The sequence below is a fragment of the Malus sylvestris genome, chromosome 4 (genome assembly GCF_916048215.2).
Source record: "Malus sylvestris chromosome 4, drMalSylv7.2, whole genome shotgun sequence".
Classification (NCBI taxonomy): Eukaryota; Viridiplantae; Streptophyta; class Magnoliopsida; order Rosales; family Rosaceae; genus Malus; species Malus sylvestris.
The window spans coordinates 15,349,101-15,414,517 of NC_062263.1; the positions used below are offsets into that span (position 1 = coordinate 15,349,101).

Below are 65,417 nucleotides of genomic sequence, written 5' to 3' on the forward strand. Positions count from 1 at the left end.
AATTCTAACACCTTTTTAGCTATATGATCTTGTAATTGTATTGTACCTAACTTGATATATCATATACATTCCTAAAAATTTTATATCTTGCTTTTCTAATGCTATTTTATTTTTGCTAATCACAATTCCATTATTTATAAATTCTTGTAATATTATCTCTAAATGCTTCCTATGTTCATTTTTATTTTTACTATGTACTAAAATATCATCTACATAAAAACTACAAAAATTAACATATTTCTTGAAAATTTGGTCCATCTTTCTTTGAAAGATCGATTGAGCATTTTTAAGTCCAAATGGCATAACGAGCCACTCAAAATGTCCTTCTGGACAAGTAAAAGTTGTCCACTCAATTGATTCTTCTGCTAATCTTATTTGCCAAAAACCTGATTTACAATCAAATTTGCTAAAATATTTACTCTCTTGAATTTTATTTATAAGCTCATCCTTATTTGGTAATTTATAACTATCTTCATATGTATTATCATTTAATCTCTTGTAATTATAAACTATTATAGCCCTACCTCTCTTTAGTTCTGAGTGTTTTCTTACTATAAATGTTGTTGATCTATGTCTAGACTTAGATGGTCTAATTACTTTTAAATTTAACAACTCTTTTATTTGCTGCTCAAACTCTTGTTTATCTATTAGACTACAAGGCATATCAGTCATCTTAATGATTAAATCTGGGTTAATTATATCTAATTTTGCTAGTATTTTATTTTTACTCCAATGTAACTGTGGGTCTTCTCCTATATTCCTAGTTTGTTCTGCTAATTGTAACAATTCTTCTAAACTCTTTGGTCTATCTAACTGTAATATTTCTATACAGGTTCCTTCTTCTAAAATCGGGTATTCATGTTCAAATATGTCTTCATCAAACTCTTCTACGTTATTATGCTCATCATTTTCTTTTGAGTTTTCTAAATGATAACTATCTTGGCCATTAGGCTCTTATATACTTATGTTTTTGTATGCTTCTACATTATTACTTTGGTCAGTTATTGTAATGCCTCTTTTGAAAAATATTATGTTAGGGTTCATAAATAAAAAAACCTTGCAAACTTTTCAAAAAGTTTAAACCTAAAATAAATGGATATGATCCTACTGGTGAAACAAATGTTAATGGTAAATTAAATTGTTGTTTTTCTACTTCAATAAACTCATTATTTATACAATGTGTTAAGTAAACTGGTCTCATTGTGTTATTCTTACTGGTTTTGCTAATTTTTGTCTATATTTTTCTGGTACTAGCTATTCTCTTATGACACTCTTTGTACTCCCTGTATCTATCATAGCTATCGTTTGTATCTTATGTTCTTTTACTAATTCTATTTCGCAATTTATGGTAATTAAAGAACTATTCTTTTTCTATACTATGAACAATATTTCCTAATATTTCAGTATTTTCTTGTGGTTCTGCTTAATTAACTTCTAATAATTTATTATCATAACATTTTTCACATAATATTGAATATGTATTATAGTATTTATTTGCAACTAATTTACTACACTTATGACATTTTTCTAGCCAACCTAAATTGATGTATTTATATTCTTCTTCATGCTGTTCTTCTATGAATGCACACATATACTCTTCTAGATCACTATTTGTGTTACTTGCATCTTCTGAGTCTGAATCTATCATATTAATACTCTCTATACTATAAATATTCTCATTATCACTTAAATTATCTAAACTGTATATTGACTGAATATCCTCATCTTCTTCTAACTTAAACAACTTCATCAAATGTATTTTTTCTTTCGACTGTTTACCTAATTTTGGACATTTAGGTCTAATATGTCTAGCTTCTCCATATGAATAATATTTACAATTACTCTTATCTTTTGGTGCTTTATATTTTCTAATTCAAGGTCTGCCACTTCTTTTTCTAAATTGTTTTGGAATATATTTTCTTTTCCTATATGTTCTTGAAGGTCTTATGCTGAAATTTTTATGCTGTTTGTAGGGTTTATACGACTTATATTTCTTTTTGTATATTTTCTTATACTTTTTCTTATGGCAACCATACTGTTGTGGTAAATCTATATTTTTACAACACATGTAAAATTGTTTCCTAATTTGTCTCTCAATTTTTATTTGACTACACTCTTGTCTGAGTATATCATGTACATCATTCTAGGTCCTATAGCAATATCATTTTTCTTCGGATGCTTTTGCCATTCATTCCAAATCTTTTCACCTATTGGTCCTTTTATTTTTGTCATATAAGTATCTAATAAATTAATATCACTAATTCTACATGTTCTTCCTAAATATTTAAATAAATCTGTGGTATACTTAGCTTTATACTGTAAATCGCAAATTTGTAATTGTTCTAAATTTCTGATTGCTCTTATTTGTTCTTGTTCGCTTCTGCCATCTAACCTATTATGATCTAAAAACTCTTGTTTAATCAAAGTAACAAAACCATCAATATTAAAATGTGTTTTAGCTTCCTGATGTTGTTCTGGATTTTGAACTTTCTATGACTGGAAATAATAAAAAACTAAACCATCCAAAGTTTGCTCGAAGTAATCTAACGTATTTTGTGAATTACTAAAATCTAACATTAATGCTGCATGTACGCAACCTTTTTCTCATCTCTCAATTGTTCTTTCCCAATCTTGTGGATCTACATTATCTAAATTTAATATATTACCAGCTATATTAATTTGTTCTAACCCTTTCAAATATGGAATCCTATTTTTTCTTGGTTTTATCATACTTTTTTCCATATAGTCTACTTTTGCTTTTTCATTATATTGTTCATTTATTGATCTCAAAAATTATTGATCAGTTCTACTTGCGTGTCCTGGATTCTCTACTCCTGATGTACTACTTTCTTCTGCTGGATTACATTCTGCTTTCAATTCTAATAAATTATTATATTCTTTTGATCCTAAAATGTGTTCTACTCCTATTTCTAAGATTAAAATTTTCATTTCTTCATCTGAAATTTTATGTAGTCCTAAATCACATGTCTTATATTTTTCCAAATATTGTTCTTCATCTAAATGATCAATATCTTCTAAAAGTTTATCTACAATATGATCAAAATTTTGTTCAACTAAATTAATATCTAAATTATCAAAAACCATATGTATACTCTCATTTTCAATTTCACTCTCATCCTCTTCTATTTTTTCTAGTTGCTTATAATTACTAAACCTAATTGTTGCTTGACTTGTACTAGTTTCATATATTTGTACTTTATCTAGTTGTCTATTTGAAATTACTTGTAAATTAGGCAATGTCCACTGAGTTCCTTCTAAAAAGCTATTACCTACGGGTTTTGCTTCTATCATATTTACATGTTTACTGCCAAATGTTTGAACTAAAATTTGAAACTCTAAATTAAACTTATGATTATATCTATCAGACACTTTACCTATATACATTAAGCTAATACACAAATTTTTATATTCTCCTTTCATATTATAATTTTTTGTTCTTATGCTCACTTTAATATATTTACTAAATTCATTAATCATCATAACATAATTTGGAATACAACCTATAACTGCTAAGTTTGAACTTAAGTCTACTCCAGCTGTTACTATTGTTGCTTGTTGGTGATTATCCCATCTATCATCATATATGTATACTAAAGCTTTTGTACCTACGTGTGCTCTGGTTAATCCTGTTATTCCAATTAATATTGTTCCCATATGAATCTGACTAAAATGTGATTTTCTCAAATGAGTAACTGTTTCTTTACTAATTAGATTAAGTGTGACTTCTTTATCAATACAGCTAACTTCATGTTAACTGATGCTGCTTACAATTCTATTTCTGTTTTCAAATAAACCTAATTGATACAAGTTATATTTATTTTTCTGTGTTCTCTCAAAACCTCTTCGAATAAATTCTTGTGCTTCTTTTCTTCTTCATTTGGATAAATATCTTCCCCTCTAACTACTTCTTTTCCTTTTTTCCTAAAGAGTTCCATTTTCTATTATTAAAAGGATTTAACTTAGGTCTTCTATTATTATTTGCACTCAAAGTTAAGTTTTCTAATTTATCTAGTAAGGATGGTGGAAGTGATGAAGATGCGTTATGTAAAACTTGGTTTATTTCTGCTATTTGTTCTTCAACCTGATCTAATTTTTCAGCCAAACTTAAAACTAATTGAATAATCAAATTATTTTGCCTAATGGGAATATTACTATTGGATATTTGTGTTGAAAAATATGTTAAACCTACTGGTTCTTTATCTAACTTATTGGTTTCTTTCAAAGCTTGGATATATTTTCTGCTAGTTCTAGAATTTGTCATTAAACCAATAATTTATCTATTTTATTATGCAACTTATCTACTTGTTCACTTAACTATTTTTGTACTAATTGGATTTTTTTAACTTATTTTTAGCTGCTCAATTATTTCTAATGATCTAAGTTCTACTTACTTCGGCTTACTATATATAAGATCAACAAGCTCTTTTATCTCTCTTTTGCTAGGAAACCTTTAAATATTTTTATTATTATCTTCTAACTGAGATGTAATATAATCTAAATTTTGTCTAATTATTTTTATAGAATTTTTCTGAAAATGCTCTAACAACTAGTTTAACAAATGATTATGCTTATTATTTTCTAATTTTATATTTTCTACTTGACTAATAATAAGATCTACAATACTATTGACTTGTGGATTTTCTTCACTATGCAAAATACGATTATGCTTTCTTAATGGAAAATAACAAACTAAACTATTTTGGTCTAAAGTTATTTTTCTTTTTTAAGGTTCACTAATTTCTAAATTAAGATAATCTATCATAAACTACAGTCTACCTTTCTCTAGGGTTACGACTAACTGGTTTCTTAAAAACTCTCTTTTTTCTCTCAAGGTCTCTAAAACTTGATCTGTTGTTCTTTTTGCTTCTAAAATTTTATGCTGCACTTCTGTTTTATTATTTTTACGAATAAATGAAGGCTGTTCAAGATAGCCAAGATTAAACTTTTGCTTCTTCAAAGTACTGATAATTCTTTTGGATATATATGCTAATCTTCTCTTTATGCTAGTTATAGTTGAATGTCTAGGAAAATAAATACCTGGTAATTATGGTTGACAGGGTCTACAGGGACAATAATATCTGTTGTTCATACACAATAAACAAATATGATATCAGTTGTATCAATGACTTCTATCCTCAAGGTATTTTACTATTATAATTATACTATTAAAATGCTAAGCTTGGCTCTGATACCAAATTCGCAACGCATGCTTGGTTAAATAGTCGGATGACCATTATAACAATTAGACATAGAACCTTGCACATGGAACTCGACATGTTTCAGCATGACGACCACTCACAATACAAGTATAAGGCCTTAACGGCTGAACTCAGAGGTACCCTAGTTAATGTCCAATTATTTGTATGGCAAGCATTCAACTATAACAAAATACTCGAACAAAGTATGATCATCAGTTTAGCAGGTTAATAATATAATCACAATAGTGTTTCCCTGTTTTGGACTAGAAGTCTAATTAAACAAACACACTAAAGAAGGAAAAGAAAACTTACTTAAGACTTGGAGATTGCTTGAATATGTACACTTGAACTTTTATTGATATATGGAATGTTTACAAAGATAGTTGTTTACAAGAAAGTGATTACAAAGAAGTGTTTACAAGGATGCTATGAAGGCTACGAATGCTTGAGTGTATGAAGTGGGTATGGTGTTTTCAGATGTTGAGAGAGGTGTTTTGCATGGGAGGAAAAACTCTCTTATATACAAAAGCTGATTCCTAAACAAAACAGAATAACTTTTCAATATTTATAACTTTTTGGATAGTGACAACACATTGTTTCTGAAAGCTGTCAACACTGTTTTTGAAAACTGTTGAAAGCCACGTGAACCCATATTGTTGCTGTAATGTTTGCCACCTTAACTGTGCCATGCAAATTTTTTCTGAAAGTGTCACCTTCATTGCTGAGCAATCTTGTATGCATGTGTGAAGGGCATGATTGGCATTTTTGCTAAGTTTTGTCCTGATGATTAAAAAGAAAGTTTTTTGGGTGTTTTGGTTAGTTTTCCATTATTTCTTTGGCTTTTATACAATTGTGAACATTTAACTCTTTAATTTAACTAAATAACTAAAAATAAGTAGTTAAATGTTTTTAAAAATAAATATAGAATAAATAAAACAAAAGGGTATTTTAGTAATCATATCAATTTTTATTCCGATTCAGCTGAATTAGTAAACAATTTTTATGAATTCAGTTTTATTTCTATTCCGATTCCTGAACATTTAAGTATACAGCTTCAATAGGAATCCGATTCTAATTCCTCATCATTTCAATTTATTCTCAATTCAATTTCTCCTATTTTGATTACGGTTATTTAAACGAGCCTTAAATGAATTGGAAATAGCAAATGGTAAGATGACAAAATTTCAGAAGTTTTTAAAAGTAATGATATAATCCAGAAAATAAATGTTTAGTCTGATAGACTTATACAGTGGATGGATTTGGAACCTGTGAAGTTCATCAATGCATGTAGTGGTGGCATGGGGGGGGGGGGGGGGGTACGCAAGATGGGACCTGTGCATGATTTGATTACAGGGCATGGATCGATTGATTTGGACACATGAAGAGAACTATTGTACGGTCCTTCAAATTTAATTTATTCAAACGTTGATCAATTGATTGAAAGTGAGCAATTGTGAATCTTGGTTAATCAACAAAACCATACAAATATAATTATTATTGCATCCAACCAAAGTTTTAATACCATTTTCTTCAGAAAACGAATAGTACTTGACCTCATATGTGTTTTAGTCATGCACATGGAATTAGCAAGGATGAAGGGACGTTAAAATTTGTTAGTTAATCATTTAGTGACTGATAGTTAAATGAATTAGAAGACTGCATGCATATTGTAATACCATTCTGGAATGCTTGCTAGCGATAAACACGATTACATCGATCTTCAGTATGAATTCACATTCCATACCAACGAATCCAAACGAAATACAAACCTTTATTCTGAGAGCAATTTACATGGAATCAATTCACCGTTACCATGACAATTTGGTTCAATAATACAATGATATGTGAAGAGAAACTTAACTAAAATCTCGTTTTATACAAGTTATTTTCCTAAATTATATATATATATAAAAAGACGTGATCGATCAATTATAAAAGTATATGCAAGTTCAGCATTGAATGTGACAATATTCTCATTATAAAAAAATTTACAAGCAAACCATCCATGCTATGTTGTTCGGTCTCACCTTCTTATACATCTTAATTAAATGGGATTATTCACTATTGAAATACAATATATCTTAACTAGGAAGGGCTACACTAATGCACATTTTCTTTTCTTTTGAGAAAACAACATGGATCAATTCAGTTAATAATGCACTTGAATTTTGGATGAAATTAGTAGAAATCCAAACAGAAATTGCAGCTGCAGTATTAGCTGATGATTAGGAGAAGCTAATATATGTATAAAAGATAATAGAAGGTTACATGGCTTTTTTGTTTTTTATTTGTCAAACGATAGATTTATTAGATTAGGGAGCTAACGGGGTTCAAACTCATGTCATAGTGTAAGAGCAACGCTCCTCTCCACCATTGTGGTAGAGAGCCACTTGCAATAGAAGTCTAAATGTTGGTGTTGCCAAAATTTTGTGTTGACCTCGCCTAAAAGCACACCAAAATAAAGTTTATATCGTCGTCGACCCCTGACTTTGGTTTATGGTCGGCGGCAACTGATCTACAATCATTTTTTTTTTTGAGCTTTTTTTGTCCAAGTTTTTTGAGCTTTTGTCTCATAGGTTTGGGTGCTATGCCCATTTTGTGTTTTTCTTCTTGTTTGTGTTTTTCCTCACCCACTCTCTAGATCTGTAGATGAGAATATTCCTCCACCTCTTTCTTTCATCCTTGCCACTGATAGGAGTATTGAGTGAATGTCTGTGATGTTGCCAAATGTCAACAGATTAGCTTTGCAGTTATAAGTTTGTTAGAAGTTAGCTTAGCTTGTAAGCTAACTTAGATAGTATAAATACTCTTGTAATGAAACAGTTACAACTAATGAAATATACAATACAATTCAGATAACTTCTTCTCTAAGTTTTCTCTCTCAACTCTCTCTCTCTCTCTCTCTCTCTCTCTCTTAACCTTTTTCCTTACTACTAATTTAGCTTGGTTTATATGGTATCTTTGCCGAAAAAAGCATAAAGCTTAACGACTCATCGATCTGGGTTTTCTGTATCTGCTTCCACCTTTGCTCGCACAAGTCTGAGCACTGATCCTCGTCTCGATTCTCCAATATATGTCTTCCATTTCTGATTTAGGGTTCTATTCCCAAATTGGATTTCTGAATTCTTGTTTGGAATTACGCACACCAAGTGTTTAATACTTGTTCTCTGCCAGTTTCTGTGAAGAAAAGTTGCAACGATGGTAACCGCCTCTCAATTGCAGATCTTGCAATTGCCCATTACGTCTCTCATTTCCTCTGTTTCTACGTCTATGACTATGAAGCTTGATGACACCAATTACTTGACATGGCACTTCCAGATGCAACTTCTGTTGGAAGGTAATGGAATTATAGGGTTTGTTAATGGTTCTAACCCATGTCTTTCTCGATTTTATGATGAGAATTCTGGTGATTCTGATGTTGTTTATAATAATACTACTGTTAGGGTCGAGTCAGATACATACAAGATATAGAAAATGCATGACAAAGCATTGATGCAACTCATTTTTGCAACTCTTTCATCTCCTGCGATTTATTACACCATTGGGAGTACTAGTTCTTTGGATTTTTAGACTCGACTAAAGGAACAATTCTCAATAGTTACTCGCACCAGCATTTTCCAAATGAAATCTGAGTTGCAAACTATCAAGAAAGGTAATGAATCCATCACTTTGTATATTCAAAGGATTAAGGAAGCTAGAGATTACTTGTCTGCTTCTAGTGTTTGCTTTAAATATGATGATATTGCAATTCTTACACTGAATGGTCTGCCATTTGAGTTTAATACCATTAGGTCAGTCATTAGGGGTCATGACACTGTTATTCCACTAAAAGATCTTCGTTCTCAATTGCTTGCTGAAGAAGTAATGATTGAGAATATGAATGATGCACCTATGCTCACTGCTTTGGTTGCTCAACAATCTGATTTCAATTCCAAGAATTCTAGTTTTTCCTCTCAGAATAATTCTGGTGGTTTCTCATCTCAAAATTCTAACCCCAATTGTTAATCTAATGGTTACAGAAGCTTCAACAACAAAAATAAAGGCAGGGATAGGTTCAATTTTAATAACAGGTTTAGGAAATTCTCCACAGCAGTTTGGTTCTTCTTTAGCAATAACTTTTCAAATATGTGGCAAACATGATCATCTTGCAGACACATGTTGATTCAGAAATGCACTTGTTTCTCAAGGGTGTCAAATATGTAGGGAAAACAACCACTTTGCTGATACATGTCGATTTAGAAATGCTGGGCTAAATTCAGGATGTCAAATTTGTGGTAAGTCCAACCACAATGCTCATTTTTGTTTCCAAAAGAACTCTACTGCTCCAATGAATACCATGCATGCTCACACCAACTCTGGAACTCAGTCTTCATTGCCCATCTGCCCCACCTCAGCAAGTATGGCTCACTCATTTAGGAGCAATGAACCACATGACAACATAATTGCAAAATCTGTCTCTTGCAACACCTTATCCATCAAATGAGACCATACAAGCTGCTAATAGTGAAGGTTTAGCCATATCCCATATTAGTTCCACAATCCTTAAAACTCCATTAAATTCCCTAAAGTTAAATTCAGTTTTATATGTTCCCAAGCTAACACAAAATATGTTGTTAGGTCATAGAATCTGCTTGGATAATAAGTGTTGGTTAATATTTGATGCATTTTGTTTCTAGATTTAGGACAAAACCACATGGAGGATAATCTACAAAGGGTTATACAGTAATGGTTTGTATCCTATTATCACACCAACATCCAATGCTTTTTCAAAACATGCATATGCTGCTGCTTATCTTGGACAGCAAGTCAACTTAAGGTTATGGCATAACAGACTAGGTCACCCTTCTAATCCTATAGTATCCCAAATGTTAAGAAAGTCCAATGTGTCTTGTAATATTGATTCACTACCTATGTTGTGTTCTACTTGTTTGGAAGGAAAACTTACTAAACTTCATTTTCTCTTGTCTCAGTTTAAGTCTGTAAAACCTTTTGAGATAGTCCATAGTGATGTGTGGGGCCCAGCTCTTTGTTTGTCCGTTGAATGGTTCAAATATTATGTAACCTACATTGATGAGTGTATTAGATACAATTGGATTTTCCCAATAAGTAATAAAAGTGATGTTTACTCTCATTTGTCTCATTTTATCAATACATTGTCAATCAATTTGATGTATCTGTTAAAATATTACAAATAGATAGGGGAGGGGAGTATATAGGGAAATTTTTTCAAACCTTTCTTTTGGATAAAAGGATTGTTCATCACATGTCTTACACTCATACTCCTGAACAAAACAGCCTAGCTAAAAGGAAACATAGGCATATCATCGAGACATCGATCACATTTTTACAAACAGCATCCTTACCTCCTTCATTTTGGTCTTATGCAACTCAAGCATCTATCTAGCTTATAAATAGGATGCCTTCTCTCACATTGGATAACAAATCCCCATTTGAACTGTTATTTCATGCCATTCTAGAAATACAACATCTTAGAACGTTTGGTTGTTCTTGTTACCCATTACTTAGACCTTATAACAATACCAAACTTCAACCTAGAACTACAAAGTTCATTTTCTTAGGGTATGCTTCTAGGTTCAAAGGGTACATATGTTTTGAGGCTGCTAAGAAAAAGGTTTATATATCTAGATTTTCGATGAATCTGAGTTCCCTTATCCCAACTTAATATCTCCACTCAAACCAGTTAATTATTCATTACCAGCACCAACAGTCTTCAATCCTGTTTTAGTTCCAAATAATGATAATGTAATGGTTGTGCCTCCTGCTTATTTTCCAAATCATACTCAGTCTAGCCAATCACAGTCTGGTTTACATAGGTCAATGGAAACTAGACATCAACCTATACCTATAAATAGTTAGTCAAATAATCAACCTAGTATGTCTATGCCATCTGCAACATTAACTACTAGTCTATCAATGAAGCTGCAACTACACCCATTATTGTCACTACAAATCAGTCCTTATCCTTTTTTGTCCATGTGGTACCTGAATTGTAGACTAATCAACTTCAAGTGGTTCTTTCAATTCCACCACTCAATTTGCATCCCATGCAAACTAGATCAAAGAGTGAGATCTCCAAAAAGGTTGCATTGTTGTTTGTTATACATGAGCATGGAGGAGTTGATCTCACTTAAGTAGAACCAGTTACTTACAAGTTTGCCTTGAAATCTTCAGTGTGGTTTGATGCTATGAAAGAGAAACTTATAGCTCTACATAATCAAGTAACTTGGTCCTTGGTGCCTCTTCCTCGTCACAAAAATTTATTGGGCTGCAAATTGGTATTCAAAATTAAAAAAAAATGTTGATGGGTTCATAAGGAGATATAAGGCCAGATTGGTTGCAAAAGGGGTTTAATCAAGAAGAAGGAATTGACTATGGTGAGACCTTCAGTCCAGTGGTTAAACCAACCACTGTGAGGCTAGTAATTGCTTTGGCTACACACCATGGTTGGTCTTTAAGACAACTCGATGTGAAAAATGCCTTTTTACGTGGCATTCTCTAAGAAAAGGTATATATGTCTCAAAATATTGGATTTCTTGATTCTAAACATGGTGATTATGTTTGCAAGCTTCATAAATCTCTATATGGTTTGAAACAAGCCCCTAGGGCATGAAATGACAGGTTTACAAAGTTTTTGCCTTCATTGGGATTTCAGTTTACTTATTCTGATTCATCTTTATTTGTCAAGCATGTTAGTGGCTCTATTGTGATTATACTGTTATATGTTGATGATATAATCGTCACAGGCACTGCAATTCAAGTTATTAGTGAGGTTATCCATGCTTTGGCTAATGAATTTAACATCAAGGACTTAGGACCTTTACATTATTTCCTGGGCATACAAATTGTGAAGCAATCAGATGGGATAGTTTTGTCTCAGGATAAATATGTCATAGACCTTCTCACTAAGTTTGAAATGTTGTCCTCTAAACCTTATGCCACCCTTTGCTTGCCATACAATCAATTAATGAAGGATGATGGGAAACCATACAACAATCCAGCCTTGTATAGGAGTTTAGTGGGGCTCTCTAGTATCTCACTTTCAAACAACCTGATATTGCTTTTGTAGTACATCAAGTGTGTCACTTCATGCAAACACCAATGGAATCTCATTTCATGGTTGTGAAAAGGATTCTCATATATCTCAAGGCAACACAAGGTTGTTGTATTCATTATGTTAAGGGAGATTTGGATCTTAAAGCTTTTTATGATGCGGATTAGGTAGAGGATCCTAATGATAGGAGATCCATCACTGGTTTGGTTGTTTTTTCTAGGGTCAAATCCGATATCATGGTCTTCTAAGAAACAACAAACAGTTTCTCGTTCCTCCACTAAAGCCAAGAATAGGGCATTGTCCTCCACTGTAGCTGAGATTGACTGGATTAAGAAGTTATTGCATTTTCTGCAGGTTCCATTCTCTAATAAGCCAACCTTGTACTATGACAATCTTGCAGCCATTGCCTTAACTTTGAATCCTATTAAGCACCAACGGACAAAACATATTGAACTTGACATACATTTTGTCCGAGAGAGTGTGGCAAAACAACTTCTGCAAGTTCACTTTATGTCTTTTGCTGAGCAGTTTGCAGATATTTTAACCAAGGGATTGTCAGCTCCTTTGTTTCAAGGGCATTGTAACAATCTGCGACTTAGTTTCTCTGCCTTTGGGTTTGAGGAGGGATGATAGGAGTATTGAGTGAATGGCTGTGATGTTGCCAAATGTCAACAGTTAGATAGTATAAATACTCTTGTAATGAAACAGCTACAACTAATGAAATATACAGTACAATTCAGATAACTTCTTCTCTAAGTTTTCTCTCTCAACTCTCTATCGCTCTTAATCTTCTTCTTTATTGCTGCATTTAGCTTGGTTTATAGCCACATCCACTCTATGTCCTTCTTCTCTGACCCCCCTCCTATTTTGCCTCTTCCCTTTCCATCACCATTCAAATCTCATGCTCTAGGTTTTTCAATTTATGCTCCCGCTTTGCCTCAAATTACTACTAGTGCTCATCCTCGCCCTTACTAGATTTGTGGAATTCGAATCTACGATGGTCGGTTAGGTGAATTGAACTTCAATTTTGACCCCTTCTTAAATTGCATGAGAATGACACAGGTTGGCTAGAGTATGATACTCAAACTTCATCTTCTACAATTCTCTTGTGGAGGGTTGTCCTTTGTCTCTTTCTTGGTTACTGATGGTGACAATAGTGATTCTTGCGGCAGACGAGTAGTTAGAGTTTTTAGGGTTTGTTCTTTTGTTTGGGCCTAAATCCTTGACCCTTTATTGTGTTGCTCAGCTAATCCATATCTTTAATTTGTGCTGAAATTTGCATTGGACCTTTGTTTATGATAATAAATGATCATTTCCTTAAATAAAATAAAAAAGAAATGCCAAATCGGATAAATGATCCTTGTGGTTTTAAGGTATTCTAAAGATAGCCCTTGTGGTAAATAATTCAGATTTAAACCCCTGTGGTATAATCCATTATTAAATTTAGTCCAAAGTTGATTTTTTCCGTTAAATGTAGGTAAAATGCATGGTAAAATCGTACTTTGACTTTTGTATTTTGGATCCTTTCTAATCTCAGTTCATGTCTCTTCCCCCTCTTTCTCCTTTTGCTTTTGTATTTTAGATCCCCTGGACTCCCTCACCACCTCCTTCTCCTCTAATCTTCTTTGGCCTCACCAATTCCTTCTTCTTAGTTTCCCATTGATTTCTTCACCGCCCATGCCTCTCGATTTACAATCGTCATAGTTCTTCAGTATTTATTTCAAAATTTCAAGTAATCTCTAATATGTTCATCCCCAAAATCATGATTTTTAGACGAAAAATTCATAAATTCTTATTTTTTCCAACACTGGATTCTGGGTTCTTCTCTGTTTCTGAAAATTTGCATATAATCCCATTTAAATTGTGTTCCCAACCTTATGTGAAAATTTTGGTGTTCAAATTTTTGGGTTTCTCTAAAAAATGGTGACTGCGAATCTGGGAATGCTTCATTGTGTGCCCCCAATTTTTTTCAAGAATCTGGGAATGCCTCTTGAGAGTCACAGTGCAAGAGTTGGGTTTCTTGTTCCGAAATCAGTTCCACCTCAGAGGATGGTCTGTGTCAATCAGGTATTCCAATTTACCATAGACAAGTCGGAACAATCAGGCAGTCCCAGACAAATAAAAGTCAACAAATAAAAATAAAATCCCCCACAATAAAAATTAGTGGGTGAATTGGAATGAAAGGCATTAATTGCTAGTAAAATATTGCTTTTCACATAATACCAAAGTAGATGTACAATTTTATCCATAGATTTACAGAAAAATCAACTTTAGATTAAATTTACTAATGGACTATATCATAAGGGTTTAAATCCGAATTTTTTTACTATATGGACTATCTTCTGAATATCTTAGGACAACATGAACCATTTATCCGATTTGGCAAAAAATAAAAAAATAACAAAATAGAAAGCTGCTTTCATTTATATATATTTGGCCGACAGAAATGTTGGAACCCTTTATTGCTGGATGGTGGCCAATAAGCACTAGATCCACGTACCATTAACGACATCAATCTTCTTATACCATGCATATATGTGTGTGTCTATATATGTGAGGCCTTTATATATTGGAAGGGAATTTCAATTTTTTTTTAAATGGGGATTGGTTATAGAGCTTACACTATATCAAACTTTAACGATCTGAACCGTTTATTTTTCAAGTTGGACCTTATAGATCATCCTTGCAAATTATTAGCCAAATTGGAAATAATTGAGACATCTAATTGAGTTTAAAGAAATTGATGAACACTTTATTCTACAAGAAATAATGAAATTTCATCGTGATAATTAAATGGGCAAATGGTTTCAGTTAAATTGAATTTTGAAAAGATCATTTATGAATCGAAATTTACAAAATAGACGGTTCAAATCGTTGAAGTTAGGCGAGAAGTAGACCCTACGACTAATCCATTTTTTACCCAAAAATGGAAATCCCTATGAATAAAGGGATGTTTACCTGAAAAATTAGATGCTGAACAGCCCAATATATCTTCCTTGTCTTACATAATATAAAGACCTGTAGAAGTATCCCCCAAAATCAAACACTTGATTTTGTGGACCATCTCACAAAAATGCTAAATGCTAAAACATAAATAAACTATATTTAATTAATCTCAAATTTATGTAACCTTTGATCCCAAAAATATAGTGCAGAGTCCATAACAACATTAATTTTGAAACTTTAAAGACGAATGTATATGTGGGCTAATGGGCACAATTCAATAACAACATTAATTTTGATTATTAAGCACCAATTATTTAATTTTTTTTTATTTTGGTTTCTTGGGTCAATAATATCAAAGCTAATTAATTTCAAAAAAATAAAGCAAATAATTTCACACACACACACACACACACACACATTATATATATGAGACAGGATCAAGGAATAAAGATTTTGACAAATACTTTTACACTCCATTTAAACCCTTAGATCAAACCCATTTTAACGGTTAGAATTGCTACCTCTGCAATGATGAAAATTATTATGATAATATTTTGATTTCTCTTTCTTCTCGTCTCTTCAAATTCGAAAATAAAAACCGTTTATTCCTACCTAGTCCTCCTGATGGTGTGGAGAAGAAGAAAGAAATAGGAAGAGAGTCCAAATGACATGGGATTCAACTTGTATGATTCATGGAGTTCTTGTAGTCATGTATCTTATTTTCTTTTCTATTCTTTAGACATTTGAGGATAAATAAAAAATCAAATTTTAGATTACAAACACCAAAAACAATTTTTTATTTTAAAACACGTTTTGGAATTGGCATGAAATGGAGGAATTACAAACACCATCACCATGAACCCGAACAACACCAGAATGCTCCAAATCAAACTAACGACCTTCACCTATATTTAGATCAACAATGCTCATACTTTGTTTTTCTCGAAGGAAGCCGCCGCTTGCAAACCAGTTGGTCGAAGTAAATTCTATATACTTTGTTGCGGAGGAGAGAGAAATACTAATAATAATTTTTCACAATTAAAAAAATTTATCCCTTGATCCTATCCCTATATATATTGATTCTGTAATCCCCACATGGAACCAAAATTCAACGGCCTCTGTTCCTTTTTCTATGACAAAAAAATAGGGCAAGTCCCATATGGTGGGGTTGCACTATTTTGTCGGTGAAGGCCAGCCAAGGTTGAAAGGGGTGGGGTGGGGCTCACTTGACCGACAAGTAAGAAACTCATGAAACTGGTACGTACCTGTATACGTACCTTTGTAATTAGGGTAAATATATAGGACATGCTTCTGCTTACTTCTATTAGAAATCTAGGTCACGGGTCATGTCAATATCAATTAAACAATTACTAGTTAAGAAGTCAATCCAGTCTAGATCGTGATTTATCAATTATCATGCCAAAATCTTGGCTTTTCTTGCTATTATTATATGTATTATTTAACATTTTAGGCATATTAGTTTGAAGAAAAAGTCCTGAATCTATCGGCAACTAATTACATGCACGCTTTGATTTGTATGCTATTAAAGTCCTCGGAAGTTAATGATAAGTTCGATGTCTTTTTTTGACAATGGCTTGTACAAAGTATCAGTTGAAACTTAGTCTATAAATAGTAATGCTACATTTATCATCTATTTGTACTATTAATTGTATCATCTCTCTAATAGAGGTAAAGTTCGTCAACGCATATGATCCTTATCTCTATCAAAGAAATTATATAAATAATGGTACAACGAGATGGTTAGAAAAACATTTTGGTCTATAAAAGTTTGGTATATATAAGTGTCATCGTGCCACTCAGTGGCGGATGCATTGAGGGGCAGGGGGTGCTGACCTCCTGAACTTGGGTGAACATCTATGGATACCTTGGGTGCTGACCCTCTGAACTTCAGTGAATGTCCATGGATACCTTGGGTGTTGCCCTTTTGAAGATTAGAGTTAGCTTCATACATGCCCTCCAACTGTTTGATAAAATGTTTGAAAAAAAAAAACGAATCAATGAAATGGTGATCTCGGTAAATAACAAAACATCATCATTCTTGGACAAACATATTAATGGGATGCAATGATATCAAACATTGTTAGTGTGTTCAAGAAAAGTGTCTTTCTTTGTTAAGCATTCACATGGGAGCAGTTTTGAAACATGTTAGTTACTCTCGCAAATGAAGCATTAAAAGGTGTGCAATATGCATTTCCAAATGACTTCAGACCTACCAAGACTCGATGAATTGACGATATGCATGTTATTTCTGGTAAAAAAAAAATTACGCCCTGCATGCGCTATTCTTACTGACCCTCATAATATTATTTCCTGGATCCGCTACTAGTGCCACTATTCGGCTTGAATCAACTGGAGCAGAAGACGAACGATAATATACGGTAAAATTGCAACAAATCTAATTTATATACAATCGACAGTGCGTGAATATCAATCCAAAGGCATGCATGTCCAAGCCATAAACGTTATGGTCCAACTCAAATATTAGAAGTGAAGTTGCAGCTTGTTGATGCTTCAACATACTGGAACTTAAAGATCAAGAAAGTAATCATTTCAATTGATTTTGTACTAGTACTCGAACAAACTGAAACTTGAAACTCAAGACCTACGAGGATGTGGGGTTTGTTAGGCTCACATTTGATGGCATGACCCACGCGGCGACATGGGAAAATCTGTTTTAATGAATATATGAAGGTCTACGAACACTATTTGAATTGTTAGAGTAACTTGTACGAATACAATTTGAATTGCTGGAGCAACTTGAATTAGAACAACTTAATTAAGTTGCTATAATTAACTATTTTAAGCAATGTTTTTACGCATGATAACGAATTTTACAACATATATATCATCGTTATTATGCATGTACAAAAAAAACAAAGACAAAAGATAACACAATATAGGTTCTATGTGACCAACAATGTTATACACATGACCTCACTCCATGCCATAACAACATAGTAAGAAGAGCTAGCTCTTATTGACTCTGTTGTCGTAAGTTTGATGCTGAACAAGTCACTTAGGGGTGGTTTGGGAGTGAGGTGCATAAAAAAAAGGGAACTTTAACGAAAAGCTCCCGGTACTGTTCACTTTAACGAAAAATCACATTTTTACATTAAAAAGTCAATCCTGGTACTATTCTCTTTACCCTTTATTTTGTCCTTATTATTAAAATTCAAAGTTTTCAAAGCCTTTTCATTAGTTTTCCTTAAAAAAAAAGCACCCATGAAAAAAAGCTGTGAGGGTTTTAGGTGTTTGGTAAACTGAAAAAAAAAAAAAAGGTTTGTTTTGGAAGCTGCTGTGAGAATAAGCTGAAATCAAAGAAAAAAGCTGAAGCTACTATTTGCAGCTTTGGAAAATTGACTTTATTTCAAAGCACACGGAGCTACAGTGCTCCTTTAATGAAAAGACCCACTATCAGACTGCTGTTTTTTTCCAAAAGCACTTTTACAAAAAAGTTTACCAAACACTCTGCTGATTTATTTCACAGCCGCTTATTCTCACAGCACAGCCGCTTATTCTCACAACAGTTTTTTTTCAAAGCACAGCAATACCAAACCAGCCCTTAGTACTACAAGTCCAAACAAAATTTTTTAGAAAAAGCCGAACAGTACTGTACTAAAGGCATCAAAATATTTTTGTCCTAGTTAGTTACAAGAGGATGTTGCAAAATAATCGAGAATAACTATAGAATAATGTGCATAAGTATATATAAATAATCGAACTAGAGCTCATCCAACCAAGGATAATGCATAATTGTGTGGTGAAATGAAACGTTAAGCATATAATACATATGGATTCAGATGGAATTGAAATATTGATTAGGATGCACTTTTGGTCGATGGCAACGTTGAATATAAATAATACTAATCTATTACTTATCTCAACGAATTTTTTTTAGTGTTCTCAGAATACGAAACGGTGTATCACATATTATTTTACAATTAATGGGACATTGAAAAAAATTACTTTCCTCCAATTATAATGATATATAATATACCATCTCATGTTCTGAGCATACTGAAAAAAAATTTCATCTCAACAATCTCCTAACACATCATGTATAAAATAAGAAAGGGACTTTGGATCTCTTCTACCTAATCTTTCTTATCAAAATAATCCGGACACTTGAAATTTGATCCAACTGCTAAAGTTATTATAATTTTTAGAGTGGACTCCTGTTTTTAGCCGTTGGATTAAATTTCAAAGGCCTAGATTGTTTGATAAATAGGATTAGGTAGAAGAAATCCGGAGATATGATCCCTTTCCCATAAAATAGGACAATTGTGAGACGGATATGCATGCTTTTTTGTTCTACCGACACTTTGATTGCTTTTGGAATATATATATATATAATATTTGTATTCAAACTCAACTACTGCTCAATAATACATGGAATTTATTTTAATTTTCAATCATAATTTGACTTTGCTGAAATGTGGGATTAAGGGCACGTTTGGGGTAACAGATAGGATATTTAGTGTTTAGGTGGTTAGGCTAAGATTAGATTGGACATGTTCGGTTTTATGTCTGCTGTTTGATGTAGACCGCCGCAATAGGATAGGATTGGATTGGACTGAATTGAACTGGTGGAACAAAATGGGGAACTCGCGACTTACACACTTACTAACACCTATAACGCTCGTTCTTAACCCGCCAACAATGCTGCTTGCGCCCCACGACGCCGCTCACGACTGACCTGACAACACCACTGCTCGCGACACCTTGACGACGGTGACGACGCACCCTCACCCAGAGGCTGACGGTTGCCACAAATCAACGATGCCAGATTCGACGACCCGAGAACGATGCTAGCAATCCATCCGATAGTTGTAAAAACCTGGACACAAAGAGAGAGAGAGAGAGAGAGGTGTTGATGAATGAGATACGACGAAGATGATAACCAGAAAGGAGGACGTGCCATGGATTCGTAACCCATGTCCACCAACGGGTTATGAATCCTATCCAATTCTGGACTTGGGTCCAAATTAGGAATTCAGTCCATGATGCTCTTTAAACGCATCATACAACGGACTTGGACTCAATTTTTTTTTAAAGTCTCGTAACGCGTCTCATCCAGCCACCAAACAGGCCCTAAAGATATGAATAGTTGCATTAAAACAACATATTCTTATTAACAAGCTTCTGTATAATGAAAATGGCGTTTATCTTTTGGATAGAACCATTTTTTCTGCCGCTTAAAATGTGTTCCTATTTGATTGTTTGATGGGAGAGTGCACCAATACAGCGAGGGGGAATTTCACTTTGTAATTCATGTATTTGTTCCTTTCCATATTATTTGGTACGAAAAAGTCCATGTAACTTCAGAGCTTTCAAGAGATATATACTACACAAATGACTATTTTGAAAGTGTTGGACCATGATTTTTTTGGACCAATGACACGTGGCACTCCAGGTAATTAGAATAACTAGAAAACCCAATGAGATTGGAGCTACCTATGTATTCCGGATCAGACTACTACATGCCAAGGTCGTTCAGCACATCTCCACTAGCTCTAAACCCATGAAAGATAATACTTGTCTCCCAAGTACGGAAATCCTAGTTTATGTCAAATTATGATATCTTTGGGATTAGGCAACATAATCATAATCATTTGAGAAATGGATATCTTATCATAGATTCCCTCCAAGATAGTCTCGTGATTTAATTGGAATTACTCTATAAGAACCTTCGTCTGAGTATTTATCTCGCTAAGTCTGTTATGATCCAAGACTCTCTGATCATCTCTCTAGTCTATTATTATATACACCTAACATAGGCTCACATAATCTCTACATGCCATTCGTCTACATGTTGACATAGAGAAGCATCTCTTACGTGCCTAAGCCAAGGCACCTTCGCCAATCATGTATTTCAATGATTTGATTCTCCATTCCCAAAGATATGTAGGCAGCCCGATCTGGAAATTACACCCATAATCAATCCCATTTTCCATTCGTCGGAGTTCATGGGCAAGTCTGACTGAAGATCGCCTTCGTCCACGGATGTATGCGATTTTGGTTCCAACAGATAGTACAACAACATTTTAAAAAATTAACTTCTCAGATAGCCGACGTGTATGACACGTAAAGTCAGTGAGCATTTTAAATGGTTGGGATGAGTGTTATCGTGTACCACCTCACCTTGCAACGTTTATCATAAGAACACAGGGTACAAGTCTTTTCCATCGACATGCTTTATAGTAGTAGTGGATTGGATAGGCATTTCTTCGGCTTAGTGAAAGCTTTTTCACATTCGTCAATCCATAATAGCTCATTGTTTTTCTTGATGGTAGTGAAAAATGGCTTATACTTGTTCATTGATCGTGAAACAAATCTATTTAGAGCAGTTGCTTTTCCGGTTAAGCTTTGGGTCTCCTTCAATATTCCACGCAATTTCATCTTATAATAACCTTGACCAGGTAACCTCTTAACTTTCTTGATGCTACTCCGGATGTAGATCTTTTTGGGTTGACTTTTAGGTTGTACTAGCAATAGTGCCCGCGCGTTGCTGCGAGTGTTGAACTATTGAATGTAAAAATGCATAAAAAAAACATGAGAATATGGTGTAAAATGATATGTAAGCCAGTTTACTACTGAGAAGGCAGGCACACATCTTAATCAAAGTGAAAAATGATGTCTTAAGGATTAGATCTAGTATATTTCAGCTAATGATACAACTGCCTCTGAATTCCATGTTGCAAACTTGCCTATTGAAAAGCCTCTGAATTTATAGCCTAAATCAGCATCGCACCATTAACTCACATTATTAAATCGGAATAAAAACACTGAAAAACATATGAACTCATGCCCAACTTTGATATCTGAACAAAACAAAGCCTTCAGATCAAAGCAAAAAACTGAAGATGGTCACCTGAATTCAATAAAAACTGAAATATGATTACTCTTAAGCATGCTTTTTTTCAGGAATAAGTAAAACTTGAAAATATCCCAAACAGACTCTTATACCTCATGTATCCAATAGAGCTTGAATTTCTAAAGGAAAAACTTGAAATCATATATGTAGGAGTTGTGTTCCCTCTGCCAGATAAAAGTGAGAAAGACAAAGTTTTCCAAAATTCTAATAACTTTACATATTATCAATTTCGCAACAAAACACATTGGTTCCAGCATTAACAACATAAAAAGTTTTAAAATTGCAACAAAACACATTGGTCCCAGCATTATTAAACTTGACCCTACACTACATATGAAAATTTACTCATTGCTCTCACAAATCACCCTCACAAATCCAAAATAACGTAAATATCACTCTTCTAATTTTATCACGACTACCTCAAATCTTATGAATCAAGCATAACCATCACAGCAAGTCAAATGAAAAAAAGCAGCTGTGGATTTAAATAAAATTGCTAGCACAAAAATCAGCAAGAAAATATGCATTACCAATTAACAACCCAAACATGCACAAAAAAGGTCCCAAATCACCAAAACAAAACAAAAAAAATAAAATAAAATTCCGCCACAAAGAAAATAAAGGAAAAAACAAATAATACATTTATATACCTTTAGCACAGAGAGTTCCAAGAATCAGAATTGAAAATCCAAAAATCTGAAAGGGACGGTTTTCCAGATCAGGAAAACAAAATGCATCAGACACGCAAAATAACGATCCAACGAAAAACAAAAGATCGAAACCATATAAGCTGATAAACATGCAAAACTCACCTGGAAACACCGAATTAGATCAGTCTCAACCAAGTTCGAAGCGAACCCAAGATGGGCACAAAATTTCTGAAATCAAAGAGCAAAGCCCATGAGATAGTAACAAAAAGCGTCCAAAGGGCTTCTTTAGCCAACTCACTTTGCAGCGCACACATCTTAAGTTGAAGTATGTAAAACTGAAATTGCAATTTAACCATTCTACATCACCGCCCTTCATTTTTTTTTTCTTCTGAGTTTCTTTCAAATCAAACCTAAAGCAACCAAAACCCAAAAAGAGCATGAAACAGAGTTTACTATCTCTGTCTGCAATTTAATCCATGCGGTCCAATAGAAAATCAAATAAGCAAACGAAATGAAAACACCAAACTAATTATAGAAATTTAATTAGTACAAAAAACCCAGGGACAATGTCAATTCATAAATCACATGTACTCACAGATAAATAACAATCTTGGTATTTGTGAACTAAGGATAAGCTGATTTAGAATCACGATTCGTAATATTAGTCTTCAGACCTGTAAGCGACCAACAATCAGTCAGAGCAATACCATTTTGTTTTTCCACTAATCCACATGAGATGAAACCCAAACATGTCAAAAAAATTTGTGCCTTTCAACAGTCAACACATGGATTAGTCCATTGACATTTAGCTTAATGAACCATTGTTCTTTAGCTTGAACACATGGCTGCAATTTTTATATACAAACATTAGTCATTTAACACAAATTTTCAAGATTGTCTGCGTGTTCACCAAAAACACAAAGGCTTCCAAAATTCCAACGACCCTTTTAATTTCTTCTCAAAAATTCAAAATCCATTTTAATCCAAACTGGAAAAAAGCAAAACCATAAAAAAGCACACGCAAATAATTTTAAAACAACTGCACTCACACAGTTTATATCACCAAGAACATATAAAAAAAAATTTAAATCACAATCTAAACTAATGTTTCCTCTCCTCCTCTCCGTGTTTGTAACCCCTTGCAGCATAAAACCCAAAAAAACAAACCTTCACACAACCTCAACAACTCCTCTCATAAAAAACTACGAATCCATTTAAATCCAATAAGTACCAATCCATGTCCGAATAGGAAAAAAAGCAGAAGCACAAAAAAATACCTAAAAAATTACAGCAACGTTGCAAATACCAGCAAATCACAGATTTGCCAACTGAAGAACAAAAACGCAAAATTCTCCTTTAACAGGGAAAACCCAAGAGAGCACCACAATTGACAATAAAAGGAAACGATTAAGGTTTCATCAAAACAAGGGAAAAACCAAAAGAAAAGTATTATAAAATATACCTTAGTTGGATCACACTTGTTCCACAGCGGGCTGCAAAGACACCACCCTTGAAAAGTGTAAATCGGCCAAAAACCCAGCCACAACCCAGAAATCCCAAACGGAAAAAAGGGGAAACAGCAGGAATTCTTTACCTCAATTAGAGATGTCGAAACCATCGGAACGCAAAAAATCCCAAATCTAAATAGACGCACAACAGCCTGGCAACCACAAAATCCCTTAAACCACGAAAATCAGCAACCCTTTCCGCGAAAGAAAGCACGGATATCACAGGGAAACAGAGGATTGGAAGAAAGAACGGCAAAACGAAAAGAGCAAAAGCCGAAATCAGGAAAAGCAACGAAGGAACAAAACCCTAACTCGTTAAGAAGACTCTCGAAGCCGAGAGAATAAGATGAGCGATGCGTGGAAAACAGGGACACAAACGGAAAGAAAACAGAGAAGCGAGGGCAGTTCCGTCCGAACATTGGTGATCTACAGTGCCGGGGAAACTCACGTTTAGTATATATAACTAGCAAAAATGCCCACGCGTTGCTGCGGGTGTTTAAAATATTTTGATAATATGTACATACGGAAAACAGAATTTATTGAAATTATATACCTAAGATAGAGATTGGCAGTGTGCAATTCCTCACTGTTATAAAGATAGAGATGCTATGAAAGCTATATTCATGTACAGAAGTTCATAATATCGAAATCGTTCAAATACGAAAAATATTCATGTCCATATCAGAAGCTTGGCACCAGACATCTGCTCAGTGTTTATGATTTTTCTTGGTCAATCTTTTGGTCTTGCTTGTTTGGGAATGACCATCTTTTTCTTGGTCATCATGTTATTTTTTGCTTTGTCCATAATTTTTCTCTTGCTATATATTAAGAATTGGAATCAGTAAGTATTGAATATAAAAAAACTAATTTTTTTCAATCTATTTAACCAATGAATTGATGGAAGAGCGAAAAAGAGAAACAAAAAAAGGCCATTATTCAATTATATGGAGAATTACTTGATACGTACAAAAGGTTTGAAAATTAAATTAACATTAAAAAAAAATAGAGATGAGATGGAGTGGAAATCACATACCAACATCAAGCTGAAAATTGTAGTGCTCATTTGTAGTGCTATCTGCAATTAGTCCTATCAGGAGCTTCTGCACTGGTTGATGTCTCGGTCTTTTCCTAAGCTGTATGTACATTGTAGACTTGGGTAGATGAGAAGCAGAAGAACATAAAAATATAAGTTAAAGTTACAACTTAACTATCTATGATTCATGTCCAACACATAATAAGAATGGCGAATCATTTTTCATCTTGTGCACTGGTTTGTCATTGTCACTCGAATTCGCAAATTCATTTACTCCGAATTTCTTAGTTATGGCCAGGGAAAGAATGTTTAAGCAAAAATATGTTTCTATGTTTTCCCGTTAAACCAAATCCAAACGTCAAAAATTAAAAATTAAAATAAAAAATAAAAGATAAATACCTTCATCAAACCTCTTGGGCTTCATGTCCACCGACTCCACCCCAATACTCTGGCGCCTCAGATATTTTTCCACCTTTAGTAGCCTAGATCATCCATGTATCAGTATAAATACAGAAAAAAAAAAAAGCAAATGCAATTTATTAGAACAAAGAATTTGGGATCAACAAAGTTTGTCCAAACTTACAGCGAGGCCAATAAACAACAACTGAGGATAATTTTTCGTTTTGCTACATTGAGAGGGAAACCCAAACCTGATATTAAAAAACAAAGTATTCAGTAATAATGCAAACGATTCAATATGTAGTATCAGTTAAGGATGTATAATTCAAGGTTCTAAAGCATTGAGTATGACACCAAACCTGTTGGTATGGCACAACTAAGGATGCAAACTTTGTCCAACTGAGCAAGGGGCTTGATTTTGGAAAGACGGCCAGAAGGAACAACAATGTATTCACTCGAAGTAAATGTGCCTGGAAAACTCTACTCAGTTTACAAATCTGCAATTCTCAAAGCTTAATCATATTAAATCATATATATATGCACACACACAGACAGATTGCTTAAGGGGAGGGATCCCCATTTTTCTAAAAAAATGGGGACACGCTCCCCACCATTGGATTTAACTTTAATGAAATTGTGTGGTTGAGATTGTGTGACCTCTGTTTTAATCTCAACCACACAATTTCATTAAAACCAATCTAACGATGGGGAGCGTGTCCCCATTTTTTTGAAAAAATGGGGATCCCTCCCCTTAAGCAATATGTGTGTATATATATATATATATATATATATATATATATATATATATATATATTATGTATATTATATGTATGTAGTAGATATTATTGTTGACCTTCGGTAGAAGCAAAGTTCAGTGTGATAAACTGAGGTATATTTGACCTTTATCCTCATTTCCATGGCCTTAGGTGGAGCAACCTTCACCCTCTCCATCACCAACAGCTTCCCTGTGTCTCATGCAATCGTTGTTGCAAAATCTACAACACAGAAATCCGAAATTGAGGAGTATTAAATCTCTATAAAGACATGCAAAATGAAGAACAATGGACCTAGCGGGCAAAGAAGCTGATTGGTGTTCATAAAAAAGATATTTTAGTTTTAATTACCTTATATCATGAATAAAATAAGGATAGATTGTGTTTACCCATTTTTTTGTGCAGGAAAGAAGGCTGGTTTTGCATGACTTGGGAATGACCTTTTTTCTGGCAATTTTATACGATGTGATCAAATTTTTGCACGTTTGTCTTTTTGGAATGTACATTAGATAAAATTTTGATTGAACATATGAAAAAAATAATGTTGCAGTATGGTGTAAATACAAAATTACAGGTGTGTATTAGTTGGGATAGCAAAAGCTTTACAAATGAGATTATAATTGAGGGTTAAACTGCTCAGTCATCATAAGCATTCACAGAATGTAGACTGATTGGTATGTTTAAGCAGTAACGCAACACTTTTGGTTTAGGATAGTTAGCAATATGTGTAGTACATGTATGACTCTAATTGTTTCTTAATTATTAACTATTATAAGACTAAAATCTCTTCTCAAGCTTGTAAAGAAGCTTGAGTTTAAATTGATTTTTCTAATTCGAACAAAACTCTACTCAGATACTTCAAATAATGGAAATCATACAAAAAGCAAGCATCCTGGTAGCTAGTTAGTACATGAAATCGTGTTATTGTTAATAAGTTAAACATATGAGAGATAATTTTATCAAAATAAATAAAAGATAGTGGAAGAATGGTGTACCTTCAAATGAATGATGATTGGAGGCCATGCTATACAGAAAAGCTGGTTATGCTGTAAAACAACAATAAGCAGCAATAAATTTGTATGCATCAAATTGTTTTCAGAACTGGAAAAGTCAGGAATATTGCTAACTACTTGCTGGGAGAAATTTTTAGGTGTTTTTGTTTAAAACTGGCTCTACAAACATGCATCAAATAAAGTATGTAATTCTACAAATAAAGAGCACGTATGTAATTTATCAATCTGCCCAGTTTTCATAGATTTCATAATTTATCAACCTACAAACATGCTCTTCATAATCCGATTGACTTTTCTGGTTCATTTGAAATACCCCATTAATTGAAAAACAATTATCAATTACAAAATAAGCATGTAATCCGATCAAACCCAATATCCAAGCAAATGAAATCACACAAAATTAAACACTAAAAAGAAAAACACAAACTCCACTGATCCAAATAGAAACGGAGAGACAATTGTGAAAAAACGGAGGCAGGGACGGCATACCCAAACTAACAGTAGCGTTCCAGCTCATGCGAATTCTCAGACTTGTCAGTAGAGGAAGCCAAACACAAAATATGCCTTAGCCAACAAATTCTCAACAAACCGCTACAACTCACTGCAAAACGAAACTGTTAGGGTTTCATTCAAACGAACACAACAACAACAACAACAACAACAAAGCCTTTTCCCACTAAGTGGGGTCGGCTATATGAATCCTAGAACGCCATTGCACTCGGTTTTGTGGCATGTCCTCCGTTAGATCCAAGTACTCTAAGTCTTTTCTTAGGGTCTCTTCCAAAGTTTTCCTAGGTCTTCCTCTACCCCTTCGGCCCTGAACCTCTAACCCGTAGTCACATCTTCAAACCGGAGCGTCAGTAGGCCTTCTTAGCACATATCCAAACCCCTTTTGTGTACGTGTTGGTGCTTCACCGCCCAACATTCTGTGCCATACAGCATCGCCGGCCTTATTGTCGTCCTATAAAATTTTCCCTTGAGCTTTAGTGGCCTACGACGGTCACACAACACGCCGGATGCACTCTTCCACTTCATCCATCCAGATTCTATGGTTGAGATCTCCATCTAATTCTCCACTCTTTTGCAAGATATAGATCCTAGGTAGCGAAAACGGTCGCTCTTTGGTATTTCCTGATCTCCGATCCTCACCCCTAACTCATTTTGGCCTCCATTTGCACTGAACTTGCACTCCATATATTCTATCTTTGATCGGCTTAGGCGAAGACCTTTAGATTCCAACACTTCTCTCCAAAGGTTAAGCTTCGCATTTACCCCTCCTGAGTTTCATCTATCAACACTATATCGTTTGCGAAAAGCATACACCAAGGAATATCATCTTGAATATGTCATGTTAACTCATCCATTACCAACGCAAAAAGGTAATGACTTAAGGATTGTTGATGCACAAAATCAGTGAGGACTTCGGTACAACAGAAAGTATTAAGTTTGTGATCTTCGCTAGATTGCTCTGGTCATTAGTGTGGATAAGTATGTAAATGGATAGAGATAGGAAAGCAAACACAAGATGTACGTGGTTCACCCAGATTGGCTACGTCCACGGAGTAGAGGAGTTCTCATTAATTGTGAAGGGTTTACGCAAGTACATAGGTTCAAGCTCTCCTTTAGTAAGTACAAGTGAATGATTTAGTACAAATGACATATGTTCAAGCTCTCGTCTTCACTTGCCTTATCTGTCTCATAGGTAGATGTGGCATCTTCTTTGGAAATACGCTTCCTCCATCCAGGGGTGGTATCTTTAACTGGTGGAGATGCACAAGGTAATGTATCAATTTCACTTAAAGCTTACTTGTAGTTTTAGGCTTGGTCAAGCGCGATACAAACCATGTAGTGGGAGTCCCCCAAGTTGCCGAGCTAGGGGATCTGCTGAAAAAGGTGACAGACAAGGTAAGCAATCAGAGCTCCAAGCAATCAGTCCCAGATCAGAAGTTTGATTTCGAGTTCCGACTGATTGTTCTCATTCTCCCTATCTTGCAGGCAGCATGAAGAATAAAGAGAAGAAAAGGAGAATAGATGATATGAGATACTTTTGCTTTTAAAGAAGTAACTTTCCACAGGCTTATTCTTGAACTGGGCTGGAGGATTGTCTAGTTTCCTCCAGAGTATAAGGCCGACTGAAGAATTTGAGGGTCAAAACAAGTCCATCAAATCTAGAGTATGTTCGACCCTGCTGATATGGGATACTTTTGCTATTGACAAAGTAGTGGATGTATCGGCACGTGTTCTATTACGCTTGTCTCCACATGCTTCCTTGTATCCTTCTCACTTTCCCTATCTATTCTTCAGGTAGATGTGGTATCTTCCCTGGAAGCATAAGATGTTGAAGATGAGTACTCGAGAGCAATGCCAGATAAGTAATCAGGTAAGGGGTTCCAGGCAGTCAGTTCCTGACTGGAAGCTTGATTCCAAGTGCTGACTGATTGCTCTCTTTCTCCTTGTCTTGCAGGTAAGAACAAGGCCAAAGGAAAAGACAGGGAAAAAACATGATATGGGATACTCTTGCTTTTAACCCTGATGATATGAGATATTCTTGCTCTGGTGTAGCTTGTTTGCAAAGGTATTATCGGGGGGAAAGAAAGCTGAGTATTTCGAGAGGTTTCGTTGGGAGTGCCCTCTCAGATATGAGGAAGGGTTGAGCATTTTTGCAGGTCTGCCTGTCCGTTGAGGATGGAGGTCGACATATATAGGAGTTTACCTAACAACAAGTAGTAATGCTATTCCTTTACCCTGCTTGGTCATAGCACGGTAGTGGGAGCTGCCAGCTTCACGTGTGTCAGAGCACTTTGAAAAAGTGGTATGTGGTATCGGGAAAGCTGATGTTGCGTGTGAAGATTACAGACAAGCTTTATCCAAGGAGATCTAGCTCTCGAAGTTGAGAAAGCGATGCCTCTTCGATTTTCGTACAAGCAATCCTGTCGGGGATCTGGCTCTCGAGATTCGGAGGACAGTGCCTCTTCGATTTTTGACAGAGCAATCCTGTTGGGAGTCTGGCTCTCGAGATTCAGAGAGCGGTGTCTTTTCAATTTTTGAGAAAGTAATCATGTTGGGAGTCTGACTCTCGAGATTCGGAGGACGATGCCTCTTCGATTTTGGAGCAAGCAATCTTGGTGGGAGTGTTTTCTCGAATGTAAGTAAAGGTTGGGCATGTTTGCTAGTCTACCTTGCCACGGAGCACAGAGGTTGACACACAGGGACTTTCCAATTATCCAGCAACGGTGCCGTTCCTTTACCCTTGTGGGTAATAATATGGTAGCTAGACCTTCAAAAGTTATGTGTCTAAACTTTGTTAGTGCTGTTTCTTTGCTATTCTTTTACCCTTCTTGGTCATAGCGATGTAGTGAGAGCTACAAGCTTCACGTGTCTAAACTTTGTCAGAGATCTTTAGCAAAGTTATCTGTGGTACCCATGAGCTGATGGTGCGTGTGGAAAGTGGATGATTGAACAGTAAGATTCACGTGCTTTCTACTTCACCAGAAATATTTAACAGAATGCCCGTAATTTCAGCAAAGCTGAGTGTGCATGTGACAGGTGCTGACAAGGCTGAAAAAAGCAGGTGCCTCTTCGATTTCTGAGATCGGCCCTTGTGGTCTCTGAGCAGCCTAGCTTTTGAGAAAGCAAGTGCCTCTTCGATTTTTGAGATCGGCCTTCGTGGTCTTTGAGCAGCCTAGCTTTTGAGAAAGCAAACGCCTCTTCGATTTCTGAGATCGACCCTCGTGGTCTCTGAGCAGCCCAGCTTTTGAGAAAGCAAACGCCTCTTCGATTTCTGGGCAGGCACCTCTTCGATTTCTGAAGCTCCGTCAAGTGCAGATTTTTATAGAGGCTGGCATTAAGTTCAAAAGCACACTTGAATCCTCACCAGTAGAAGCTCCCTTCTTGCACTTCTAAGATCTTGATTTGTCCGACCTCTTCTCTCTTCAACACCTTTGAAAATGTCTGGCCCATCCGACCGTCGTTTTGACTTGAACCTTGTTGAAGAGGCAACCACGCCTTCTCCAGACAACATATGGCGCCCATCCTTCTTATCTCCTACTGGTCCTCTTACCGTTGGGGATTCCGTGATGAAGAATGATATAACTGCTGCGGTGGTGGCCATGAACCTTCTCACTCCCAAAGATAACAGACTACTTTCCAAACGGTCTGATGAGTTGGCTGTTAAGGATTCTCTGGCTCTAAGTGTTCAGTGTGCAGGTTCAGTGTCTAATATGGCCCAGCGCCTATTTGCTCGAACCCGCCAAGTTGAATCATTGGCGGCTGAAGTGATGAGTCTCAAACAGGAGATTAGAGGGCTCAAGCATGAGAATAAACAGTTGCACCGGCTCGCACATGACTATGCTACAAACATGAAGAGGAAGCTTGACCAGATGAAGGAATTTGATGGTCAGGTTTTACTTGATCATCAGCGGTTTGTGGGTTTGTTCCAAAGGCATTTATTGCCTTCGTCTTCTAGGGCTGTACCACGTAATGAAGCTCCAAATGATCAACCTTCGATGCCTCCTCCTTCTAGGGTTATGTCCAGTACTGAAGCTCCGAATGATCCCCCTCCGGTGCCTTCTCTTTCTGGGGCTCTACCGACTGCTGAGACTTCTTCTAAGCAACCTTTGTGAAGACTCCCTCTTGTTTGTTTATTTTGACTCATGTATATGTACATATTTGTAACTTATCGGAGATATCAATAAATAAGCTTTGCTTCATTTCAATGTATTGTGTTAAATACACCAAAGTCTTCTTCACTGAGTGGGGTCGGCTATATGAATCTTAGAACGCCATTGTGCTCGATCCTGTGTCATGTCCTCCGTTAGATCCAAATACTCTAAGTCTTTTCTTAGAGTCTCTTCCAAAGTTTTCCTAGGTCTTCCTCTACCCCTTCGGCTCTGAACCTCTGTCCCGTAGTCGCATCTTCTAACCGGAGCGTCAGTAGGCCTTCTTTGCACATGTCCAAACCACCGTAACCGATTTTCTCTCAATTTTCCTACAATTTCGGCTACTCTTACTTTACCTCGGATATCCTCATTCCTAATCTTATCCTTTCTCGTGTGCCCACACATCCAACAAAGCATCCTCATCTCCGCTACACCCATTCTGTGTACGTGTTGATGCTTCACCGCCCAACATTCTGTGCCATACAGCATCGCCGGCCTTATTGCCATCCTATAAAATTTTCCCTTAAGCTTCAGTGGCATACGGCGGTCACACAACACGTCGGATGCACTCTTCCACTTCATCCATCCAGCTTGTATTCTATGGTTGAGATTTTCATCTAATTCTCCGTTCTTTTGCAAGATAGATCCTAAGTAGCGAAAACGATCGCTCTTTGGTATTTCCTGATCTCCGATCCTCACCCCTAACTCATTTTGGCCTCCATTTGCACTGAACTTGCACTCCATATATTCTGTCTTTGATCGGCTTAGGCGAAGACCTTTAGATTCCAACACTTCTCTCCAAAGGTTAAGATTCGCATTTACCCCTTCCTGAGTTTCATCTATCAACACTATATCGTCTGCGAAAAGCATACACCAAGGAATACCATCTTGAATATGTCCTGTTAACTCATCCATTACCAACGCAAAAAGGTAAGGACTTAAGGATGAGCCTTGATGTAAACCTACAGTTATGGGAAAGCTTTCGGTTTGTCCTTCATGAGTTCTTACGGCAGTCTTTGCTCCTTCATACATATCCTTTATAGCTTGGATATATGCTACTCGTACTCCTTTCTTCTCTAAAATCCTCCAAAGAATGTCTCTTGGGACCCTATCATACGCTTTTTCCAAATCTATAAAGACCATGTGTAAATCCTTTTTCTCATCTCTATATCTTTCCATCAATCTTCATAAGAGATAAATTGCCTCCATGGTTGAGCGCCCTGGCATGAACCCAATTGGTTGTCCGAAACCCGTGTCTCTTGCCTTAATCTATGCTCAATGACTCTCTCCCAGAGCTTCATTGTATGACTCATTAGCTTAATACCCCTATAGTTCATGCAATTTTGTACGTCGCCCTTATTCTTGTAGATAGGCACCAAAGTGCTCTTTCGCCACTCAGTTGGCATCTTCTTCGTTTTCAAAATCCTATTGAAAAGGTCAGTGAGCCATGCTATACCTGTCTCTCCCTAGACTTTCCACACTTCGATCGGTATATCGTCTGGGCCCACTGCTTTTCTATGCTTCATATTTTTCAAAGCTACAACCACTTCTTCCTTCCTGATTCGACGATAAAAGGAGTAGTTTCTACACTCTTCTGAGTTACTCAAATCCCCTCAAGAAGTACTCCTTTCATGTCCTTCATTGAAAAGATTATGAAAATAACCTCTCCATCTGTCTTTGACCGCATTTTCTGTAGCAAGAACCTTTCCATCCTCATCCTTGATGCACCTTACTTGGTTTAGGTCCCTTGTCTTCTTTTCCCTTGCTCTAGCTAGTTTATAGATATCCAACTCGCCTTCTTTGGTATCTAGTCGCTTATACATGTCGTCATAAGCCGCTAATTTAGCTTCTCTCACAGCTTTCTTCGCCTCTTGCTTCACTCTTCTATACCTTTCACCATTTTCATCGGTCCTGTCCTTGTATAAGGCTTTACAACATTCCTTCTTAGCCTTCACCTTTATTTGTACCTCCTCATTCCACCACCAAGATTCCTTTTGGTGTGGGGCAAAGCCCTTGGACTCTCCTAATACCTCTTTTGCTACTTTTCGAATACAACTAGCCATGGAATCCCACATTTGGCTAGCTTCCCCCTCTCTATCCCACCCACACTGGGTGATTACTTTCTCTTTGAAAATGGCTTGTTTTTCTCCTTTTAGATTCCACCATCTAGTCCTTGGGCACTTCCAAGTCTTGTTCTTTTTTTCTCACTCTTTTGATATGTACATCCATCACCAACAAGCGATGTTGATTAGCCAAGCTCTCTCCCGGTATAACTTTGCAATCCTTACAAGTTATACGATCCCCTTTCCTCATTAGAAGGAAATCTATTTGTGTTTTTGACGACCCACTCTTGCAGGTGATCACATGTTCTTCTCTCTTCTTAAAGAAGGTGTTGGCTAAGAAGAGATCATATGCCATTGCAAAATCCAAGATAGCTTCCCCATCCTCGTTTCTCTCCCCAAAACCATGGCCACCATGAAAGCCTCCATAGTTGCCTGTCTCCCTGCCCACGTGTCCATTTAAATCTCCTCCTATAAATAACTTCTCCGTTTGGGCAATTCCTTGCACCAAGTCTCCAAGGTCTTCCCAAAATTTCTCCTTCGAACTCATATCCAACCCTACTTGAGGTGCGTACGCACTAATCATATTGATGAGTTTTTGTCCTATTACAATCTTGATTGCCATGATTCTATCTCCTACCCTCTTGACATCTACAACATCTTGTGTCAAAGTCTTGTCCACGATGATGCCAACACCGTTTCTCGTTCTATTTGTGCCCGAATACCAAAGTTTAAACCCTGATTTTCTAGATCCTTTGCCTTAAGACCAACCCACTTAGTTTCTTGTAGGCACATAATATTTATCCTTCTCCTCACCATAACTTCCACTACTTCCATAGATTTTCCCGTTAAGGTTCCTATATTCCACGTTCCTAAACGCATTCTACTCTCTTGAACTCTACCCTTCTGTCCTAGCTTCTTCACCCTCCCCCGTCCAATAGGATCAAAGTACTTCTTTTGTGTGTCCTGTGTAAAGTTGATAGGAGCATGTGCTCCCAAACAACTTTGAGTGGAGTATTCAAACGAACACAAATTTGAAAAAAAAAAAATAATTATTATGCAGCAGTTTTGGAAGATACCAGAGTTCAATACAATTTGCCCGACGATAATTTAAAGGCATGCCGTGCTCAGTCCCAACTCCGGGATCGCCGATGAAAACAGAGACCAACACTCTGAAATTCTGGCACCAACGGTCGCGAACGCTCGAAACCAATTTTATAAGCTTCGACAAAACGTTGTTGTCAGTTTCGACAAAACCTTGACTACCTTAAAATTTTGATCCCGACGATGGCAAGATGAGAACAAAACGCTGACCAACAAAGGGTTCGTCACCGGAGAAGACCGGAAACAAAACACCCAATAAAATCAAACAAAGGGTTGCACACCGGAGAAGACCCGAAACCAAATCCAAAATAAAATGAAAGTCAGGATCTCTTCTAAGACTATTCTGCGAAGAAAGAGCAAAGATTTGGCAGCAAAAGAGGGTACGATGAAGAGGGAGAAAATCGCACAGCAAGGAAGGTGAAAAACAAAAAGGAAAGGTAAAGTAGAAAATATGCGGTCCAAGCAGAGAAAGAAACAATGAAAGACGCGTGACCGGGAAGAGCAAAAGCGACTTTTTACTGTATAAAAAATGAAACAGTAGCGAACTCGAGGGCATTTCCGCCCTTTCCGTTCACGAACAGTGAAAAACAGTGCCACCAAGTTTGGGTTTTAGTATATGCATAATTTCCAGAGTAGATTGAAAGATTTTGTAGGTGATTTATTCTCCTTACTTTTTTTTTACCATCATATCGTCCACAGATGGGTATATACCTAATTTAAAATGGAACAATGATTTTAAAGGTCATCAATGTAAAAGAGGATGAGTACCTATGAGAATCTTCATAGCGTATCAGATTCAGGAAAAAGAGCCTCAATTGGACACATTGTCAAAAGGAGGAAGGTTGTTCCAACAATTTTTTGTAGATTCTTACACAGCACTTGAAGAAGATCGATTGGATAACATAAGATTATTTTTTTTTTTTTTTTTTTGAGAAGTGAGGTTTACAAAGGTATTTTTGATGCAATATCAAGGGGTAATAATAATGCGGATAATGCAAGACAGAGTAATATTGCTTAGCTCACATACCAAAAGCCCTAGATACATGCTTAACAGTTATCAAGATGCTATTGCAATTTGCAAACAATATGGGCACCCTTATTTGTTCATAACCTTCACTTGCAATGTCAAATAGCCTGAAATTGCAAAAGGGCTTGATAGCAAGCCTGGATACAAATCAAGGCGTGGGACCATGAACTTTTCAGGACCTGAGTAAAGCAGATCAGAATACAAGCACCTCCGTAGTCCGGTCAAGGATTAACCATCCTCATTTAATGCTATCATTAAGAGCCAAATTCCTACTCCTACAACAAGTGAGTGTTCAACATGTCCATCAGTCGAGTAGATAGCTGTGTCAACACTAACAACCAAGACAAAGGTAACCTATTTTTGGAGAACCCAACTGCTCCAAAAAGCAATACTGCCTTGGCTGAAGATTCTATTCCCATCATAGACCAAATTATAGGAATCACGTTGTTATAGATAACCTCCAGAAGACATCGAAGGCCAGCCAACCCGAAATCCTTCTAGTTTTGTACATATGGAGTAGCTTATGAAAGCTTTGGAAAATGCTCGCAGAACTACTATGCAGACCCAGATTTAGATCTTGGGATTCGGAGTTCTGAGCACTTCTACTTTAGAAGTACGGCTAGTCGAGACTCCTCATCCAGTTTCAACAGAGTCTCATTCCAAATCAGCACGTAAAGCATCACAAAGATCAGATCGTCACTCACATTACTGAAGGTTCGAGTTAAACATAATATCAGACTTCCAAGCATTGTAAGGGCTTATCGTATGTAACCCATACGCCTCGACTTTGATGAACTAGAGTCCCTTGAGGACCAAGAACGCGGCAGACCTCTAAATCACAATAACTCTAGGGATATTCCAAGAGAAGTTTGGAATCAAGTCTCAAGCAGGGTTTTTGTTGAGGTCAAAGGCGATATTTCCTCTGCAATAGAGGCCACTGCTCCTCCGAAGAAGTTTACTCTGCCCCAATTAAGTATTACTACATACATACTGATATGGATAACTATATAATGGCAATATCAGAATGCTATGACTTTGTATAGCAACAATGATGCATTGATGTGCAAGGTGTTTCCTTCCATACTAGAAGGACTTGCTATGAGATGGTACTCGAAAATACCAATACGGTTAATCAAAAACTTCGAAGCATTGGCTAAAGTTTTCACTGCCAATTTCTCCGCATATCGAGATGTCTGGAAGCTCCATAAGGCTGTGTTTATCATGGAACAAGAATCCAAGCAAGAAAGTGTCAGAAAATACCTCAAACTGTTCGAAGTAGAACTAGCTGAAGTGGATAGACCTAACGAGAGACTCGGTTTTATAGCCTTCAATAAGTACTTTATGTTCACTTCTATCGGTGCCAAAAACTGAAGAAAATGAAGTATGATGGCGCTACCCTAGCATAATGTTTCCAAAATGTGAATGACATGACAACTTAGGACAATGAAGCTCGAAAGCAGGATTCAGAGTCTGATCAATAAAACTATATAGCTTTTTTTGCAAGCAAACAAGTATGTGTTCACCTGGTCCACTCAAGACATGCCTGGAATAGATCATTAAATTATCTACCATCATCTCCATGTGGACTCAATCGAGTCGTCTAAAGAAAACACAACAACAGAACCCAACAAAGTAAAATAATCGAAGCTGAGATTGATAAGCTTAAGAAGCCAACTTTATTATTGAAGTTCATCATCCATATTGGCTGTCCAACGTGGTCTTTTTGCAGAAAATGAACGAAACATGAGTTTGTGTAGACTTCACGGACTTGAACAGGGCGCGTCTCAATGATCCATATCCCTTACATGGGATAGACTTGATTGTCGATTCCATCACTGGACATGAACTATTAAGCTTTATAGATGTATATAACAGATAAAACCAGATCAAGATGTAGCCGAACATGGAGGAGAGACCTTTCGTTATTGATCGAGTTACATATTGTTATCTTGTTATTCCATTCAAACTTAAGAATGCAGGGGTAACCTATCAACGATTGGTAAACCAGATTTTCAAGAAGAAAATTGGGAAGATGATGGAACACGTTTTAATAACCCTCCATCCAAACTTAAATTTGTAACACATTTTAACCTTCCATTTTTAAATTCTATAACAATATCTCTATTTGAATAAAAAGTCCTATATCTCCCAATATTAAACCACCAATTTTGTCTCATGTTGGCTATCTATATTGTTCATTCAATTTCAAATTTACATGAATTTTGGACTTAAATTTGTAACATATTTTAACCCTCAATCTTTAAATTGTATAACAACATCTCTGTTGAATAAAAAGTCATATAGCTCCCATTATCAAACCACCAATTTTGTCTCATATAGGTTGTCCATATTGTCATTCGATTTCAAATTTACATAAATTTTGGACTTAAATTTGTAACATGTTTTAACCCTCCATCATTTGTAACATGTTTTAACCCTCCATCTTTAAATTCTATAACAATATCTCTATTTGTATAAAAAGTCCTAATCTCCCATTATTAAAACACCAATGAGCATGAGAACCGTTTTCAGATTTATCTTTGACTATTTGAAAAGGTTTAACTAGTTCATTCGATTCATTTAAATTTTTAATCAAACTTTCCACAATGTTTTCATCAACCATTTCATTCTTTTGGTACAATTAACTGCATCAAGGCGATTCATTGCTTTATTATGGGTATCATATATATTTATGAGGGATTCGTCAATTACCCCCGAACTTGTAAGGATTTGTCAATTTTCCTCCTCATCTTTAATTTTAGCCAATTTCCCCTCAACTATCATAATAAGTAAATTTTCCCTCCTGTTGTTAAATTTTCTGAATTTTCTATCTCTTCTTCCATTAAAGATGTCATGTGCTATCCACATGATAGCCTTTAAAGGGTAAAAATGTCATTTTGCTCCAAATTTTCTATCTTCTTCCTTTTCTCCACCCTCGTTTTCTACTCCCCATATCTCTTCTCAGTTTGACCTCTCAAACCCAAGGGGGAAAGCTTAATTTTCAATGGCTTTCGAGGTGGTTTTGATTTAGCTCTCTCTTTAGCGACATGTTTGAAGAGGGAAGCTTGCATTGAGAATTTGATGATCTGCTTTTTAAAAAGGCATTTTTTGGGAATCTTTGTCAACAAAAGAGAACATTCCTCTTGATATAATAAAGAAATTAAAGTCAGTAGGATTTAGGAAGCTCTGAATCAAATTTGCCATTATTAGATAAAGTTGTACAAAAACATTGAAATCTCCTTTTTTTTTATTGAGAAAAAGTAGAAGGCGATGGGTAGAGGGACCCACATACTAGAGGCTTGGGCCTCCTAGAATTAGAGAGCATTCCAACTGCGGCTGCTGCATCTCTGGCCAAGAATGCAATTCAAGGAGAAATAAAACATCATATTCCTATAGGACAACTTCGTATATTCCTAACTGAACCCAGAAAAGAAATTGTAAGCAATGGTAAGATTCACTAGGCTTTTCAATGAACACACCAAGTCTGGCAACACCCCTGACCGCTTGTTATACGCCAAGTTTAGAACTTCGATGTCTTTCAATCAAGAAATCATGTTGGGAAGATGACCCATTAGGGAGTTATGGGTCACATAAAAAATATTAATATATGTGAAGGATGTTGGATTTGTGACCAAGTGGACAACAAACCAAAATACCTTTCGGCTAATAAAATAGAATAAGGAAAAGGGGGACATCATTATGATGTCTAGCCCTTGATTTGTGGCTTTTACAAAGGCAAAGAATATGTGGCCTTGTGTGATGAGTGCAGCCGAAAGAGAGAAGAGAAGGCGGGGCCTTTTGTTTATATTAAGGCATTTGGTTATGCCTTTGGAAGAGGGGGAGCGGCAGATGAGAGAAACCAGGGAGAGCATTCGGCTCTCCCATTTGAATATGAGCTGCTCCTTCCCACCATTTGTAATAATCCCATTTTGTTAGTAATCACTCGATCAAAGATGTTGGTGCTACTTGTGTAGCTTTTGGGAGAGAAGGATTTTGATATGTGTTTCTTCTTCTCCATTTGTTTCTTAGTTTGAGTGAGAGCCATTGGTTGTATGTGGGATTTGGGTTTGAGAGTTAAAACTCTATTTGTAATCTCCTTTTGATATTAGTGGAATTTCCTCGCCGTCTCGGAACTGGACGTAGGCTTACACCGAACCAGTATAAATCCTTGTGTTTTGGATTATTTGTCTTGTCATATTTTGCCGTTGTAACTTATTGGTTTCATATTTGACACTTCCGCACAACAAGTGGTATCAGAGCTCTGGGTTTTGACTTGGGGTTTTGTATTAGTATGTCTATGAAATCTTCGAATGACGGTGAAATATGTTTTTTTGAAAAAATCGACTGAAGGAATGACTTTGGCATTTGGTCAATTGGAGATGCAGAGTTTGACTGCAAAATGCGTGGCGTTGAAGAAGGATAGTAAGGGACTATGCTGCAGTCACTGAGCTCGCAGATTGGAGAATGGTTTCGGAAACAGCGTGTCAGCTACAATGTTGTTGTCGATGTTGTTGAAGTGTTGGTGTTCGACGGCTGCAGGTGTAGTGTACTGCTTTTGGTGGGTTTTCCGTTGGTCATCGTTGCACCGGAGGTGTTTATGGGTTGTTGTCTACGAGTTGAGTGGGAAGGAGAAAAAGTAAAAGCAGTTGAAAATTGGAAAGAAAATGTTGGTTCTTTTTCTTTCGGCATTTGTTTTGGTAGAAGGACATCATGATGACAAATGATGTTGTTGGTTAGAAGAAAAGGGAAAAAGGCTAAGGCTAAGTTTTCTTTTCTTTGGCATTTTTTCAATGGCAGAAATTGTTTGGTTGTTTTTTCACTCCCATTGGTTGCCTTTGGAGCAAGTTGCTGGAGACATTGGAGGAGTTAGTGAGGGCCAATTTGTTAAGTTCTGCAAGTTTGGATAGTGAGACACCACACTATTTTGGAGACACCACATGCACTGCAGAACATTTGTGTGGAACCCTCTTGTAGAAGGCAAGTTATATGCTTTCTAACTTTGTTTGGTCTATGTACATTTGGTTGGATTTGTTTGCCACTGCTATTTGGTCTGTTGGTCTCCATCATCTGCAATTAGTTTTCTTGAAGACTCCAGTTGAGGTATGGTTTTGGATCTCCTGCTGATTATTTGAATTTGAAATTTTGGTTGTCCTGTTGGTGCTCATGTGATGATGGTAAACTTGAGTGAAGGGCATATTTTGGTATGTGGTATGTGAGACCTTGTTGCCAAATTTGTAATCAATTTTGACTTGGAGAATGTGCCATGCTATGTGAATGAGTCTATTGGTGCAGTTTAAGACCATGGTGTTTGTAAGCAGGTGGAGTTCGTTGTGTGTCCAACTTTGGTATGGTGTGCTTGATCTTTTGTTGGTAATATTGAAGAATTTCAATTCTTCGTTTGAATCACTTTTGTTTTGGTCAAGACACTTATGGTTTGGAAATCTGGAGAAGACGGTAGAGAAATGTTCACTTTAGTTGGCTTTGGTACAGTTTGAGTCGAGGTGGAAATTGTTATGAGCACTGGTAAGTTTGGGGAATTTGATTTAGTTTCCGTTGTCTTTAGTTTGTACTTTGGGTGCTTATGGTGATTGTTGATTCGATTCTCTGTGATGCTTTCGGAACTTGGTCAAGGTGGAGATTGTTGGATTTGTGACCAAGTGGACAACAAGCCAAAATACCTTTCGGCTAATAAAATAGAATAAGGAAAAGGGGGACATCATTATGATGTCTAGCCCTTGATTTGTGGCTTTTACAAAGGCAAAGAATATGTGGCCTTGTGTGATGAGTGCAGCCGAAAGAGAGAAGAGAAGGCGGGGCCTTTTGTTTATATTAAGGCATTTGGTTATGCCTTTGGAAGGGGAGCGGCAGATGAGAGAAACCAGGGAGAGCATTCGGCTCTCCCATTTGAATATGAGCTGCTCCTTCCCACTATTTGTAATAATCCCATTTTGTTAGTAATCACTTAATCAAAGATGTTGGTGCTACTTGTGTAGCTTTTGGGAGAGAAGGATTTTGATATGTGTTTCTTCTTCTCCATTTGTTTCTTAGTTTGAGTGAGAGCTATTGGTTGTATGTGGGATTTGGGTTTGAGAGTTAAAACTCTATTTGTAATCTCATTTTGATATTAGTGGAATTTCCTCGCCGTCTCGGAACTGGACGTAGGCTTACGCCGAACCAGTATAAATCCTTGTGTTTTGGATTATTTGTCTTGTCATATTTTGCCGTTATAACTTATTGGTTTCATATTTGACGCTTCCGCACAACAAAGGATTCTGATTCTTTTGGGAATTTGATTAATCGATGAAGACTGGAGCTTCACACCATCGTCCAAATTCATGCCTTGGTAGAATAAACTGAAATTAAATGTTGGGTTTGGAGATTGGAAGGAGAAACAGAGAGAAATATTGGGTTTGCGAGGTCAAACGGAGAAGAATCTAGGGAGTAGAAAACGGGGGTGAAGAAAATGAAGAAGATACAAGGTTCGGAGAAAACGAAGAAGGTAGTAGGTGTGGATAAAATGATGTTTCTGCCATTTAATGGCGGTTACATGGATAACACATGACATACTTAACGGAAGAATAGATGAAATATTCAAAAAATTAAACAGCAAGGTAGAAAGTGACTAATTTTAAGAGTTAAAGGGGGTAATTGGCCAAAATTAAAGTCGAGGGGGGGAATTGGCCAATCCTTACAAGTTTAGAGGGCAAATTGACGAATACCTCTATATATAAAGCTGAATAAATTTTGGACCTTCACCGTTAGGGGGTAACAAGAACCTATTAAATGATGAACTTGACACTAATTTAAAAAATATAAGAACTTGTTCCATTGTTAATTGATTGATCAACTTTGGCTCCCATGGAAATAAATGCAAGCATAGAATTATACACCTTGATATTCTCTCTGAACATTAAACTTTTTTGGCCTTTAATTGAATCAAGTAATTTTTCTAAAAATAGGGATCTCGACTTTGGAATGGAAGTTTGATATTTCCTTGTTGACAACAAAGAGTAGAAACAAGCTCATTGTTTTTGTAAGCTTTTGCTACGCATAAGGCTCTAAAACTCACTATTTTCAGAGTTAATGACTTAGACATTGAAAATCCATTGGTCAAACACCCTACCTCTTGGGATCGTGTGGCTTTGGCCTTGATGGATCGTGTGGCTATTTCACATATCTTTCGATTTTCCCCTGAAGTTTTCTATTGGAAAATTAAGGACTCCAACTAATTTTGTAGCCGATTTCCCCCTACTGTTAGTTTTTCATATATTCTATCCATATTTCTGTTAAATGAGAGCATGTGCACAACATATGAGGGTAATTAAGTCATTTCACTCTTCAAAATAACAAAAAAACTTAAAATAGAACAAAAATTGTTGCAATCATATTTAGAATATGAATGTGATTGTGTAAATCCTAGTGGATATAAGAATATCTCTTATATTCTTATTAGTAGTTAATTACCTATTAGAGTTGTAATCCTAAAAGGGTAAAGATTCTACCTATTTTACTACTGTTGATGCACAAAACCGGAGGTCTTGGAACAACGTAAATCCGACCGTGAATCTGCATGAAATGTAAATAACACAAGATGTATCGTGGTTCACCCCAAGGTTTGGGTTACGTCCACACTGATTATGTATTTATTTGAGGGAATAGAGAGGGAGAGGGTGAGAGCTTCTGAGAGCTTCTGAGGGTGAGAGAGGGGATTTCAGGCCTAGGAATTGGCCTCCTCCTAATTGTGAGGATGAGGAGTCCTTTTATAGAATAAGGACTCCTCACTTATTACATATTTGCCCCTTCCCTTATTGCATAATTACATTTGAGTCCCCCGAGTATTTATACGAGGTCTAAATACGGAGGCCCTAAATATGGTATAAACAGTAGTCCCCCAAGTCTTCAGTCAAGAGAGTCTTTTGGCTGGAGACTTGAAATTCAGTCCATGTGTGGGCCGAAGTAACTAGATGCCTTGAACTGATGCTCGATATGAGGCAGTGCTCAATTTGAAATGACGCTCAACTAGAAGTAGCACACGCTGTGAGTCTGCTCAGCTCGTGGCTTATGTTGCCTTGGTTGGCTCGGCTTGTGGCGTTTGAAGGTGAGGGAGTCCCTTTTATAGAATAAGGGCTCGCTCCTCAATACATGAATGATGGGCTAGAGTTGATGCTCTCTAATGATGGTGAGGGAGTCCCTTTTATAGAATAAGGGCTCGTTCCTTAATACATAAATGATGGGCTAGAGTTGATGCTCTCTAATGATGGTGAAGGAGTCCCTTTTATAGAATAAGGGCTCGTTCCTCTATACATAAATGATGGGTTAAAGTTGATGCTCGCGGCGAGGCAGTTGCTCAGTAGGCGGCGATACTCTCTACTGGTAGTGAGGGAGTCCCTTTTATAGAATAAGGGCTCGTTCCTCAATACATAAATGATGGGCTAGAGTTGATGCTCTCTAATGATGGTGAAGGAGTCCCTTTTATAAAATAAGGGCTCGCTCCTCAGTACATGAATAATGGGTGCTCTCTAATGAAAGTGAATGAGTCCCTTTTATAGAATAAGGGCTCGCTTCTTAATACATAAATAATGGGCTAAGTCCCCCAAGTATTTTTCATGAGTGCAATCTAATAAAAGTGAGGGAGTCCCTTTTATAAAATAAAGGCTCGCTCATCAATACATAAGTAATGGGCTAGAGTTCCCCAAGTATTTTGTATTTTTCATGAGGCCCAGTTGAGGCCCAATATATGGTACATAATGTAGTCCCCCAAGTCTTCAGTCAATAGAGTATGTTGGCTGGAGACTTCAAATTGAATCCATGTATGGGCCGAAGTGGCTGTTGGTCAGAGGCGGTATTTGTATACCCTGCACTGAAGCTTTGTAGGTGAAGCTTTGCAAGTGAAGCTTTGTAGCTAGAGCTCTGTAAATGAAGCTTTCGAAGCTGAAGTTTTTGTAAATGAAGCTTTTGGAGCTAGAGCTCTGTAAATGAATCTTTTGAAGCTATTTGACATGAGTGATGCTCATGAATGTTTATGTTGATTGACATGAATGATGCTCATGTATGTTGTCATGAGTGATGCTCATGAATGTTAATGTATGATTGTCATGAGTGATGCTCATGAATGTTTATGTATGAATGACATGAGTAATGCTCATGTATGATTTGAAGTACTAGGCGTACTTTTGATCACCTGGTTGGTGGCATGAAGGAGAGTACGGGTTGTACATTTCATCACCTGGTTGGTGGCATGAATAGTTAGTTGCCAAATGATATTAGAGTACGGGTTGTATATTTCATCACCTGGTTGGTGGCATGAATGGCTAGTTGCCAAATGATATTAGAGTACGGGTTGTACATTTCATCACCTGGTTGGTGGTAATAGCGACAGGTTGCCGAATAATTTTTGGAGTACTAGGCGTACTTTTGGTCATCTGGTTGGTGATAATAGCGGCGGGTTGCCGAATAATTTTGGAAGTACTGGGCGTACTTTTGATCACTTGGTTGGTGGTAATAGCGGCGGGTTGCCGAATAATTATGGAGTACTGGGCATACTTTTGATCACCTGGTTGGTGCTATTTTGGGCTTATGGGCCTTCGCCCTTTATACAACATTCCAGCCCATTTATTTTGGGCTTTTGTTGTTTTGTTTTGTTTTTTTTTGTTTTTTTTTTTTTTTGTTTTTTTTTGTTTTTTTTTTTTTTTTTTTTTTTTTTTTTTTTTTTTTTACTGGGTATGATACTGGAGATACAGATGGTGATAAAAATACATATACCAGCAAAAAATAAAAATAATGTTTGCGGTGCCCGCGTATGCATGCATATCTTCGCTTTCTCCACTTTCTCTTCTTTTGTGTTGTTCACTCTCTTTTTGCTTTTAAAGATACATCACAGACGACCCATCATCACACCTCCACTTTTCTAACAGTGCTGCCTTCTTTCTTTTTCCTCTTCCTTTATGGTAAGGCAGAATAAGTGGAATTCTGAGTAATGAACCCATCCACTGGTTTTTTGGGTCAGGCACGGGAGGCCCACTTCCACACTAATATTTGCAGAATAAGTATAATAATAAAAATTATTTAAACTATCTTGCTTTAAGAAAATGTGGCCAGCATCTTGTAATAAAAGAAGACTTTTCTTCTGTGGTTTGGAGAGTGGGATTGTGGGCTGGCAGATAGTGGGCTAGTGTCTAACAAGCAAAGTTGATGTTGTTGATGCTTTGTCGGTGTTGCAAAGTTAATGCTCTGTCGGTATTTCATGAGCCCATCAACTTTTCGTGTTGTTGCTTGGCCAAAACAGCGATATTTCTGAGCAAATCAGCTGACAACAGGCCTAAATCCCCACCTCCGCCTTTCTGTGAGTTCAGTCGACTCTGCAACGACTCACCGCCGTAAAAAGGCATCGATTTCCGTCGCTAAATCCGTGATCACTTGATGGGTAGTTCAGTGCCGGCCCATTATTGTAATCATCGCCGTTAATGCATGAAATCCGCGGCTGCTGGCGGCTGAAAACTGACACATTTAGGCGAGAAAAAGCAGCCGTTTCCAGGAAAATGCGAAAACCCTCCATCCTCTGCCTCGACAGCTATGAAATTCCGACGATGAAGTTTTGAGAGTGAGATAAATCTTCGAACTTTCTGATATTTTTTAGAGAAGAGGGTTCTAAAATTGCCCAGCGAGAGACTGAAATAGGGAGTGAGTTGTGACTGTGGGTCCGATTCCGACTCAGACAGATAGTGGGAGGAGGAGGATAACAAGAAAGTGAAGTACTTAGCAGCAGCAAACCTAACCCATTTTTGTTACTTTTTGCAGTCGGTGTGTTTTTCATGGAGCGGGTGATCAAGTAAGCCAGGGCCTTGCAGTCATCGAGAAAGAGCACGATGGCCAGAGCTAGAATAGTCGTTGGGAGGAGTTGAAGAACAAAGAGAACATACCCGTCGGAGAAAACCCAGCAGACCAGTACATATTTTCAGGGCTCTTCGAGCTCTTGTAACCAGCAAAGCCCTCCGACCAGGTCTTCAGAGCGAGCCCAGAATCCTCGCTCATTCTCACGGCCCACAGATCTTCTCGCTCCCCGACCTCCCTATGACTATGGCGCCTGCAATCAGCGGCGAGATTTCGCAGATCCACCACCAGAAGCACCACCTGGCTTACATCACCAACTGCAAAAATCGATGTCGGCGGTGATCCAATGGACGACGGTCGGGATGGTCGCCGCCTGGTACGGCTCCAACATCGGTATCCTGCTTCTGAACAAGTACCTGCTCACGAACTGCGGCTTCTGGTTTCCGATCTTTCTGACGCTCTGCCACATGACGGTTTGTTCGGTGCTCAGCTACGTCGCCATAGCTGTGATGAAGGTGGCCCCATTGCAGAGCTTGAAGTCAAAGGTTTAGTTAGCCAAGATCTCCGGGCTCAATGTCGTTTTCTGCTTCTCCGTCGTTTGCAGTGTCCTTTTCAGTCTCCCTCATCTCGAAGCCGCCAAACTCTCTTAGTCCGAAGCCATTGTCGGTGCAGCAACGTAGCGAGCCGCCGCCCTCAACAATTCAGCCACCGCCTTCCTCACTGAAAAATGGCTACCTTCTTCCAGAGGCTTTCCAAGGCCGCGCCATCTGTGGGTCTTGTGGTTCTGCTGCAAAGTAAGCAATCCAAGATCCTAAACCAAAGATGTCGGACACGTGGGTAGACCCTAATGGTGTAAGCTCTTGATTCGGAGAAGAGTTCCTCCATGGTCTCCACGAATGGGTTTAGGCTTCTGATTTAAGACACGTAGAGAGTGAGAGGCACTGCAGAAAAGGCCAGTGTGAAGAACACATGCAATACCATCATCTACCTATCTATCAATTTAAATCAAAACCCGCAAAAATATGATCTCAAAGATTGGATTTTGATTAAAACCCAATTCAGTTTTGAAGATTGTGATGCAGAAGAGAAGAGGGTTTTGGAGAGAATATTTCTCGAAATTGGAAGAAAGAGCTGGAGAGTGGGTGGAGAGAGAGAGAAGCTCCGGTGGTCGGCAGAGCTTCCAACGTGAAATCTCTATCTTCTCCTTCAATTCTCAAACTGTTGCCCCATCATTTACAGAGAAAGAATATCGAACACCCGTCTCGAAGGCTTTCGTTCTTCATGGTGTTCTTTAGCTTGCAGTTGGACAAGTTTCCTTCACTTTGAAATGGGTTCTGGTTGAAAAAATGCAGCCTTTTCACGGTAGACACAAACATGTGCCATGGGACATCCCCAACAAGTATCATATCTCCTTCCTGATCATCTCCTTCATCACATCCAGGAACTCCGAGTTGAAAAAACTGTTGATCGTGCCCCGCCACCAAGCTCGTGAGCGCCACCCAGAACGTCATGGAACAGGTGTTTACGGCAGAGAGCTGGAGCGCGGATCTTGGAGAGAAGATGGTGTGGAGAAGATGACGAGGAAAACAGGTGTGTGGTTTGTGGTGCTGAATCCGAGAGAGGACGGAGATGATAGTCCTTGTTAGTGGGCTCTGGGAGGTGGGTGCGGGCCTGGGTATATGTCTGGGCTCGCAGCTGCTGAAGCCTGAATCTTTTGGTTTGGATCTGCTGAGGCGTGATGGGTGTTGAAGCTGGATAGGTGTCAGATCCGGATCATCGGGCGAGTTAGGCCGGGTTAACGAGTCAGCAGGCTCGGAGGTGGAGGGAACGTCTAAGAGAGACGGAGGGAGAAGCTGAGACCGTGCAGCCGAGAGATGAAGAGATGAGAGAAGCTGACGTTAAACTGGGTTTTCCTTCTAACCCATTTCTGGGTTTCTAGAGAGAATAAGAGATGGGGTTGGCTTTTTTTTTTTTTTTTTTTTTTTGTATCTCAGAGAGATAGAGAGAGTGATCTGATGGAGAGTTGTGATTTTTGTTAGGAAAACGGGAGAGTGTTGGTGCACTCACAGAGAGACGCAGAGATCTGATGAAAATGAGATGATGGTTTGATGGGTTTTTTCTGGGTTCTTTTTGCAGATACACGGGGAAGATTGTGAAGGTTTCACGATGGTGTGATGAAAGATTGAAAGAGAACCGACGTAACTTTTCGTGTCGATTCCCACAGACGACGCCAAATGTTGATGCACAAAACCGGAGGTCTTGGAACAACATAAATCCGACCGTGAATCTGCATGAAATGTAAATAACACAAGATGTATCGTGGTTCACCCCAAGGTTTGGGCTACGTCCACACTGATTATGTATTTATTTGAGGGAATAGAGAGGGAGAGGGTGAGAGCTTCTGAGAGCTTCTGAGGGTGAGAGAGGGGATCTCAGGCCTAGGAATTGGCCTCCTCCTAATTGTGAGGATGAGGAGTCCTTTTATAGAATAAGGACTCCTCACTTATTATATATTTGCCCCTTCCCTTATTGCATAATTACATTTGAGTCCCCCGAGTATTTATACGAGGTCTAAATACGGAGGCCCTAAATATGGTATAAACAACTACTATAAACAAAGGCACAATGGGGTGATACAACACACACCTCACAATTAAATCTCTCTCTTTTCTTTCTTATTGTCGTCGGCCTTCCCCTCTCTATTCCCCTAGAATAGTTCAATCAAATAGTCCTACAACAAAAATAAAACTTTCCCACTATTTTTTTCCCGCTAATTCTTATCCTCAATTTCATTTTCCCCTCATTTTCAATCAATACATGCCCGGGCATGAGAAATGACGTATGGTGTTGTTGTCTTCATAAGTAGCTAAATTATTCTTTTTCTTGGAGAATGAACTACCATTTTTTTTCTTCTCTAACAAATAATAATATGACCAAATGCTCATGGTGTTATTGTCGCCAAAACAGTGCATTAATACAAGAAACTTGTTCATAATACTTCTAAAAGAATGCTCCTAATAATTACAACTTTTCATAAATGTCATAATAATTCCAAAAAATGACCACTAAGAAGTTGGAAAACAAAAGAGATTTCACCATCCATAAGGTATATAACCCATAGAATCTCGATTACAAAATATAGGCATTCCACTCAATCAAACACAAGCAAAATAAGGTTTTAGTTATCAAAATAAGAGCACAAGTGTTCCGTTCAAAAGCCGCATGACATGTTGAGATCAACTACACTTTCCATGACTTTCCTTGTTTGGCTGGAATCTTGTACCTAAACCTATTTTCATTTCTGGTGGCTTAGTAAGGTTGAGGTTATGATGTAGAAGTAGCAACTTGAATCGTGCTTGAGATACATGCCCTCCTCTTGTAACCTAAAAAAGAATCAGTTAAAGCGTTATCATAAATCCAATTGAAATATAAAAACTTCACTTGAGATACATGCATTCCTCTTGTATTTTCATTTAAATCTATAGAATAGAAAAGGGTGTACTTACAGATAAAATTGTCGTCCTTTGAGCTTGAGATTGAGATTGAATTGGAGATTGACATTGAGCTTGAGTTGGAACTTGAGATTGGGTTTCACCTTGATCTTGCTTACCTCCTAAACCCAATGATGTTAACAATAGTTTATTTCAATTTAAATAAAAACAAGAACTTAAGTTGATGCTTTCATTACACCTATTAACTTTAGAGCTTCTCTGCCTTTTCTTGCTCCTCCATTTTGTCCCTTTGCTTCTCTTCCTCTTCTACCTCCTTGTCCATCCATTTGCAATAAAGTTGGGAATTTGAATGAAATGCATGTGAAACTACAAGAACTAAATTAAGTTCAAGTGAAAAATATGTGAATAAGAGAAATCGATTACGTAAAAGTGAAATACATGTTCATTGTTGCGGCAAGTTGCAGAGTTATGATCATCAACCTCACAAATGTTGCAACTAGTAACAATGCCATATCTTCTCAACTTTATTGCCCTTTTTGGTATCTCATCAGCTTCCTTTTTTCTACTAGTTTTAGGTCTCCCCGGTTGTTTGTGATACATAAGGAGCTTGATGGGCACAAGGGTTGTTTTCCTCCACTCTTTTGAACCAGGCATAGGAGAAATGTATCCCTCATAGGCCTTGTCATATGCTGGCCTCTTATAACAAGAATGAATATAATCAAGTGGGTCAGGCTCTATATTGCCTATTGCAGCAATAGCATTGGACATGGGATTCCACATAAATCCCACTTTTGACAAGAACATGTATGACCTTCAAGAGCAACAGCATACATACCACCATGAAGATGGTTCACTTGCTGCTTTCTCACCAATATATGAGGCTATGCATAAAAAAAAAAACTTTCAATTTTATATTTCTCAACAATTTCAAATATTCTGGGCCCAACTTCATGATTCCAAACTGTCTCTCGAACCCTAGCCATCCTAAGCATCAAGTACGACTAGATCCTTTGTAGCAAAGTGAGAATAGGCTTATCTTTTGTTTCCAAGATAGCAACATTAAAAGACTCGCATAAATTGTTGAGTAGTAAATCACACTTAGCATTAGTATTGAATGCGACCTACTCTAATTATCTACTGGCTTATCCTCAAACCAACCAAATGTTGACTTAGATTGAGCAAACATTTTATCTGGTTTAGCCTCCCATGTAGGGATTGTTGTTGCCCTTGCCGCAGCCTACAATCTTTGTTGCAATGCAAGACAGTGTGACCTGCAATCTTTAAATTATTGTGCAAATGCCTAACAAAATGCCTATGTTCTGCATTTGGCATCAAAGTGGTAATTGCATTGCCATTTTCAATCCCAACATTAGCAAAAAATATTTCCATAAACCATGTCCATATCTTCGTATTCTCAATCTCTATCACGGCAAATGCAAGTGGAATCATCCTATTATTTGTGTTGATTCCATCTACACTTAGTACCTGCCCAGGATGAGATCCTTTAATGTGACAACCATCAAAACCTACAACGGGCCTACATCTTTTCGCAAATCCCCTATTCAAAGCTGCAAAACATATATAAATCCGTTTAAAAACAGGATTCTCATCTTCAATACTACCCTGTATCCTCCTTTTAGCTTTTCTCTTGGCTTTATACACAAGTTTCATGAATGCACCAACACTCATATGTGGATGATCTCTAAGCTCTTCATCAAATCTTTCAGCTAGCCAAAAAGAAGTGGCATACTTTGTCTTTTGCAATCTTCCATAAGTATGTCCTGGTACAAATTTGTTAATCCTTGTAGTTAGCCCCCTCCCTACATGAGCTGCATATAGTAACCAAGGACATTTTATATTAGGAGTTCCTAAACATGATACTCAAAGCCTAGTTCAGTCGTTATTATCCCAATGCAATGGCCTACTGATAGCAATTGAATAATACCTTACAGCCTCCCTGCATGCCTTCATGTTAGGAAACTCCATACCCAAATAAAAGTTTGGATTTAACAAGTCAGTTTCTCTTCTGAATTGTTTAAACCTTGGAGCTTTTCTCTTTCGTCTAACCTTTTTCACAACAATACCTTCTTCATCTGAAGGCTCATCTTCATCAAGACTTACCAACTCCTCTGAGTTGTACTCATCAAAAGAAACTTCACCATGCTCTTTATGCGATGCCTTAGAAGCCTCATCAACCACAAACCTCTCAAATAAATTATTATTTTTCACAGCTTCAATATCACTTTTAGACTGCATATAATCAAAGTCAACATATTCAAAGTCATTTTCACTTTCCTCTCTTGCACCATCCTCTTCCTCCATATTAAACTCTGATCCCACTTGATCATCATCACCATCTTCATTTTCATTTTCATTTTCATATTCATCATCAGCATCTACATCAAGTATTTTTATGGAGAGTATTGGAATCTACAAAGTAAACAAACCAAAAAAATGTAAACAAACAAAAAAAATAACACAACACATCCCATGGAGAGTATTGGAATCTACAGAGTGGTATTATAAGTTTTTTCATCGAAAACTCGTAAAGAAATGATATGGGAGGACAAAACTAACTAGAGCAGCTGCAAGGTAGTAACCAACCATCTCATAAATTGTTGAACACATCGTCTACAATTACAATTGTTGCCGTGGTAAGGTGCACATACTTTTCTTTAAGACCACATATGTTTGATTACCATTTGAAAACCAGAAAGAAATCTCATACAAAGCTATACAGTAGAGAAAAACCATGTAAAGTCGACATCTACCTATTAAACAAATAATTACAAAGGGGATATAATATACTTACACTACTTTGGACGATTCCCCCCGTTTCGCATGTCTAAAGGCATCTTCAACACTCAAAACTTTTTGTAATCTTACTGATTTTGTCGAATCCACCATTAACTAACCATGAAATCGATAAAGGTAATGTCAATTTCCCCCAAGTTTTAGTGAACACCCACCTTGCAAATAGCCTGAAAACTCTAGATTATAAACAGGGACAGTGCAAATACGCTATTGGCCCTCAAAGAATTGTCACATGTTGTGCACGTACTTCCATTTAACATAAATTTAGATAGAACATATGAAAAATCTAACGGTAGGGAGTAAATCGGTTTAAAAAAATACTAGTTTGAGTCCTTAGTTTTCCAATAAAAAAGTTTAGGGGGAAATCGGTAATTTATTCTATTATGTTGTAGGCACAAATTCGTTAAGAGTGAAGACAACGAATTCTTTCTACCACTATATTAATTTTAAAAAGTCAACCAGAAATGAGAAAGTTTCAATCATGGTACAACCTTTCATAATAACAAAAAAACCAAGAAGGTCCGACTAGGAAGAACGATTGGTCCTTCCATCTATTCAAATTACACATTAATAAACACGTCATTAAATTAAAGGGAACTTTAATGAAAAGCATCCGGTACTATTCATTTTAATGAAAAATCACATTTTTACACTAAAAAGTCAATCCTAGTACTATTGATTTTAGTCTTTATTTTATACTTATCGTTAAAACTCAAACTCGTCATTAGTTTCCTTAAATTAAATTGGGACCTGCAAGACTCTAATCCCTTTCGCTTTCATCTACATGTCTAAGATCATGTGCGGAATGGCTCTCCAAATGGATGCCCCAAATCCCAAGTCCCAGTCCAAGTTCAGTCCAATGTCACCAAGTTCGTTATCAAGAGAAAATTACAATTCTCCACACCTTGAAATCATCGGAGAAAGTCACATCCTTATTGAGTTTTGTCTCGCCAAAACCCAAACTCTTGAATCTTCAAAGGCCTTCGATTACCTTCACTGTTACTCGCACCTCAGCAAAAACCCCTCCCTGAATCCCTTCTCGGTACTCACCTACACTCACTTCACAGTCCAAGAAACCCAGGTACGTATGGCCTCCTCCACCTCCCTCCTAATCTTTTTCTGTTTTTAATTTTTGGGTTTTTCATCTTGTGTTATTTGAAACTTTGGTTGATTCAAAGTACTTATCTTGGAATATGTAAATGGGCATTTTAATCATGGGATTTATTGCTTGAAGTTGGTTTTGTAGAATTTCTGGTTTATATTTTGTTAGGAATGATGGATGTTAACCGTGAATATATAAGCAAACTGCTGAATGCAACACTGAATTTGAATGACCGAGAGATGTATGTTGTGGTGAGGTTATTGGATTTCTTGGAGTGGTGCAATTTATTCTAGAATATTTGGTGGAAGTAAATTGTAACAATAGTTCTTCAACTTTAACCCAATTGGAGCAATGATCCCTTAACTCATGAAAATATGCAGCTATGGTCTTTTTCGTCAAGCTCATTAGAAATTCGTCAAAATGAGTCACGGTGGGAGAACCATTACTACAATTGGGTTAAAGTTGAGAGATCATTGCTCTAATTGGGTTAAAGTTGAGGAACCTTTACTACAATTTTTCTTATTTAGTTTTCCATATTTACCCTTTGATTCAGCCTCACATGCATGACATGTGACTCATTTTGACGGAAGTTCTAACGAAGTTGATGAAAAAGACCATAGATGCACGTTTTAATGAGTTAAATGTTTTTAGTTGAGAGACCATTACTCCAAGTAGGTTAAAGTTAAGGGATTATTGCTACAATTTTCTCTATTTGGTGGACATGGGGTTACTGTGAGCTAAATTATATTGCATTGGTATCAGAATGGAGTCTTATGGGTATAAAGGAATGGGGAATTCTTGGAATGAGTTAATAATTGTGAAACATGCAGGTAGAATTTTAGGTGAGTCGATATCAATAAATCATGTAAATGTTGGTGGAGTCAAAGATAGAAAGGAGAGAATACTAAGTTAGCTACTTTCTTGGTCCATCAATCTCTGCCATGACCGGCAAGGAACTGAATTTGGAAAAAGGGTTAAACTTCTTTGTTCATCTCGGGATGAAGCATCCTTGTTGAGTTTTGTATGAAAAGTGTAAACAATAATGTTGTACTTCTTAGGGCTGATTGCTCCACTATAAGAAAATAGAGGCAAAGAAACTTCAATTGGAGTTGAAGGGCCATATGGACAAGGGAGGGCCCAAGACACACCTTTGGTGTTTCCGAACAGAATCGCACAGAAAGAGAGGAAGGGCATTGCTGGAGAACCCATGTGGTTGATATAAGATTCATGAGTTATGTTGCATGTGATGTTTATGTATCTATAATTTGAATGAGATTTTGTATGCTACGGTGGTAGCATATACTGGAAATGAAAATGCACTAGAAGTTATGATTGCATGAGTTGTTTCTTTTAATTTTTCTTTTCCGCTTTTATTTTTCTTCATTCACTGATGCTTAAGATTGTATCTCTTGTCAAGCTGATGATGTATCTCGCATGGAGACTAGTTTTTCATTTGTACTTTCTTTTTTGGAGTAGTGGTTTAAAAGGTGATGGTTTTCCAGTATAGGGAGAATGGAAACTAATGGTAGCAATTCTAATTCTCAAGAAAATCAACCTTTAGATGCTTCAAATATTGCTAGTAGAGGGAAGCTTAATGAGAAAGAAGTCTTTGTTAATAATGGTAAGTATCTTTCACGAGAATTAGCCTCAGCCAGAAAAATTAGGAGCTAGTTTTACTTGTTACAAAACCTGAATTTTTCTCTTTAGACAACAATGAGTGTGTTGGTACACATTGATAAAAGTGTGTTCAACCCTTATAACATAACTCTTTTATTGTCAAGTGTTTCTCCGAATTGATGGTGTGAATAATAGTGGTTGTTTAATTTAGTGATCGTAATGGGGTGGGTGATATATAACATGTCAGAAGCATAATGCGTAAGAACTTTCCCCTGACATTTAAAACAAGTCATTTGAATAAATCAGTCAGAAGAAAATTCTTCAGGAAAATCATTAATATCTCAAGATTAAGACGGTGACCGCTGCTTGAAAGTTATTTAACCTACTTATAGGCAACTGTTTTCTTCTTTTTTAAGTTTTACTTATTTTCTCCTGTTGATGATTAGAATCTAGTAAAGTAGTATCTTATATTATGGATGACCTTATGATGCAGCTGAGATAGCTTGGCATGAGAAAAGAAGAGAATGGATCGGCAATCAGTCTCAGAAATCGCGAAGAGCACCAAAAGAACCAATTATGAGGTACATTTTTCTGAATTTACTGTCAGATTAGCATTTCTATACCAACAGACCACATCAGTTCTTCTGATCACTTCTCATATTTATATTGAATATTTTTTATACACCAGCACTACCAAAACTTATTCGGGTTTATTTGGAGTCGTAGGTTGGTGAGCTATATGCTAATAGCCAATATATGGGGAAAACTAATGCATTCCTCAACAATTGTGTTTCTTTGTGTTGACATAGGAATTTTTTAAGTGAGAGATTAGCGGTAGAGGATTTTCCGTATCGCTAATGATTTTAGAGTTTGAACGGTCATTTCAACTAGATCTTCTACGGTATTTTGTATTGCAATTAACTTTTTTTTTTTTTGTCTTCATTCCTTGATCTGTTCTCCAATTGAAATTGAAATCTGGCGTTGAAATTGCATTATATGTTATGTTTGTAGAGCTTTTGCTCCTTCGGGGACATCCAGAAAAATTCAGATGATCATTATGGAGCTTTGACATATTTTCACGTAGTGACGGACCTTGAGGAAACTAATTTGGCATATGTGTTTAAAATGATTTGATCTTGGTGAGAAGAAAAAATGATTTAGAAAATGCAGAAGACGTTTCACTTGCCTTCTAAGATTTGCTTGAAGTATAATTCGCAATGTAAGTGAAGGAATCATATGCTCCTAGAGTTGCAGTTCATGGGCGCTATCATTTTATTTGCTATATGTGTTTTGTCATGTATACTTGTGTAGTGTATGTGCAACTTTTAAGTTGTAATGTGGAATCTTCTTTTTTCAGCTGGACAACAACGTATGAGGATCTTCTTTTATCTACTGAACCTTTTCAGGAGCCAATACCTTTAGCTGTAAGTTTCTCCGATTGATTTCCTTTTCTTTCCTAATTTGGATTGGTATTGATGGGAACAATTTGAATTGGTACGTTATGCAGGAAATGGTGGATTTTTTAGTTGATATCTGGCAAGAAGAAGGCCTCTATGACTAATTCCTCACCCCTTCCATTAATACAAGGTTTTTGGTTTTTTTGGTTCGATTCCTAGTGATATCGGTAGTTGAATACATCTGATTCCAAATGTTATCATCCAAGCAAAGGCTCATATAACATATCAATATCGCATCATAAATTTTTCTTAACAATTATTTAGACCCAGCATGGAATTTAGTTATAGAAGTCTAAGTAGAGATCTTGTTTTGTTTTATGCATGAGTTTACCTTTCTTGGGGAAGGTATTTATATGAGGAGATTTAAATGGACCCGTGGGCAAGGAGACAAGCAACTATGGAGGTTTTCATGGTAGCCATGGTTTTGGGGAGAGAAACGAGGATGAGGAAGCCATCTTGGATTTTGCAATGGCATATGATCTCTTCTTAGCCAACACTTTCTTTAAGAAGAGAGGAGAACATGTGATCACCTACAAGAGTGGGTCGTCAAAAACACAAATGGATTTTCTTCTAAGGAGGAAAGGGGATTGTATAACTTGTAAAGATTGTAAAGTTATACCGGGAGAGAGCTTGGCTAATCAACATCGCTTGTTGGTGATGGATGTACATATAAAAAAAAGAAAGAAAAAATAACAATTCCTGGAAGTGCCTAAGGACTAGTTGGTGGAATCTAAAAGGAGAAAAACAAGTCATTTTCAAATAGAAAGTAATCACCCAATGCCTGTGGGATAGAGAGGGGGAAGCTAGTCAAAGGTGGGATTCCATGGCTAGTTGTATTTGAGAAGTAGCAAAAGAGGTATTAGAAGAGTTCAAGGGCTTTGCTCCACACCAAAAGGAATCTTGGTGGTGGAATGAGGAGGTACAAATAAAGGTGAATGCTAAGAAAGAATGTTGTGAAGCCTTATACAAGGATATGACTGATGAAAACGGTGAAAGGTATAGAATAGCAAAGCAGGAGGCGAAGACAGTTGTGAGAGAAACTAAGCTAGCGGCTTATGACGATATGTATAAGCGATTAGATACCAAAGAAGGAGAGTTGAATATCTATAAACTAGCTAGGGCAAGGGAAAAAAAGACAAGGGACCTAAACCAAGTGTGGTGCATCAAGGATAAGGATGGAAATGTTCTTGCTATAAAGAACGCAGTAAAAGACAGATGGATAGGTTATTTTCATAATCTTTTCAATGAAGGACATGAAATGAGTACTTCTTTGGGGGAGTTGAGTAACTCAGAAGAGTGTAGAAACTACTCCTTTTACCACCGCATTAGGAAGGAAGAAGTGGTTATAGCTTTGAAAAAGATGAAGCATAGAAAAGCAATGGGCCCAGATGATACATCGATCAAAATATGGAAAGTCTTGGGAGAGATGGGTATAGCATGGCTTGTAGACATTTTCAATAGGATTTTGAAAACGAAGAAGATGCCAAATGAGTGGTGAAAGAGCACTTTGGGCCTATCTACAAGAATAAGGGCGACGTACAAAATTGCATAAATTATAAGGGTATTAAGCTAATGAGTCATACAATAAAGTTCTGGGAGAGAGTCATTGAGCATAGATTGAGGCAAAAGACACAGGTTTTGGACAACCAATTCGGGTTTCTGCCATGGCGCTCAACCATGGTGGCAATCTATCTCTTATGAAGATTGATAGAAAAATATAGAGATAGAAAAAAAGATTTACACATGGTCTTTATAGATTGGGAAAAGCTTATGATAGGGTCCCAAGAGACATTCTTTGGAGGATTTTAGAGAAGAAAGAAGTATGAGTAGCATATATCCAAGTTATAAAGGATATGTATGATGAAGCAAAGACTGTTGTAAGAACTCATGAAGGACAAACCGAAAGCTTCCCTATAACTGTAGGGTTACATCAAGGCTCATCCTTAAGTCCTTACCTTTTTGCATTGGTAATGGATGAGTTAACGGGACATATTCAAGATGATATTCCTTGGTGTATGCTTTTCGCAAACGATATATTGTTGAAGGGTAAATGCGAAGCTTAACCTTTGGAGAGAAGTGTTAGAATCTAAAGATTTTCGCCTATGCCGATCAAAGACAGAATATATGGAGTGCAAGTTCAGTGCAAATGGAGGCCCAAATGAGTTAGGGGTGAGGATTGGAGATCAGGAAGTACCAAAGAGCGACTGCTTTCGCTACCTAGGATCTATCTTGCAAAAGAAAGGAGAATTAGATGGAGACCTCAACCATAGAATACAAGTTGGATGGATGAAGTGGAAGAGTGCATCAGGCGTGTTGTGTGACCGTCATATGCCACTTAAGCTCAAGGAAAAATTTTATAGGACGACAATAAGGCCAGCGATGCTATAAGGCACGGAATGTTGGGCAGTGAAGTATCAACACGTACATAAAATGGGTGTAGCGAAGATGAGGATGCTTTGTTTGATGTGTGGGCACACGAGAAATGATAAAATTAGGAATGAGGATATCTGAGGTAAAGTAGGAGTAGCTGAAATTGAAGGATATATGATAGAAAATCAGTTACAGTGGCTTGGACATGTGCAAAGAAGGCCTACTGACGTTTCAGTTAGAAGATGCGACTACGGGACAGAAGTCCAGGGCCGAAGGGGTAGAGGAAGACCTAGGAAAACTTTGGAAGAGACTCTAAGAAAAGACTTAGAGTACTTGGATCTAACGGAGGACATGACACAGAACTGAGCGCAATGACGTTCTAGGATTCATATAGCTAACCCCACTTAGTGGGAAAATGTTTTGTTGTTGTTGTTGTTGTTGATGTGTTTACCTTTCTCGCTTCGCTCTCCATGCTCATAGTAGTCATTGTAAGATTAGGAAAGCAGCCATAAAATCTTGGGTGTAATCGATGTTTTATCACTCACTTTCAATCTCTCATATCACATGATACGGGAGATAGATGGAGGGTGGTAAGTCATTGATTATAAGGTGGAATATCTCCTATTAGAGGATTGTTACTGTTCTTAACTGTTAATGCATGTTGGTTTAGGAATGATTTTTCGCTCCCCGTTTGCCCTTCTTACCTCCCCCTACTTGTTTATGTCCCAATGATGATATAAAAATATACAAATTTATGTCCAATCATCCCATAAGATGAGTATTGACTGACTTTATAACCGTAATTAGCCACCACCTTTTGGGTTGGAAATGTCAAGGTGCCCTAGTCAAAGCTTATGTCGAGACTTTTGGTTATTGGACTTGTATGGCTCCTCCAAGAGGAAGCAACTTTTATGAAATTGGTTCACTAATTTCGTGGCATTTAATGCATTGACATGCGTCTTATTTGGCAGTGAACCAGTTCCATGTAAACCCTTTCCCTCAAAGCCTTAAAGTGTTACTATGACTTACATTTGCTACTAACAATGAAGGGTTACTGAATTTCCAGTATTTTTTTATTTGGAGAGAAGAAGATTGTACATGGGAATCAAAGCTCTACCTTTTGGTTAAATCGCTTTCAAAAATCACCTGCATACAAACTTCAAACTGCCTTAAGCATTTTATGGGGATCTAACTGTTTAGACAATGTTCGTATCGATTTAATTGTTTAGACAATATCTGTATCAAAGAAGTTTTGATAAGTTCAATACCATGGCCATACCATTCATGATGCCTGATGCCATATGTAGTGGGTCTATCGAGACTAACTTCAACCCTTGGAGTAAGTCTTAAAATTCTCTTCTATTCCCCCCCCCCCCCCCACCCACCTCCCATCATTTCATTCCAACTCTTGTGCTAAAATGGGGTTAAGTGTTAGAACTAAAAAAAAATCCAAATTCCAGACAAGATTTAGCCCAAAATTAGTGGAGCCCAATGTAAGCGTGGAACAAGGGAAGTGAACTGGACTTGTTTAGCTAAGATACGTGCATGGCCTACACGCACTTCCTCTCCCAAAAAAAAAATCAAATATAATATATATTTATTGAATCAAATGGTTGAGATCAAATATAAATAAATAATGGTAAAAAAGTTGGATAAAATAAATATAAAAAAAATTATTTAACTCAAAATTCACCCAAGAACTCTATAAATACCTATGTATTTTTTCAAACATCCACAAAAAGCTCACTTTTCTCCTATAATTCTTCCAATTTTTCTTTTTACCATCTTCCAAGACCATTTCTTCCAATTTCCAAATTTTTCAACAAGGCAAAAGATCATATTAGAGGTCCTAATTGGTCATTTGAGGAAGATGTTGCTTTATACTTGGCATGTGTTTCTATTACTGAAGATGGTGCCGTTGGCACAAATTAAAATAAAAAGGTTTTGTGGGCTTGCTTGGTATTGTGTCATCTGTATTGCCAAGTTACGCCTTTTTCTATCACTCATTGATGAGATATTGATGATTTTGAAGAAATAAAAAAAACTATGAAATTTGGATGATTGGTGAATATGTTGTGTGATGGTTAGATATTCAACCTATGCTTATATAGAGGATGATTGAAGGTTTGTGTTTCATGTGTTTTATATGTATTTGGTATGTGTTTCGTGTATTTCATGTGTTTGGTGTGTTATACATCTTTATCATGTGTTTTGTATGTGTTTTGTGTTTATACATCTCTATCATGTGTTTCATATCCTTCCATAGTGTTTAATGAGTTTCATGTGTCGATTCCGTGATTTTTTCAATATTTTTAGGTTAAAATGTTCATAAAATTAATTTAGGATAGTCCACATATTTTTTTTATTTAAAAAAGTAGCCTAAATTCATTGTTTAATAATCTGAGGCTAAAATTTTAGGCTAGAAGGGTTAGAGTAGAAAAGCTGTATATGGGTTAAACCTAAATTTTCTGGGCTAAAAATTTTAGGTTTTAACCCAAGAGTTGGAGATTGTCTAAGAGAGACAGCTTTTAAGACAAGTACGAGTCTCAATATTACAAATAAATTGCCTTCGATTCTTAACGCTGGTGAATTGCACGATGGTGACCAGAGATAAACTATGCCTTTATGAGTCTTTCCAGTCTCCGGAAGGGTAGATTGCCGTGATGAAACCATCAACTCGTCTCCTTTAAAAAAAGATCAAATGAAAAATTATAGTTTTTTTACTCGTGAACAAGTAATGAAGAGGGCCTTCGTAAAACTAAAAAGAAATTAAACTTTTTATTTGCTAGTATTTTCGTTCTCTAGTATAACAAAAATGTGAATTCAAGTCGAGTTTGTCAAAAAATTTTACTAATTTGATCTAAAGGGATGAGAGCACATAGTTCTAGTCTACTTGATTGAGTCCAAGTCTATAGATTTGTAAACACTTTGTTAGGTTTTGATAGTTTATAAACTCATTTCCATTTCTAAAAATAACGAATTAAAAATCATACTACAGTCTAATTCTTTCCCCTTTGTAATTCAGAAGTCTGTTCAAATCCTAAAAATAACGAATTCACAATTAATTTATTACTCGCTGTCATAAATTGGTTTGCGGGAATAAAATGTAGAGAATGTTGGAATTAAAGTATATAAAGAAAATAGAGAATAGAGAAACACAAGAGAGAAAGTGGAGGAGAATCAAGATCTCTTTCCTTCTTATTAGAGTGCCTATTTATAGGCGTAGAATTTACAGAGTTTTTAAGATATTACATATTGCCCTAGAATGTGAAAAGCCATATAGTGGTATTATTTATAACACTTCCCCTTTAATGTTCACAAATCAATGGTAGTTGCCTCGATAAAAACTTGCTTGGAAAACCCAATGGAAAAAAAACCTAAGCGAAGGAGAAAAATCGAGCACCCCGATTATGAAATATTGATATGGTGTTGGATGCACATAATGTTTCCTCGTTAAAACCTTGACAGGAAAATCCCAGCGTGATAAAAACCTGGTCGAAGGGAAAAGTGCACAATGCGCGTATATGTCTATTTATAGCATATTGTTGACTCTCCCTAATCGACAACTACAATTGTCTCCCCTTGATGATAGTAAGTCTAAAGAAGTGCATAAGTTAATCGGGAGTTGACAACAACCACTTGTGTTCCTGCTAAGAACAAATAAATACAAAATCAATTTGAGGATTTAAAATAAACTAGGAGTGGTATAAACTAGGGGTGGATTTTTTTGCCAAATTGCCGTGCCAACCGAATTACCAACCGTACCATACCGATTTTGTGCCAAATTTTTTGTGCCAATCGATAATGGTACGGTATTGTACCGTACCGAAATTTCATGGTACGGTATTGGTAATGGATATCATTACCACGGTATTACCTTACCGTGCCGAACATATAATATAATATATAATTTATAAATTATATAATATATAATTATATAACACATATTTATAATATTCTAATAATTTGATATGATGAAAGAGGCTCAACCTCGGTTCAAGATTCCAAATAGGAAGAAGATTGCGGCTAGTGTGTGTGATTTATATGTGTTAGAGAAGTCTAAGTTATTTGAAGCAATGCATAATCAAAGGGTAAGTATCACAACCGATACTTGGACATCGGTACAAAACATTAACTACATGGTAGTTACCGCTCACTTCATGGATAGGGAATGAAAGTTGCACAAACGAATTATAAACTTCATAAAGATCACAGGTCATAAGGGAGAAGACATTGGGAAAGTTCTAGAAGTGTGTTTGAACCAATGGAGGATAGAGACGATCTTTAGCATGGGGGAAACTTCTATTTGTTTTGGTTCGTAGCTTCTATTTGTATTGTAAACTTAATTTTCATCATGAATCTTGATGCATCATTTGAATTATTGTGTGTGTGAATTGTGAATGATGAATAATCGATGAATTTAGGCTACAAAGTATTAGATAAAGGTACAATAAAAAAGTTTTGCACTTGAATTGGGTTAAAAAAGCCAAAACAAATTTTGTCCCAAAACAAAGTGGCAATTACCATTGCCATACCATGCCAACCGAACATTTGGCAATACCGAACTTCGGTATACCGAAAGTTTGGTATGGTATTGGTAATAGATTTTACCAAACCGAAAGTTTGGTACGGTAATTGGTACGAGGGTTTTGGTACGGTAACCGTACCGAACCCACCCCTAGTATAAACTTCATGATAAATAAATGGGGTCTTTTGATATGGGTCCAGTTAGACTAAAAATTGGACCTATTTTAAAAATCAAAAGCCACTAAAAATTGAAGCTATTTCAAAAGATGGGCTATAAAATTGGATCTCTTTCAAATTTTCCCTAAATATAAACCATATATGCAAATAGCCTTATAGGCTCTTCAAGAGTCATACTAAAATTCTTAACTCTTTTAAAGGTATGTTGCAACAATATAATTCAGTTCAAACTAACAAAAGTACTTGTTGAGGCAATTTATACAAAATTTAGCTAGAATAGTCATTGAGTACATATTTTGAGCTTTATGCCATTTAATTGAAATCTTTGGATAAGAATTTCATGGCATTCTCTATTCTTTATGAAATTGCTTCGAGAGAGATATAAAAACTTAAAATCTCAAGTAATATGCAGTCTCCACATGCTATAAATCTCACATTTAAAATAACACTGTAATTATAGAAATGTGGTTGCGCTTACATTTGTAGACTAGGTCTATATCAAAAAGTGTTATGCCATAATGATTTTATTTCACTTCATCACATACACACAAAAACAACTTGTGGGGTTTAAAACTACAGGTTCACTTAAGGGTGCGTTTGGTACGTGGGACGGAACGGGACGGAACGGGACGAGGCGTTCCGTCCCGCGTTTGGTGCGCCAAAAATGGATGGAACGGGCTGTTCCACGGGACAGATTTTGGGTGTTTTTGCGTC

At 36.7% G+C, this 65,417-nt stretch overlaps 1 protein-coding gene, 1 long non-coding RNA gene and 1 pseudogene across 8 annotated transcripts; 1 reads left to right on the forward strand and 2 right to left on the reverse strand.

The window, feature by feature from the left end:
- Nucleotides 1-16,796: 16,796 nt before the first annotated feature.
- LOC126619506 (uncharacterized) lies at nucleotides 16,797-17,612 on the reverse strand. Its single transcript, XR_007622084.1, has 2 exons — nucleotides 17,552-17,612; nucleotides 16,797-17,218 (listed from the first exon to the last, which is right to left on the reverse strand). It is a non-coding gene; the product is annotated as an uncharacterized LOC126619506 (long non-coding RNA).
- A 3,688-nt stretch (nucleotides 17,613-21,300) lies between these two features.
- Nucleotides 21,301-35,806, reverse strand: LOC126619505 (alcohol dehydrogenase 3-like; annotated as a pseudogene).
- Nucleotides 35,807-54,192: 18,386 nt separating this feature from the next.
- On the forward strand, nucleotides 54,193-57,919 carry LOC126619502 (uncharacterized). Of its 7 annotated transcripts, none has more exons than XM_050287897.1 (5): nucleotides 54,193-54,534; nucleotides 56,032-56,176; nucleotides 56,666-56,753; nucleotides 57,530-57,596; nucleotides 57,680-57,919. In XM_050287897.1, the coding sequence occupies exons 2-5, from the start codon at nucleotides 56,068-56,070 to the stop codon at nucleotides 57,731-57,733; spliced, it is 318 nt and encodes a 105-aa protein (XP_050143854.1). In that variant the 5' UTR covers nucleotides 54,193-54,534; nucleotides 56,032-56,067; the 3' UTR covers nucleotides 57,734-57,919. The 7 variants fall into 7 exon arrangements, 3 of the variants coding, with proteins under 3 accessions (XP_050143854.1, XP_050143853.1, XP_050143855.1); XM_050287896.1 differs by having other exon boundaries at nucleotides 56,058-56,176; XR_007622081.1 differs by lacking the exon at nucleotides 56,032-56,176 and adding an exon at nucleotides 57,184-57,391 and having other exon boundaries at nucleotides 54,199-54,534; nucleotides 57,680-57,741.
- Nucleotides 57,920-65,417: the final 7,498 nt, after the last annotated feature.

Excerpts from the sequence above, each read along its gene's own strand:
- LOC126619502 (XM_050287897.1), top strand. The coding sequence starts at position 56,068 with ATGGAAACTAATGGTAGCAATTCTAATTCTCAAGAAAATCAACCTTTA. Across the intron at positions 56,754-57,529 it reads CCAAAAGAACCAATTATGAG|CTGGACAACAACGTATGAGG; the intron begins GTACATTTTTCT and ends TTCTTTTTTCAG. Across the intron at positions 57,597-57,679 it reads AGGAGCCAATACCTTTAGCT|GAAATGGTGGATTTTTTAGT; the intron begins GTAAGTTTCTCC and ends TACGTTATGCAG.